The sequence below is a fragment of the Carica papaya genome, chromosome 8 (genome assembly GCF_054855325.1).
Source record: "Carica papaya isolate Zhongbai chromosome 8, ASM5485532v1, whole genome shotgun sequence".
Lineage (NCBI taxonomy): Eukaryota > Viridiplantae > Streptophyta > Magnoliopsida > Brassicales > Caricaceae > Carica > Carica papaya.
The window spans coordinates 3393254-3462119 of NC_142316.1; the positions used below are offsets into that span (position 1 = coordinate 3393254).

Sequence of the window (68866 nt, forward strand, 5' to 3'; positions counted from 1 at the left end):
CTTGCCACGTGGCAGGCCCCGGTTGGGCGGGACTGCTGACCGGGCCTGCTGACGTGGCTGCTGACGTGGCCCCCCCTTTTTTTTTTTTTTTTTTTTTTTTTTTTCCTCCTCCTTTCCGGGTGCTACAACTCTCCCCCCCATAAAGAAATTTGGTCCCCAAATTTGCCTCATTACTCTTGATCAAACAGATGAGGATATTGGGCCCTAAATTCTGATTCCAGCTCCCAAGTCGCCTCCCTAGGCGTGTGGTTCTGCCACAAGACTTTTACAAATGATATTTCCCGGTTACGGAGTATTCTGCTTTCTCGGTCCGTGATACTGACCGGTACTTCTTCATAAGACAAGTCCTCTCGGAGTGAGAGCGATTCATGAGCCACGACATGAGAAGGGTCCGGATTGTACTTGCGCAGCATAGATACATGAAACACATTGTGAACCCGGGAAAGCTCAGGGGGCAGTGCAAGTCTGTAGGCAGTGGTACCAATCTTGTCTAAGATTTCAAAGGGTCCAATGTATCTGGGGTTTAATTTTCCCCTTCTGCCGAACCTACTAATTCCCTTGAAGGGGGTGACTTTAAGAAACACCCGGTCACCTTTCTCAAAGGTCAGGTCTCTCCTCCGGGTATCAGCATAGCTCTTTTGCCTACTCTGAGCTGTCTGGATGTTCTTCTTGATCTTAACTATCTTGGACGTGGTTTCTTCCACTAAATTCGGGCCAAACAATCTTCTATCGCCCACTTCCTCCCAACAAATCGGTGACCTGCACGGACGCCCGTATAGCGCCTCGTATGGGGCCATGCCGATGCTTGCTTGGTAACTGTTGTTGTAGGCAAACTCTATCAAGGGTAGATGGTCGTCCCAATGGCCTCCGGAGTCAAGGACACAAGCTCGGAGCATATCCTCCAGCGTACGGATTGTCCTCTCTGATTGTCCATCGGTTTGGGGGTGGAAGGCAGTACTGAGGGACAGCTTTGTTCCCATAGCTTGCTGGAAACTATTCCAAAACCGAGAAGTGAATCTGGGATCCCTGTCGGATACCACTGTTACTGGGACCCCATGCAGTCTGACTATTTCCCGGACATACATTCTTGCCAACTTGTCCAACGAATCAGTCATTCTGATGGCCAGGAAGTGGGAAGACTTAGTGAGTCGGTCAACAATTACCCATATGGCATCGTGTCCCGATCGTGCCTTGGGTAGTCCCGATACGAAGTCCATGGTGATGTGTTCCCACTTCCATTCTGGAATCGGTAAAGGCTGAAGCAACCCCCCTGGGCGTTGATGTTCTGCTTTGACCTGCTGACATACCAAGCACTTAGATACAAAGTCGGCTATATCTCTCTTCATCCCATTCCACCAGAATCGGGGTCGCATAGTTTGGTACATTTTTGTACTTCCTGGATGCATGGCGAACCTTGAACTATGGGACTCTGTCATGATGTCTCTTTTTAATTCATTGTCGTCTGGGACACACATTCTGTCCTTGAAACGAATCAATCCGTCGGCAGAGATCTGAAATTCTGAGTTCACTCCCTGTTCTGCATCCTTCTTGCGGTTTACTAGGGCGGAGTCGATTGACTGGGCTTCCTTTATTCTTTGGATTAGCTCGGGTTGGACTGCTAGGTGGCTCAAACATGTGGCCCTCTTCAGATCTTGCAGTCGAACCTGCTGCGTAGCCCCAATGGACCTGCATTCCGAAACCATCAGATGGGCTAGGGTGCCTGCACTCTTCCTACTGATGGCATCGACTACTACGTTGCCCTTACCTGGATGGTATAGGATGTCACAATCATAGTCCTTGAGGAGTTCCATCCACCTTCTCTGACGCATGTTGAGATCCTTCTGAGTGAAGATGTGCTTCAAGCTCTTATGATCGGTGTAGATCTGAAAGGTCTCTCCATACAAATAATGGCGCCAGATTTTCAAGGCGTGTATGATTGCGGCAAGCTCCAAATCATGGGTAGGATAGTTCTTCTCATGATTCTTTAGCTGTCTAGACCCATATGCTATAACCTTTCCATGCTGCATCAGGACACAACCCAGGCCCAGATAGGAGGCATCACTATAAACTGTATACCCTCCTGATCCACTCGGTAGAGCCAGCACGGGTGCAGTAGTCAGTCGCTTCTTCAATTCTGAAAAACTCCTTTCGCAGTTCTCATTCCAATCAAACTTTGCATTCTTCTTTGTGAGTCGGGTTAGAGGGGCCGCTAGACTGGAGAACCCTTCGACAAACCGGCGGTAATAACCCGCCATCCCTAGGAAACTGCGAATTTCCTTAACTGTTGTCAGCCTTTTCCAACCAAGTACCGCTTCAACCTTTTCGGGGTTCACCGACACCCCTTCCTTCGATATAACATGTCCTAGGAAGGCGGTTTGCTCGAGCCAAAATCCACACTTGCTCAACTTTGCATACAACTTCTTTTCCCTGAGTACCTGGAGGACTTGGGCAAGATGATGAGCATGTTCTTCTCTACTTTTTGAGTAGACTAAGATATCATCGATGAACACGATGACAAATTTATCCAAGAACTCTCTGAAGATTCTGTTCATTAGATCCATAAAGATGGCCGGGGCGTTGGTTAGCCCAAACGGCATAACCAGGAACTCATAGTGTCCGTACCTGGTTCGGAATGCCGTCTTGGGGATGTCTTCTGCTCTCACTTTTACCTGATGGTAACCTGATCGTAGATCTATTTTAGAAAAGACCTGTGCACCCTGCAACTGATCGAAAAGGTCATCAATCCGGGGGAGAGGGTACTTGTTTTTAATTGTTACCTTGTTTATCCTTCTATAATCAATACACAGTCTCAACGTTCCATCTCCTTTCTTTGCAAAAGTAACCCCGGCACCCCATGGGGAAATGCTGTGTCTAATGAAGCCACTGTTTTGTAGCTCAGTGATTTGTTTCCTTAGCTCTTCCATCTCGATGCGGCTCATTCGGTAAGGAGCTACCGAGATGGGTTGGGTTCCTGGCTGTAAGTCTATGGTGAACTCGACCTCTCTGTCCCCTGGTAGACCGGGCAGTTCATCCGGAAATACGTCTGGAAAGTCTCGGACTACTGGAATCTCTTGGATACAAACTTCCTTCTTGGGTTTACCTAGTTAGGGAAAATACAATATCAACGCACTGGGAATTAAGAAGAAAAGAATTTGTCATTAGGGAGAATCAGTACCGAATAATTTTATTAACTTGTAAATGGCTCCTCGTTGGGAGGATTAAATACAATCTTTTTATTGAAGCAGTCTATGGTGGCGTGATACGCCGCCAGCCAATCCATTCCTAGGATTACATCAAAATCCCCTGTGTCCAACCCTATCAGGTCTACCCTCAATTTCCTATCTGCTATCTCCACGGCACATGCCCTGTAGACAACCTCTCCTAGTAATGTCTCCCCCCCAGCGGTAGATACAAACAATAATGAATCAAGTCTATCAGGTGGTACACAAATTTTGGAAGCAAGAACATGTGAAATAAAAGAATGTGATGCACCAGTATCAAACAAAATATGAGCAATGTGGCCAGAGATAGTATACATACCATGTACCACGTCCGGGTCTGCATCGGCATCCTTCTGGGTAAGGTTGTAAACTCTGCCCTGGATTGGAGACCTCCCTTGATTCTGGTTCCTAGGACACTCCCTCGCATAGTGCTGGGCACTGCCGCATATGCGACAGGTGTTGTTGAGGCGGTAGCAGGGTCGGTCCCCATGATCCCTGCTGCAGTACTGGCAGATCTTCCCACGAGCTGCCCCCATAGCCTGAGGAGGGCCCTGAGCGGCAGGCCTGGGTCTCTTGCTGGGTTGGACCGGCATGGTAGGCGCTGGCCTGCGGAGCGGGGCTAAAGGTCGGGAACTTCCCGCTAGCTGAGGGCGGGTGTCGAAGCTCCTTTCTATGATCTGCGCCTTTGCCAGGACTGCCGAATATGTCTCGAGCTCCATCACCAACAAGTGCTGTCTGATCGCCGGGCGGAGACCCCACTGGAATTTCCTGGCCTTTCGGCCTTCATCCAACAATGTCTCCGGGGCATGTCGGCCCAGCTCCAGGAACTTGCGGGCATACTCCGACACTGTCATATTACCCTGGACCAACTGAGCAAATTCAATTTCCTTTAAATGTTGGATGTGCTTAGGGAGATACTCCGCATAGAAAGCCGCTAGGAACTGCTCCCAAGTAACTGGTACAGGCAGGGTGGCCCGCTTGAGCTCCCACCAGCGTACTGCTTCCCCTACCAGCATGTAGGAAGCAATGGCAGCCCTCTGCTCAGGAATTACTCCCAAGGTCTCAAAGGCTCTCTCAGTCTCCGCCAGCCAGTATTGGGCCTCTTCAAAAGAGGATTCTCCCGAAAAAGTAGAAGGGTTCAGTCTCCTGTACCTCTCTATGAAGCCAGGGTCGATCAAGGAGGGAGCGGGGTCCCGAGGTAAAGGAACTGGGGCCGGCTGAGGGTGAACTGGGGGACCCTGTGGTGGCGCCTGCTGATGGGGTGGGGGCACTGGAATATGCTGTGGCGGTACCTGTTGGTACTGTGGCTGTGGTACCGGGTCGTACCGCGGCTGTGGTGCCGGGTGGTACTGTGGAGGAACAGGCTCCTGCCGGGGTGGCTCGGGATCAGCCTGCTGTAACGGGGGCTCAACCTGCGCTAGCGGAGGAGGTCCGGGTAACTCCCTTCTCTCCTCTTGCCTTCGCTGGGCAGCTACGAGAGCTTCCACCATCTCATATAATCTGTCCAAATCCTCCCGAAGCGAATTATCTTGGGCCGCTCGGTTTAGTGGGGGCCTTCCTCTCCTCATTTCTGTGTACCTGCATTTACAAGGAAAGGTTGAGTAACGACCAATCGGTGAGTATTTCTTTAAAGGACTATAGTGTAAGGGATGGGTCCGAGGAAACGCGGCTCTGATACCAACTGTAACGGCCCCGGAAAATATTAAAATGAAATGAGTATTTAAATATATCAAATGCGGAAGCGAGATCAAAATTTCATTTAACATCCCTTACACGAAAAACCAAACAAACGTACTTAAAATATAAAAGGTTAAACTAACTAAGAAAGAAAACTCGAAAATAAACTATGCGTATGACTACAGAGTCTCTAGGCATCCCCTTCGTCGTCTTCCTGCGGAACGGGCTCGGGAACCATGTCTTCCTGATCTGAAATGGTTAATTAAGGAGTGAGCTACACTAGCCCAGTAAGAACATCACGATATCTCACCGTCACGGAGATAAAGGTGGGTAGAAAACCACAAAAAGACCAATGGAGCATAATTTACAATAAACTCGTTTATTAACAACAAAACCTTTTATCAATAATAAAACTTTTACCATCCACTTACCTTGGTGGAATTTATGAAAAACAATATGAGAAAAACAATAACATTATCATAATCATTGAATAATCTAAGCTGTAAAACATAACACTTATCACGCCTCTTGTAATTCAATCATTGTACAACATATCTTTTTTCTCATTTACCAGCCTACTAGTATCCGTGGGGGTCCATAGGGGTTCCGCTACCCGTTAACCTTTAACATTCATAATCAGTTTCCAGGGCCGTCCCCCTACCCCGTCCGGTATGGGCGCCAAAACCATGAACCTCAATACCCCGTCCGGTATGAGGGTGAAACGGGCCGTCCCCATACCCCGTCCGGTATGGGCGCCAAAACCATAAACCTCAATACCCCGTCCGGTATGAGGGTGAAACGGGCCGTCCCCATACCCCGTCCGGTATGGGCGCCAAAACCATAAGATCTCCATACCCCGTCCGGCATGTGAGACCACAATCCCGGTAGGGTTCCCTACGGACCCGGTCCGTCCACCATCTCCCAGGATATCTAGTCAAGCTGACCCCCATAATACAATTATCAGTTTACACAATCTTTCATTTTTCCTTTTCCTCAATCAGCATCATCAATTCACATTTAAACAAGCAAATCGTAATTCATACCAAACAGACAACATACAGTATCAGTTTTTCAGTCATTCAACCCATAATTAATAAAAACGTAGTACATGCACACAAATCTGTAAAATGAACACATCAAACCTCATTTTGCATTTAAAGCTGTAAACAGGCCAAATAACAGTAAATCATCAATCACACTAGACTCGGGCTCCATTAGCAACCTTAAGCAATTTCACACATGCGTTAATTCAAGAAATACTGTTTTATCATTTTGAACTTTAATACCGTGATAGGAAATAGGGTGAGGGGTCCTTACTTGTTTTCGGGATCCGAATACGATTCACAGTGCGCCTGCAGGCTGTCCCTAATTTTTCCCTGAATTTTTTCCCGGGGAACTGAAACACGCTAACAGTACCTGCACGGGTTCCAAAAAAAATCCAAATTAGGCCCAGGGCCTCTTTCGGCCCAAATCGCAACTCCGGCACGGCGGCTCCGCCGTGCTCCGGCGACGGCGCCGCCGCTGGCGGCGGCGAGTCGCCTCGGGTTGACTGTTTTCGGCCGTTTTTGGCCGAATTCGGCCACACTCGCATTGGTCCTTGTCAGAAAACAACCCTAGGGCCCTCGGGGGGCCAAAAAATCACGGAAAAGCGGAGCTTACCGGCGGCGGCGCTCTCGGGTACGGCGACTCTCCGGCGAAGTTCGTGTTTTAGTGATTTGGCTTCGGTCAACCTGTAGAGAAAAGAATGGTGATCACGGTGATATAAAAATTGCATCGAACGGAGGCCGGGAAGGGCCTCGTCGGAGGCAAAAACCGAGAGGGGGCGCGGCGGCGCCGCTGGGCTTCGGCCGCGTATTCCGGCCGTTTGGCCGGGATTTCGGCTTCGATTTGGCCATAGGAGGAATCAGTGGGGAAAAATGAGTCGGGGGTATGAAATTTACCTCGATCGGCGGTCGGAAATTTCCCCGGTGCGGCGGCGAGTGGCGGCGGGTGGCGGCGGTCGGCCTCTGGTTCGTCTTCTCCGGCGAGCGGCTGGCGGCTAGGGTTTTTGGTCTGGTGTGGGGGTTCTATTTATAACCCCTTGCCTTTTGATCACAGCCGTTCGTTTCGTTTTAATCTGGGCCGTTCGTTTTTGATTGAATCTGGGCCGTCCGTGCGTTTGAATCTGGGCCGTCCGATCGCGTGATTGATCTGGGCCGTCGGATCGCACCCACGCGGATCGCCAACGTGGCTCCTTTCGGAGTGACGCGATCTTGCCACGTGGCAGGCCCCGGTTGGGCGGGACTGCTGACCGGGCCTGCTGACGTGGCTGCTGACGTGGCCCCCCCTTTTTTTTTTTTTTTTTTTTTTTTTTTTTTTTTCCTCCTCCTTTCCGGGTGCTACAATATGTATATACATGAAGTAGGTTGAAGATTAAGATTGTAGTGATAGGGATATGATCTGTTGAGTATTCTTTAAAGGAGGTTTATTAGTAGCTCAAATTTGTTAAACTAAAGTTGTTACCAAGTTTCTTTTTTTTTTTTTAAATAAAATTTTTAAAAGATTTGGTTTAATAACGATATGACTTAAATTTTAATGATATTTATTTATATTTTGAGAGATAATTTACGTTTATCATAATGAATATTTTTATATATATTTAAATTTTAATGATATTTATCTATATTTTGAGAGATAATTTACGTTTATCATAATAAATATTTTTATATATATTTTGATCCCAGAAGAATATTAGATGTATATCTTAAAAAAATTTTGTTTTAAAAAAATTATACTATTGTCTTTTTTGTTGATCTTATCTGTCATTAAAATTTTGTATTATTTTCTTTCTACTTTTACTTTATTGCAATTGTGTATAGTTCATGGATTTATTTTTTCAATATATATTCATTTAGTTATTTAGTTATATATTTATTTTAAAAAATTTACTTTTATTTAAATACAACGTAATATATATTAATTTTTTATTAAATAAATATCAAAACTTAGATCTTGATCATGAACTAGAAATTGAATAATTGCTAAGTAAAAATCCATTGGTTTAATAAATTTATTTAAAAATGTAATATTTTATTCAAATATAACAGAATATTTAAGTATGCTACTTTAACTTTATAAAATTAAATATATAATATATAAATTATAGTTAATGAAAAATTAAATTTTATTTTTTTATTTAATTTTAAATAAATAATTATCTTAAATATTATTAAAATTACATTTACATTTAAAAGTTCTAGAGAGTGTTTATTTGTCTTCAATCGAAAATTAAATTTTATGGCTATTGGTTTTAGTAAGATATTAATTTTGTTTTTAAATTGAAATTTAAGTGGGTAATATTTATAATTTTATTTGTATATAATAGATGTAATTATAGTTAATTATCACATTAATTTTTATTTTTATATTTTATAATTTGATTGAATAATATCTAAAGTTTTACTTCTACATAATATTTTAATCTAATTATACATATATATATATATATAGGTATAATGTTTGACGGGTCTAAACAGATTTGGGCCACTAATAATCCAAATCTATTTAGATTAAACTTAAATTTGCTTAGACTAAAACCTAAACTTATTTAACTTTATGTTTAAAATAAGTTATGTAAATATGACATATCAAATTTCGTCAAGCCCACTCCTGTTTTCGAATCCTTAAGTTGAGATCTTGAGAAATATTTATCTCTGCAACAGTCCAAGTACCACAAATATATACATATACATATATATATGTGAATAATATAGCTAGGATAATATAGTATAATAATGGTGCATTATCCAGTTGTACGCAGCTTAATGGGGAAGTTGTGATCCACAAAATTCTTGCATAGAAGTGAGAGATTCCAATCATGGGGGAAGACATGTTTGTGCTCATCACATTAATATAATATATGTACATATATATACATGTATGTATGTATATATATATATATATATATGCATAAAAGTATTCAGAAAACATGGTAGTGGGTCACTTTGTTTTGCACTTTTTCATACAAAATATAATTGCCTCTTGCGAAATTGCAACATCATTCTTTGTATCCTTCCATTTTTTGTTTTATTTAAGAAGTAATTTTTTTAAAAAAAAATAAAAAAAGTTAATTCAACGTGGGTTCAAGTAATTATATGTGTGTATATATATATATATATATATATTAGTAAATAAAATTAGTAAAAAGTTAATAAATAAATTTAAGTCACTAATCTCATTGATTATTAAACTTTTGTTGTTAATTTTATATTTTTCTTTTTGAATTTTTTGTTTCTATAATAAGTATCATACAACTTAAAATTTGAATTCATACTATATGGAAATGAGTGAAATTAGTAGAATAGTTTATATTAGTTTTATATTTTGTTAACTAAGAGGCCAATTAGAATAAGTAATGCAATTAAGATAACTAATCAAGTCTCTATATATATATATATATATATTTGTGTGTGTGTATGTATATGCCAACAAAAAAACAGTGTCTTAGGAAAAATGATTTGATGAAGGGCTACTGTTATATGATGCAATGCATGTGAGTTTGTGAATGAGATAACCCATATTATGAATATATATATGTGTATATATATATATTACTTTAGGATGCATGTGATTATATAAATGGGATTTTCCTTTCATAGAAATATCAAACATTTTGATAAATAATTGATTGCTTAGAATCCTATATTTGGATTAGTGGCTAAGATTATACTCATGTTATTTGACAATCGAAAAATCCACTGAAATATTGGAGTTAACTACAATATATATATATATATATATATATATATATATACACACACCCACACACGCATATGTTAAGAAGTAAGAATATAATATCTAATAAATGTGAATTACAAGAATAATATTACAATGAGTTGTAAAGGCTTTGGATGTCTTCTTTGACCATATATTTACACAACTTTTCAAAGTAGTTTGATAGATTCTTATAAAGTGATCATCTTCAAAATCAAGGTAAATATATACATATTCACAATATATATATATATGTTAGTTTTTTTTTATATTTATATTAAATAATTAAATATACATTAATACAAACTTAATTAATTAATATATAGATATTAAACATAATTTAGTTGAATAGTTAATTCTTTTTTTCTATAACAAACTGTGAATTCGAATAAGCCTTTGTTTTTGTGTATATATATATTTAATTAAAGATTATTTTATGTTATCTTATTTCTGAATGTCTATGTATGATTGTATTGGCACATGTATAAATTTTTATCAAAAATTAATTTAAATAAATATATATATATATATATATATATGTGTGGAGGGAAGGAACTTTAGCAATGTACTGATATAAGTGTTATAGTATTGTGTGAAGACCCACAAAAGACATTACATGATAGCCAGAAATAAATGTAGTGTATAGTTATTCATATATATATATATATATATGAGCATACCACTATTAATTTCTCCCAAAAATTAAAAATAAAAATTGGTACAAAATTTTGGGACCATAACCCATGTGATCACTGAGCTCTGTTTTGGACCGTTCTGTCACCTCTCATTATTAAATTGCTTTTTTTTTTTCAGAAATCCCACATTTTTATTTTTTATTTTTTCAAAAATTCAACAGAGATTATGCATGCATGTACATATATATATATATATCTATATAGTAATTAACGTTATAATGAGCTAAATTGTAAACCTTAGAATCCAAACATAATCTACTAAATTGCCTTCTTCAACTTATCATCTTAAGCTAATTAAAATGACATCTCATATATATATATGTTTTCCTTATATTTTGAGGTTAATTTGCCAAAATCGAAATTATCCATTGAAATCCATGGTAATGCAAATTAATTTTACAAAGTGAGATATCGATAAATAAAATTTTTATTACATAATAGAATAAATTATACTACCATATCATATAATTTATAATCCTATATATATTTTTTCTTTGGATACTAATTTTACTTATTTTTTAAAATTTTATAAGTGCATCGAGCATTGAGATTGAGAAAGATTAAAAAGAAATTATAATTTTTTTTGAGTTTTTATAGTGAATTCATATTTATTTATATTATAAAGTAGGTCATTTTGATGAAACTATATGAGTATTTTGTATATTTTTTCACTTATATATATATATATATATTTACTTGTTAGTTTACGGGATCTGCAATAAAATTAATGTGTTGATAGGATAAAGATGAAGGGGGTCAGTGTGCTATGCTTTTGGATACACGAAGGCCACCTATTAATTAATGCATCTTCTCTACAACTTGGTCAATTATTCTTCTTTGTACCAGGGCAATCTTCCCCATCTAATAATATATATATATATATATATATATATATTTCATTTTACTAAATTCATGCATGTTTAGAATTTGAATACCATTAAACTTAGATTATGAAGTTTTAAAGATATCTAATTTACTTTTTATCTAGTAAATATTATTAGAATTTTCTCCTTCGTGTATATGTTTGGATAAATTATAGTTTAATATTTTATAATTTATTAATTATCGTATTCAATAATTATGAATTATTGTTTAGATTTTTTATCATCTTAGAATGGTATTGTTGGTCTATATAAAAATAGTCATCTAATTATTTCAAATTTTACAATATTATTGAGCGATAATCTCTATCATAAAAATAAAAAAAATGTAAAAAAAATATGAATATATGACTTATATAAATTTTATATGTATTCATATCAAACCCATTAGAGTTTAACTATTCTCATTTATACTTATCTCATGATCCTTTAAATATATTTAATTACTTATCCAAATAATAATCCATCTTATAAATAGTCTCTAGTTAAAAGTATAAAATATTGAAAATTAAGGTAATAAATTTTAGTAAATCTTGACTTACAACTCCAATATATATTCTAGTAATTATTTTTGTGGGTAATGGGCATTTTGAAGAACAATTATTTGACCAAAGAGGATAAGAAGAAGACCACAAAATGAGGAAGCAAAAAGTGAAGTGCTTTGAAGAGAGGAAGCAAGGAGATGAAAATAAAAGCCCATGTTTCTTTCATGTGAGTCTTGTCTCCTTCTCCATGTGCATTTATATATATATATACATACATATACATATCTATACACATACACACACACACACCTTATATATATATATATATATATTTATACCCTCTTTAAAAACTTTAATTAGGAAATTTTGGGTTCTAATCTTCAACCCATGACATTGTTTTGCCTCATGTCCTTTTAGGCCAGACCCTATTCCTTCATCATTTTAAGGAAGAAATAATTAGTAGGTTCTTTCTTCTATAAAATTTTGGATGTATGTTTAGTAGAAAGTAGTATTAGGATAAATATGTGTGTGATAATTGATATGTAACAATAATCATATCCATGAACTTATATATATATATATATATATATAGGATTCACAATACCCTCTTAAAAATTTACTATAATATTGTTTTTCCCACAAGCAATCGTGACTTGTGGGTCTGTCCATATTAAGGACAACCCTTTTGGAGGGACTTTGATCATGTGTGTAATAATTATGATTTCTATAAATTTCGTAGGCCATGGTGTTTTAAGCAACTTCCTCCACTATCAACATAATTCAATATGTGTCTTTATCCAAATAACAATAATAATAATAATAATAATAATCAAGAAAAGTTAAAAAACATCCATGATGCTATATGTATATATATATATATATATGCATATGTATATGTATATGTATATGTTGTAGGGAGAGAATAAAAATTAAGATGGGTTTTAACCTTCGGGACGTGTTTACCCTTTTAGAATTTCTCAAATTTGGACCTTCCAAACATGCTTCATGTGGACTTCGGCCAATTTTGTCATAGAATTGTTTTAATGGACCGCCTCAATATATGTATATGTAATTCGTACGATTCATATAGTAAATTAGTTATCTATAAGTATATACGCAACTTTTTAGTTAATAAACCTCAATTGAACTATATAACTTGTATATTAAAATAAAAAATATTAGAGTAATATGCATACTATGTAAATGTATGTTGGACGCGTATATAATTATATTGGAAACAAGAAGAAATATTTTAGCTACCAAGTCTTTCTCTTAGAACAATATTTTAGCTAACTAGGTTGCGATGAGAGACATTATAATTACATTTTTTAAACAAAACTTCGTACATTTTAGTAATTAAATGATACATTTGATTTAAGAAAAAATACAATTAGTAATACTATAACTCTTAATAAGAATACATTATAAAAATAAGTTGGAAGTACTAAATATCAAGGTAAGAGATAGGTGGTAACATATATAATTATTTCTAACGTTGTCTTCTATGAAAATTTACGGTTTTTAGGCTTTTTTTATTGGGATAATCTCAATCTCATCTTTGATGGCACGTAGACTTGATGCATATATAGCTATAGCTTTCGAGTAGACTTTTTTTATTCGGATAATCTTAGTTTTATCTTTGATGGTACGTAGACTTGATGCATATATAGTTATAGCTTTTGAGTAGGCTTAAGTGAACATTAGATTAATTGATTGAGTCATTTTTATTTTTTAAGAACAATCGATTTAATCTATTATTTAAGATGATATCAGTACAAGATTTTAAATATCTAAATTCAAATAATTATATTTATTTTTATCAAAATTGTAGGATTTGATAGATTTATATTTGATTAATACTTTTCAACAGGGTAGATTCATGCATGAAGAATTATGTTAAAGTATAAATTAATTTACTGAATTATTTTCTATCAACTTAAACTTTTTGAATAATTGATTCAAATTATTTAAGAAGATTAACATATATATGTGTATATACTATGGATGTAAGCTTTATTGAGTCCAAAATCTAATTAATATATAGTATGTAAATGCTTCTTCCTTCTTTAAGTCCTTTTTTCTTTCTCTAAATTTTTTCAATTAGGGACTTAGAGTCCTAAAATGAATAATTTGTACCTTTTTTCAAATACTATAAATTTCGTATACCTTTTGATGATTGTTATTGATGATCAACTAAAAATTTATAAAACCTATATTGGTTTTATAGTTGAGAGATAATATTATTAATAAGATTATTTTTAACAACAAAGGTTATAATGGCGAGTGAGGAAGTTAGGATAACTGCTAGCCAAAGGGTGGTTAAAAAATCGAAGAGCTTGGTGGATGATACCAAGCTGGGTAACTGGACAACTTATCATGGAAAAAAAATGTTTACGAGGAACAAAGAAAGCTAGAAGGAATAAAAAAAAGAACTTCAAAAACCATGAAAAATAGAGAGAATCAATGTTCTCGGTTTATGTAGGCAATCTTGATTAGAACATCGAGCCTTGACATTTAGAAAAATATTTCTCCAACTTGAAATCAGTAGGAGATATTTTCATATAAAGAAAAATGGTGAAAGCAGGAGGACAAACCTTTGGCTTTGTGAGGTTATAAATATTTCTCCAACTTTTTGCCCTCTTCTCTAATTTATTTTATACTAAGTACAAGGGTTATAAATTGTGTAAAAATAACATTCTCATAGAAAAAACCCTAAAGCACACAGAAGAATAAATTAAGAATCGTCTCTATTTTGATGAGAAGTAGTCAAACAAAAGCTTATACGCTTATTTACATCTATATATGAAACTACAAACCTTAAGTTATTGATTGATTTATATATACATATATATGTCTTTTTTTTTTTCATAGTAATAACTATTGAAATACTGGTTAATTTATTAGATATTAAGTTTATAAATTATTTATTTTCTGTTTTTGATACTAAACAAGAGACTTGCATAGTTAGAAATATTTATATAGCTATATACGACATATTAGATATAATTGTAGCTACTTTGTAGCTTTATCACTTTTAATTTTGCAGGATAAACTTGTTGATGATCAATCTAAACTAAATTAAGTAAATTTTTTATTCTCTTTATAGTAAGTCAGAAAAATAAATGATTATTGAGTTTTATATAATGAATCAGGTTATACACTACTAATGTATTGAGTTTCAAAATTTTTAAGGGTTAGAAGTTTTAGTCTGAAAAATTGTTGGGCTATTAGCCCTTCGGATTTAGAACCTCCTTGCATGTGATGATTAAAGAAACTACAAATGACTTTTTTTATATAAATTTTTGATAGTTCATTTCTACATCGAAAATACATAAAATTATTAAAATTTATATAATGATTCAAGTTATGCGGTATTAATAAATTTGAGTCTAAATTTTTGAGAGTCCAAGTTTTGGGAATGAAAGGTTATTGAGATAGTATTCCTTTAACTTGGAAGTTTGCCAAATTCGTACTTTAGCCTTTATGGTAGTATATGAATATATATATATATATGTATTGACTTGAATGGACTTAATGAAGTAGGTGTGGATTAACAAATTCCAACATGTTCGCATTAATTTCAACTGGTTATGCATCCTGTTTACAGAATCCTTATTGATTTTATAAATTGGGCAAGATGATTTTATGCAACACTAAAAAGAGTAGGCCGGGCCGGAAATTAAAACATGGTTGTCATGGAGAGTGTTCATATGTATGTAAAGATATATATAGAGAGAGAGAGAGAGAGAAAAAGAAAAGCTCAGGCCCAACAAAAATCTTTTGTAGGTCTAAAAAATGCAACCTTTGTGGTTTTTTCACATTTCAAAGGAAAAAAAAAAAGGAAAGAAGAAATTTAAAAGAAGATACAGGGCCGCTGAGGTGTTTTTTTTAAAAAATTTTGATCAAGTATATCTAATGTTTGTTGTTATAATTTAGCATATATATATATATTTAATACATATATATATATATATATAATTCGGATAGAGTTAGGTTAGGTTTCACTAGAAAGTAAAATTCCCTAGAAAGTAAAAATCAGTCGGCTGGAAATTAAAATAAATTTAATGGACCAGCCCCAAACTTGAGCTGAATTGAGTTTTGTTTATCTAAAACCATTTCAGTCATTTAGATTCTTGGTTAATCAAATCTATAAAAGCTGACTTAAGTATTCAAATCTTTAAAAATCTGACCCAAGAAATTTATAATATATCTGAAATACTGACTTAAGAATATCTTGAATCAAGGAGACAAGCAAAACTTAATAAAATTTCTAGAACATAATTCCTGCAATTGCTCTTGTAACTAAAACTTATTAGTGCATGGTTCAATCTTTTTAATATAAAATTGATTAATTATATATATATATATACATATTCAATTTGGTACTAATTCACAGATATATGAATAGGGTATTAAAATTTTTTCGACAAAAATGGGAAAGTAATTTAATTTACAGTCTCCAAGCAGAAAAAGTTTGTAGATTTTTGTACTATGAGCACAGACCATGGTTTGTCCATACATGTGGCTAAGGTATTTCCACCCTTCCTCTTAGGCCAGGGCCACTGTCCTCTCTTCTTTGGTGCCATTACTTCTTTACACATGGGCAAAGCACAAACGAGGCCCCTCCCTTTCTCCTCTTTGGTGTCCCATTAATCTTTTACAGATGGGCAAAGCATTAACCACAAGTACTTCAAAATCTACTAGGACGGTCAAAAGAGAGATCAATTTATTTCATCTAGACCTGTTTCAATCATTAAAAAGCTTAAGTAGTGCGGGAGATAAAATCTTTAATAGTCTAAACACATACCCAGATAACCTTTTCTTTTAATCACACCACCTACTGAATTCCTGGCATGTTTTTGCATTGAAATAATGTTGTCCTCTCTCTCTCTCTCTCTCTCTCTATATATATATATATATATAGACGCCGATATCAAGAGGGTTTTTGTTTTCCAGTCCTCCTCTTTTCCTTCTGGTGGGACTAAGGATGAAGAGACACTGCATGTCTTTGCTTGGCTGTGCAGATGGAATGTGTCCAAGCATAGATTTGAACGTTTTATGTGAAACCCATTAATGATTAAATGTACATAAATAGGGTTTTGTCGAATGTACTTACAATGCAATTAGAAATATGGGTCCTTCTTTCTTTCTCTCTCTGTACGTTCCTGCAGAGAAAGTACCCATCTCACATATGGTTACAGCTTTGGAAATCATGAGCCGAAAAACGTTTTCAAGAAGAAAAAAATTTCCAGGACAATACTTATTATTGTACGGCGGTTTGATGCTTTAGGTTCAAGTTGTATTTTAGGAATCCAATTTGGTTTGTACTATTTGCTTTGAAAAAGAAAATTAGAAACTTATAATTGTACTAGGATTGAGTCATTCTTTTATCAGTTTAACCTTTCAGATAATTGGTTCAATTAATTTCATTTTTATCAGTTTAATCTGTACATGATTCATCGTTTCAGCTTAATTAATTTATGTATAACGAAACATATTATAATTTATATAATTGATTGAGTTATTTCTTATTAGTTTAATAAATTTAATTTTAATTTAATGAATATTCACTTATCAACAAACGTAATAAAATATAAATAATTAATTGAATAATATTTTATCAGTTTATCTTTCAGTATAATCAATTCAATAAATTACTTACGGAAATTAACAAATAATAATCTAACCCCTAAAAATTAGAGTTGCGTGATTAAAGACTAAATCCCTGAAATAAACGAAAAAGAATTTCTGCTCTAAGTGAAAAAATTAATCTATTAATTCTTTTGGGTGGCGGCATATGATAAATATATGCAAGCATGTCATCTTTATCATTACAACTTTGATATTCTCTTTCTTTCAACGTTGCAGGTTTAGGTTTGAGGTTTTTCCGCCCAAGCCTTCCATCCTTTCTTAATTTCTTTCTTTCAAACTCTGCCTATATTATAAACTGATTGACTGAATCTATTAACTTGAAGATTCATGAATAACATTTCAAGTTTATCACAATCACAAGAGTATATATTCTCTTAGCTTTTACTTTTAACTCATATATTCTCATGCATCTATAATATATAAATATACATATATGTATTTGCATGCTTCACGTTTATAACTTTCATGCAGTGGCGGCTGCCCGGACCTGTATAAAAAGCCACCACCACAAACACCCGAAACCACAAGCATTTGGAGATTAAGTATAAGCACTTATGGCTCTTAATCCTGTGTATTTTGTGTTGAAACTGCTAGTCCTGGTAAGCTTCTTGGCTCTCACTGAGCAAAGAAAGCTATCTGATCGAAGCTATAATAACTTGCAGCTTCCTAGGTCGCCATGGTCAAGATGTAACGATCCAGAAAATAACTTCAGGCGTGAATGTTTTCCCGACGATTTCATTTTTGGCACTGCCTCAGCGTCCTACCAGGTATAAATTTCTTTTTAGACTCAAAATCTATATATTGATCAATAATTAATATATAAATACCAATCATAATATAACATATTATAAATAGTGATGAGTAGAAGGTATATAAGTATATATAGCTAGAGCTAGCGTATATATATATATGTGTGCGTGTGTATAAATATATTACATCCTCTGGATATGTGATCAGCCGCATGCAACGACGTACATGAATATATTTTGCACATTCAATTAAATGCATAATATTCTTCCACTAATGATCAATGGAATTAAGTGGACTGACTCTTTTTCCCTTATTATACATAACTTTTTTTACAAATATTATATATGTGTACAAATGTGTATATAACACTCCGCGTACGTCCTGTGATTTCAGTATGAAGGGGCAGTACTGGAAGGTGGCAGAAATTCGAGTATTTGGGACTATTTTTCACACAAATATCCAGGTTTGATCTCTCTATCATCTCAGTCTCATACATATGTCAGTAACATTAATATTAAATAACAAAACTATTTCAACATTTAAAAAGAATTAATGAATTATATATCTTTTTAACCTTGCAGAAAGAACCAACTGCGGTAATGGAGATATAGCACTTGATTTTTATCACCGTTATAAGGTATATACATATATATGTGTGTGGTTTCTTTGATATGATATTTGATTTGCAATTTCCATCTCTAAGTACATTTAAGTTTAAGATAATTCCAAAAATATGCAGGAAGATATCCAATTAATGAAGGATTTAAACATGAATGGCTTTCGATTCTCAATCTCGTGGTCTAGAATATTACCCGGTAAGCATAGTTAACTACAACTATTTCCGAGGCGATAGTGCAAATAATAGTCATCCCAATTTGAACTCATAATTACTTGTTATTCTTTTTCTTTTTCTGAATTTATATATGTACATATATTTAGGTGGAAAATTAAGCAAAGGAGTAAATAGAGAAGGAGTTCAATTCTACAAGGACCTCATTAATGACCTCATAGAAAACGGTGAGAATTCCAAGTTCTCGATCCCAAAATTTTAAATTATAATTTGATATATATTGATATCTTTAATTTGAAGTATGTATGTGAACACAATATGCAGGACTTTCCCCTATGGCCACTATCTTTCATTGGGATCTTCCCCTGGTTCTCGAGGAGGAGTATAAAGGTTTTTTAAATCGTAGTATTGTGTAAGTTTAAATTATTATTAAATTTCAATTCAATTTACTAAACAACTAAATGATTGATATATCTATTTCTACATAAGATATTGTAAATTCGAATCAAATTTATTTTTATGTATCATTATTTAGAGGTTATGTTTTGTTGTATTTTGATTAATGTCTATATATGTCCTAATTATTTAATGCATAAATTTTTATTAAAAAAAATTTAATTCTCGGGGGAAGAAAATAGTTCTTTTTTTTATTAAGTGTTTACTAAACCTAAATAAATATTTTAGTTAATAATGTGTTTATATCGTTTTTAGCTTTCGTGATAGTTCAACATACTTTTTGGTATCAATATAAGCTACAAAACAAAAGTATTTTGTGTCAAATCTAATGAGTGATATATATTAATTAAGTGATTTGCCATGAATATATAGGAAAGATTTTCGAGATTTTGCACGTGTTTGCTTCTACGAATTTGGTGACAAGGTAAAGCTATGGTCCACTTTCAACGAGCCATGGGTTTATAGTGTTGCTGGCTATGATAGAGGGATTAAAGCTCCTGGGCGATGCTCAAAATGGAAGAATAGTGCCTGCCAAGAAGGAGATTCGGGAACAGAGCCTTATATTGTCACTCATAATCTACTTCTCGCCCATGCCGCTGCCGTAAAAGAGTTCAGAAATTGTAAAAAGGTATGCGGAATTGTAAAAAATCTAGAAGCAATTTAAGAAAAAAATGAAAGAATTAAGCAAAATAATTTGGAATTAAGCTTATATAATTACTTATCAACTTATATAAATGTGTATAAAAAAGCATTTTTAGCTAATATTTGTATTTAATTATTATAATCGTAATAATAGTTTATGAAATTGGATAGTGTCAAGATGGCAAGATAGGAATAGTGCTTTCCCCACCTTGGTTTGAACCTCATTCTGAAGATTCAATTGAAGATCAGGAAGCAGTTGTAAGGACCCTTGATTTTTTGGTGGGCTGGTAAGAGATTCTAGAACAAGTATGATATATATTGTTTAGGTAAATCTTTATAAGAAATGTTTTTGAATAATCAAAAAATTTATTTTTTTGTAGGCATCTTAGTCCTCTAACATTCGGCGATTATCCAGAAAGCATGAAAAATTTCGTTGGGGATCGATTGCCTAGTTTCACCCAAAAGGAGTCAAAAAATCTAAAAAAATATTCTTACGATTACGTTGGAATAAATTATTACGGTTCTTTCTATGCTAAAAATGTTCCTTGTATTGATCTTGAAAAGGCTAGTTACATGACAGATCAACATGTCGATTGGATAAGTGAGTTTAGAGTACAACTTGATGAATTTTAATTATAAGTGATTTAATAATATTTTATGATTTATTTTATTAGTATGTTGGTGTAATGTACTGATATAAGTTGAGTATTATGCTAATGAATCATGACATTTTTTTTCCAGATAAAAATAACATCTTATAGTGGTTAAGTTATTTTATTTGAGATAACCACAATAAATAAAACCTAGTCTAGCCTGTTTGAATTAAAAAAAAAAAATATTATGGCGTTGGCCATTGCCATCTTTTCCCCAACAAAGTACTTATGTTAATATTTGTTATTTTTTATAATTTTTTTTTTACTTTCAGAGGAACGAGATGACATCCTTATTGGTAAACAGGTATGAGTTAAAAAACCTCCATGATTATTGAATTAATATACATAAAATTAAAAAAATTCAAGTCCTAAGAATTGTTAACATATTTAATTTATCCGTGCTAATATAATTTGCGTAACGATTTCTATATTTTTCAGAGCGGCTCCGACAATATTCTATCATATCCTATCGGCATAAGGAAGATTGTGAATTATATCAAGCATAATTATAACAATCCAAGTATTTATATTACAGAAAATGGTAAGTGATATTTTGATGAGTTATTATAATATCATTGTTGTTTGAATTATTCGATCCATAAAAAAATTTGAATATTGTTTACAATTTTTCTTTATGTAAAATCATTTTTAGGATGGAGCGATAAAAATAATGATTCAAAAACTTTGGAAGAAAACCTTAATGATGTCGATAGGTTGGAATACCATCAGCTGCATCTTCAAAGTCTTTCAAAAGCTATTTCGTAAGTCACATTCTTCTCATCAACTGATTAATCTAGTTTCTCCTTCAGTAGTTAATATTTTCATAAAATTTAATTTGAACTTTATTTAATTGTATCTATTAAGACTTGAACCAATAAATTTTACTATGGTTAAAATAAAGTTATTATTTGGGTATTAATAATTTTGTCACAAATTTAGGGAAGATGGAGTGGATGTCAAGGGCTATTTTGCATGGTCGTTGTTGGACAACTACGAATGGAATATTGGATACAAAGTTAGATTTGGTTTAGTTTATGTTGATTATCATCACAACTTGACAAGACACCCAAAGGATTCGGCTCTATGGTTTAAGGAATTTCTTTTTCTCAATTCGGTACTTGACGACGAAGAGTTAGTCGCCCGTGACAAATAATACTCACTTGACATAAACTGGTTGCAGTGATGTTCCGATTTTAGTATTGGCATACCCGAGTAGCATTAATGAATAACAACCGGGTTATATATGTTCCTCCGCTGAACATACAATGTAAAATAAAAGAATATATATGTGAACTATGGATTTAAATCGATATTTTTCTTGACCAATTCATTATAGTCCTTGTGTCTGAGTAGTGTTTACTTTCCAAGAAAATTTACAAGGGAAATTTCATTAATGAATTATATTATGGATCACTCAAACAAAAAATATCAGAAGTTTTTCCAAAGAAAAAATATGTGATGGTAAAGGATAACTAAAGGGAATTTTTGTTTCAAAATCCACCACAATGTGGTTGATAAGTGAAAAACAATAAGACGTAACTTTGAGAAAGAGAGGCATTTTCTTGAAACAAACACAGGAAATAACTTATTGATAAGGATTATTGAATTTATATAAGTTCGAAAACTTCCAAAATTCACACCAACTAATACATTCCTGGCATATTTTTGTAGTGAAATGTGTTTTATTCTCTATATATATCTATGCACACACACCCAGAAGTATTATCTTCAAGAGGGTTTCCATTTTGCAGTCTTTTTTTCTCCTTCTGGTGGGATTAAGGATGAAGGGCAGTTCATTTTTTTGCTTGGCTGTGCAAATGGAATGTGTCCAAACTTAGATTTACACATTTTATTTGAAATCCATTAATGATCAAATGCAAATAAATGGGGTTTTGTCGCATGTACTTATAATACAATTAGAAACATAGGTCCTTCTTTCTCTCTGTACGTTTCTGCAGAAAAAGTACCCTCTTACACATGGTCATGGCGTCAGTTGTCATGAGCCCAAAAAAGTTTTCAACCAGAAAAACTTTCTAGGACCATACTTATTATTGTATTATGGTCGATGCTTTAGATCTGGGTTGTCTTTTAGGTTTTGATAAATTTTGCGGATCCCATGTGGTTTGTACTACTTGCTTCTCATTATCAGTAAGGTTAATTTTATTTTTCACAAAAGAAAAAAAAAACTTATAATTGCGATTTCTTCGTGCATGATTCACGCTTTCAACTCAGTAGATTTATATATAAAGAATGTGTTAAAATCTAAATAATTAATCGAGTAATTTCTCATCAGTTTAATCTTTTGAAATAATCAACTCAATCAATTATTTAAGAGAATTAATAGTATATTATTACAAAATAAATTTACTAGATTAAAAGAAAAAATTTGCTGCATATGGGAAACTTATCTATTACTTATTTTTGGTGGCGGCTTATGATAAATATGTGCAAACACTTTGATATTCTCTCTAGTTGCATGTTTAGGTTTGAGGTTTGACCGCGCATGCCTTCCATGTTTTCGTAATTTCTTTCTTTCAATCTTAACTTTGAAGATTCATGGATGCCGTTTCAATTTTATCAAAATCACAAGTGTATATATTCTCTGAACTTTTACTATTAACTCATATATCCTCACGCATGTACAATATAAATATAAATTTTTGCATGTTTCACGTTTATAACTTTCATAAGCACTTAGACATTAACCATAAGCACTTATGGCTCTTAATCCTGTGTATTTTGCATTAAAACTGCTAGTCCTAGTAAGCTTCTTCGCTCTCACTGAGCAAAGAAAGCTATCAGATCGAAGTTATAATAACTTGCAGCTTCCAAGGTCACCATGGTCAAGATGTAACGATCCAGAAAATGACTTCACTCGTGAATGCTTTCCCGACGATTTCATTTTTGGCACTGCCTCAGCATCCTATCAGGTATACATTTTTTTAGACTAAATATCTATATATTCATCACATATATATATATATATATATACCTTTCAAACTCAACTTCTTGTGTGTGTGTGTGTGTGTGTGTATAGATATATTACATCCTCTGGATATGTGTCAGCCGCATGCAACTACGTACATAAATATATTTTGCACATTCAATTAAATGCATAATATTCTTCCACTAATGATCAATGGAATTAAGTGGACTGACTGTTTTCCCCTTATTATATTTACCTTTTTTTATAAATATTATATATATATATATGTACAAATGTACATGTAACACTCTGCGTACGTCCTGTGATTTCATTATGAAGGGGCAGTCCTGGAAGGTGGCAGAAATTCGAGTATTTGGGACTATTTTTCACACAAATATCCAGGTTTGATCTCTCTATCATCTCAGTCTCATACATATGTCAGTAACATTAATATTAAATAACAAAACTATTTCAACATTTACAAAGAATTAATGAATTATATATCTTTTTAACCTTGCAGAAAGAACCAACTGCGGTAATGGAGATATAGCACTCGATTTTTATCACCGTTATAAGGTATATACATATATATGTGTGTGTGTTTCTTTGATATGATATTTGATTTGCAATTTCCATCTCTAAGTACATTTAAGTTTAAGATAATTCCAAAAATATGCAGGAAGATATCCAATTAATGAAGGATTTAAACATGAATGGCTTTCGATTCTCAATCTCGTGGTCTAGAATATTACCCGGTAAGCATAGTTAACTACAACTATTTCGGAGGCGATAGTGCAAATAATAGTCATCCCAATTTGAACTCATGACTGCTTATTATTTCTTTTATTTTTCTCAACTTATATATATACATATATTTAGGTGGAAAATTAAACAAATGAGTGAATAGAGAAGGCGTTCAATTCTACAAGGACCTCATTGATCTCATAAAAAATGGTGAGAATTCCAAGTTCTCGATCCCAAAATTTTAAATTATGATTTGATATATATTGATATTTTTTATTCGAAGTATGTATGTGAATACAATATGCTGGACTTACCCCTATGGCCACTATCTTCCATTGGGATCTTCCTCTAGTTCTCGAGAGGAGTATAAAGATTTTTTAAATCATAATATTGGGATCTTCCTCTAGTTCTCGAGGAGGAGTATAAAGATTTTTTAAATCGTAATATTGTGTAAGTTTAAATTATTATTAAATTTCAATTTAATTTACTGTACAACTAAATGATTGATATACCTATTTCTACATAAGATATTATAAATTTGAATTAAATTTATTTTTATGTATCATCATTTAAAGATTATATTTTGTTGTATTTTGATTAATGTCTATATATATCCTAATTATTGAATGCATAAATTTTAATTAAAAAAATTTAATTCTCGAGAGAAGAAAATAGTTCGTTCTTTTATTAAGCGTTTACTAAACCTAAATAAATATAGACATTAATCAAAATACAACAAAACATAAATTATGTTTTGTTGTATTTTGATTAATGTCTATACATATTCTAATTATTGAATGCATAAATTTTAATTAAAAAAATTTAATTCTCGAGAGAAGAAAATAGTTCGTTTTTTTATTAAGCATTTACTAAACCTAAATAAATATTTTAGTTAATAATGTGTTTACATCGTTTTTAGTTTTCGTGATAGTTCAACATACTTTTTGGCATCGATATAAGCTACAAAACAAAAGAATGAGCATTGTTCTGTGTCAAATCTAATGAGTGATATATACTAATTAAGTGTTTTGCCATGGATCTATAGGAAAGATTTTCGAGATTTTGCACGCGTTTGCTTCTACGAATTTGGTGACAAGATAAAGCTATGGTCCACTTTCAACGAGCCATGGGTTTATAGTGTTGCTGGCTACGATAGAGGGATTAAAGCTCCTGGACAATGCTCAAAATGGAAGAATAGTGCCTGCCAAGAAGGAGATTCGGGAACAGAGCCCTATATTGTCACCCATAATCTACTTCTCGCCCATGCTGCTGCCGTAAAAGAGTTCAGGAATTGTAAAAAGGTATGCGAAGTTAGAAAAGAATCTATAGTCAATTTAAGAGAGTAAGGAAAGAATTAAGAAAGATAATGTGGAATTAAGCACATATAATTACTTATCAACTTACATAAATGTGTATAAAAAAGTATTTTTTGGCTAATATTTGTATTAAATTATCATAATAATAATGTTGATTGTTTATGAAATTGGATAGTGTCAAGATGGCAAGATAGGGATAGTGCTTTCCCCACCTTGGTTTGAACCTCATTCTCAAGATTCTTTTGAAGATCTTGAAGCAGTTGTACGAACCCTTGATTTCTTAGTGGGCTGGTAAGAGGTTCCATAATAAGTATGATTATATTATTTAGGTAAATCTTTACAAGAATTATTTTTGAATAATCAGAAGATTTTTTTTTTTTGCAGGCATTTTAGTCCTCTAACGTTCGGTGATTATCCGAAAAGCATGAAGAATTTTGTTGGGATTAATTACCTAATTTCACTCTAAAAGAATCAGAAAATCTAATGAAATATTCTTATGATTACGTTAGAATAAATTATTACAGTTCTTTCTATGCTAAAAATGTTCCTCGCATTGATCTTAAAAACCATAGTTACATAACAGATCAACATGTTGGAATACCATCAACTACATTTTCAAAGTCTGTCAAAAGCTATCTCGTAAGTCACACTCTTCTCATCAATTGATTGATCTATCTTCTCCGCTCATCAAAAAATATTTCTGTAAAACTTAATTTGAACTTTATGTTTAATTTTCTTTATATATACTTGAACCACGAAATTTTACCATAGTTAAAACAAAGTTATTAATTATATATTTATAATTGTTTCACAAAGTTATTAATTAGGATGGAGTCGATGTCAAGGGATACTTTGCATGGTCGTTATTGGATAATTACGAATGGAATATCGAGTATAAAGTCAGATTTGATTTAGTTTATATTGATTATTATCATAACTTAACAAGACACCCTAAGAACTCAGCTCTATGGTTTAAGGAATTTCTTTCTCTCAATTTGATTCGTCGAGACAAAGAGTTAGTCGTTGATGACAAATAATATTCACTTGATATATATTGGTTGGACTAATGTTCCTACTCTAAATATGTAATGTAAAACAAAAAAAAATCTATGAATTTATAAGTTTAATTTTTTTTACCTATTCATTTTAATTATTGTATTGAAGTAACGTTTACTTTCCACGAAAATAGACAAGGGAAATTTAATCAATTCATTATAATCCTTATATTAAAATATGGACAATTAAAACAAAAAATATCATATATTTTTTTCTAAAGAAAAATATGTGATTTTAAAGATTAACTAAATGGAATTTTAAAATCAATTCGAAGTTGTGTAAATTTATTATCGATCATCATTGGTAATAATCATAAGAAAATTCTGCAAAATACTTAGTCACTACAAAAGAATAAATCACAAAATGTTCAACCCCTTAAGTAACTATTTTTCGAATAGAGAAGAGAATAACATCATACATTTAAATCGTACTTAACTAGCCTAATTTTACTGATACAATGAAATTAAATTTCTAAAAGAACTCTAAAGTTCCGCATTACTATTCGGGCTTTCGTGGTTATTTCTATTCAGAAATTCCTTAAACCATAATGCAGAATTCCTAGGATGACGTTTTAAGTTATTTTTAAAATCGACATAATAGAGGCCGAATCTAACTGTATAACCAAACTCCCATTCGAAGTTATCCATCAATGACCACGCAAAATAGCCTTTGACATTAACTCCATAATCACTGCCACAATCACATACTTTAAAAATTAGTATGAGAAGATTTAAATTACAAAACTATATTAACATATCCTCTAACTAATACGTGCCAAAATATGTAAACTTACCGGATAGCTTTCAGAACATTTTTGAGATGATCTTTGTGATAATCTATTCTCTTAGCATCATTCAAGGCTTCCGCCAAAGACAAGGTACCATTATCAAATTCAGGATATCCTACACGAAAAAAATTTCTTATATAAATTTCAGTTATCGTATATATTGTATACACATGTATATATATATATATGTTTATTATTGTAAATTAGCTTACCATTCTCTGTAATATAAATTGTTGGATCATTGTAATTGTCTTTGGTGTAATTCAAAATATATTTGATACCCTCCGGATATACTAGTATGTAGTCCATACCAGTCTGAAATAGAAACAAAATTATATATATATATATATATATATACATATATACGCACTCTCCTTTTAGCTGGAGCATACATAAATGAAATATTTAGAAGACCATATACCTCTTCTCCAATCAAAGTTCCATTTCTGTCCCCTGTAAATCATAATACAAACAAAATTCCTTTATTAGATTTGTTATCATCCTAATCATTTCAATTAAAGATTTGTTCTAATCTCCTTGACTCTTCAAATCAAAGTTTAGGTTTTTGACAAACTCACTTTTCCATTGAGCATGAACGTCCGTCGAGTAACTAATTTGGTTAGGATCAACGTTATCGACATTAGCAGCATATATAGCTCCATAGTAATTTATTCCAATATAATCATAAGAACTTTTGAGCATTTTGGATTGATCTTCAGTAAAAGAAGGCAATCTATCTCCAACATAAGTCTTCATGCTCTCTGGATAGTCTCCAAATGTTATAGGGTCAAGATGCCTGCCACACGAACGAGCACAAAATCTTAATTTTACAGTGTTCAAATATAAATAAACGACGAACATCATTTGGTAATTGAAATTGTTTTACCAGCCTAACATAAAATCAAGGGATCGCTTGACTGCTTGTTTATCCGCAAGAGAATTGGTATGAGGTTCGAACCAAAAAGGAGAAAGTACAATCCCAATCTTGCCAATTTTTTGACACTACAAAAGGAATTCAATGAAATTCTAGATACATCATATATATTTTTTTTAAATGAAACGTTTTGTAAAATTTATCTTATCTTGCAAACATATATTTATATATATATATGTTGATAAATTTATTTTTATTTCCATGTGTACCTTGTAACATTGTCTGAACTCTTGTACAGCAGCTGCATGGGCAAGGAGCAGATTATGGGAAGTTATATAAGGCTCGATGCTGGAGTCTCCTGCTTCACATGCATTATTCACCCATTTCGAACATCGTCCAGGAGCTTTTCTTCCATTCTCATAGCCAATGAAACTTATAACCCATGGTTCGTTAAAAGTTGTCCAATATTTCACTTTGTCACCAAATTCTTTGAAGCAAGTTCTTGCAAAATCTCGAAAATCATCCCTGCAAGAGGTGCTAATGGATTAGAGCCAGATTAACTTCATTGATCAAAATCTTGGTGATTATTTTTTAAAAAATTAAAAAGTTATTACTCGACAAGATTAATTCTAATTTGATCATTACATCTCAATTAACACGTTAATAAATTAAATTTTTAATATCATTGAATTAAATATTATAAATTTATCATTATCAATTTATAATATAGTCACTAGATTGCTGTGTTAGTGGTAATCAAAATTAAACAAAATTATAATCTATTTGGTATGTGTGCGTATATGTATATATGAAGGTTATGATAGTATATACTTACACAAATTGAGAGTCTAGAAGACCACCATATTCATCTTCAAGGGTTTGGGGAAGATCCCAATGAAATAGAGTTGCAGAGACTTCTATGCCTACATGTTGCATAATTTTGCACCAAATTATGTGAGAGATATAAAAAGACTTCTGTGTTTAATTTTTTTAGACATAAGGTGATATATATATATATATATATATATATATATATATAATGTTTCTCTTTAAAAATTGTATACATCAAATATTTAATTGACAAATTCATATATAGTTACCATTGTGGAGGAGCTCTTTGATGAGGCTTTTATAAAATTTAACCCCTTTCTCGTTTATTCCACCTTCTAATTTTCCATCTAAAATTTAAATAAAATACAATTACAAAATTTTTTTAAAAAAAATAGCTGGTAAAGATTAAAAAAAAATTATAAAAATATTAGAATAATCAGTTATGAAATTTTAAATATTGAAATTTAATAAAAAAAATTAAATCTATTATTTATATATATTAATAATATGTTGAAGTAAATTTACTTGGTAATATCCTGGACCATGAAATTGAGAGTCTGAATACGTCCATATTCAAATCCTTCATTAATTTTATATCACTCTGAAAAAAAATTTAATATTTATTAAATTAATATTCAATACAGTTATATTAAATATTAAATATTAAATACAGTTATAATATATACCTTGTATCGGTGATAGAAATCAACTGCTACATCTCCATTGCTAAAGTTGTTTCTTTCTGCAATATTTCAGTAGGATTGTAAATGTATGCTTTCATGGAATATTAGCTTAATAAGACATGAAAATGGAAGAAGAGAGATTACCAGGAAAAGTATGAGCAAAGGTATCCCATATGCTCGCGGTTCTACCATCTTCCTCTATTGCACCCTCAAACTAAACATAACCAAATATTGTTAGTACATACATGCATATATACATATATACATAAAAGTATATGCATAGAAGTACGTATGTATAATTAAAAGATGAAAAGGATATAGTTACTTGATAAGATGATGAGGCTGTCCCAAAAAGAAAATCATCAGGAAAGCTATAACGATTGAAAGAAGTTGTTTCAGTACGAGGGAGGAAGCTAATTGATAAGACTATTAGTCCAAGTAGAACAGACCAGGTCTTAGTAGCCATAGCCATAGCTTTGCTCATTATACTTACTACCTACATATATATAGCTAATACATATATATCTAGCTTATATGTACGTGTGCAAGTAAGTATTTTGTACTTACAGATTTCATGCAAGACCCTTTATATAGAGCCACTGTAACGTAAACTTGAAATCCACGACTGACTTCACGTGGACATGCATGTATTACGTAAAACTTTTTGTAGTAATTCATTGTATTGAGCATATTAATTAATTTTTATTTTCTAGTTGACTAATCACTACTACATATATCTATGTATTATATATGTATGTGGGTGTCTGTATATATATATATATATATATATGAGTCAAATTACTGATGATGAGTTTAAATATTAATATATGAATTAATTACACATTAACTGTTACCTGCATCTCTTCCTTTTACATTACTGGTGCCACAATTAACGCTAATTAACATCCTTAATTAAGCCCCTAGTTTTCTTTTAATAATTAATTCTTGTTTACAATCTAAACAGACAGTAGTTTCCTGATGAAGCAATTGAATCAGAAATTCAAGTAATTGATTTCGACTTTTTTACTTTGACTTGTTATACTTTGAAGTTTACATTAGTTCACTAACGACTGTGTTGTCTAATCTTCTTTAATCTTTTCTTAACTACAGATTAGTAAAGTTAACTAATACCTAATTATATATATATATGTATATGTATATGTATATGTATATATATGCGTCGATATTGAGGAGGCGTGCAATTGGGAAGACCTCCAAACCCATGCATGTGCTAATAACTTAGTTGCCATAGACCAGAATGCAGCTTCCACTTCCTTTCTTTGAACTCTTTATTTTATTTTACTAAGAATTGCATCCATATCCATATATTAGTGGAATTAAACCATTTTAAATAAAATAATAATTATTTATTTAATTAAAATGATTATATTATATTTAAAAATATTTAAAAAAAATTAAATAACCTCTTATAAAACAAAAAATCCCCTTTTAAAACTTCAGCAAATTTTCAAAATGACTCCCTACCCATATCATTTAAACTTAGCCCGGCCCGTTTCTGAAAATCTAAATAAATCTTAGACCCAATACAGAACCCGGCCCATAAACAAACGACATCGTTTTCTCCATTTCTTTCTTCTGATAGACAAAGAGCCCACGGGAAGCCACAAGGTGTAGAAATGTACGGAGAGGGAAGAGGCACAGAGCAAGCAAGGAAAGACGCTTTTGAGCTGGCTCGCACAAGGAAGATGGAGGATATGAATATAAAAAAGAGGAGAAGGGTATGTGATTTGGGAGAGGAAGAGAGGCAATTTGGGGATGGGGATTTTGGTTTAGAGAGCTAGTAGAGGAAACTTCAAGGGTAAAATTCTTTTCTCATGTGCAATTTGCTTTTTGCAAACAATCTTAAGTTATGAGGGGTTTGGGTAGTCTGCCTTATGTCTCCTGTGTAAAAAATTTTGTTTCTTCTGATTTCTTGTTTGGTAAGAAATGTTTTGTGATTGACCAATGTGTGCTCTTAACGTGCTCGACGAAATGCCAACATTATTGTTTCCTACAAAATGTGAAAATGATGTATTGAATTTCCTGATGCCTCTGTAAATTGGCTGGGAGCAAGTTGTCGTTGGAATTTAGATTTTGTCTTATTTCCTTTTGGTTTGCTGTTCATGTTAGAATTTGCTTAAAACTCTAACTTTCATGTCTCTGGTTATGCTTGAACTCTTGGGTTGTTAAAGATAATTGAAAAGTCAAGGTAATGGCTTGAGGGACCTTTGTTAGCTGAGGTTTTGATTTGGCTGGACGTACTAATTTGGTTAAGAGTAGGGATGTTGGCCTGAATCTGATTCGTTAAATCCACTCGCAGATTTATCTTCGTTATGGGTTTTTCGCTCTCCGCCGGGTTTATGTTCTAAAATCCTGATGGGTTTCCGCATTTACTGCTTGTGGAGGCTGGAAGTGTATTGCTTGAATTCCTAGCCAAGGTATTGTTTAATTGCCTGCAGTATGCATTTTGTTCCATTTATTTCCTTGATTCAACTGTTCTTAATGATTACTTTTTATTTTATTTTATTTGGAGGCTTAAAAGTGAAAGAAAAAAGGAAGAATTTGTTAATTGCTGTGTGGTCGTTTATTAATCCCATTAAAATTTGGTTGTGAATTATGGAAACACTTGCTTTAGTTTTTGACTTGGGTGTCTAAATCAATATGAGGGAAGAATTTGAAAGGCAAAGGCAGCTTGTTAAGATTAAAGGGTTTGATCATAATCACCAAGAATACACCTTAAGGAGATCCTTGTATTGATTTAGGAACTTCTATATAGTCTTAAAAAATTAATTATAATAATAATAACAAGGACAACAATAATCATAATAACAATATTAATAATAAAATTTAATTTTATCTTTAAAACTTTTTAAAAAACAAAAATAATCTGAAGAAAATTCGGGTATCACAATCCCCAGAATTGGAAGAGAAGTTAGGCCAAGATATTTTCTGGAACTTAATGTCTTCAAGGTTGTGATGGCTCATTTTCACCCTAAAAATTAGTCTCTTCAGGTTGTACCACGTGACCAATACTCTAGCTCTGGGTATGTGATGACTAGTGGTCCTTTGTTTTTTTTTTTTTTTTTTTTTGTCCCTTAGTTTATTTTGTTTTTGGGTCTTGGAAATGTCAAAATTACCAGCAAACACTGAACAAATGGTGACATTAGGATTTGTCTCAGGGAGCACTCTTATCCCTAAATTAGTAAGACTCTTTAAGGACGTAAAATAAACTTGAGAAGTGTTTAGAGAGTTTTGAAAGAGCGAAGTCTTTCCCTTTTACTTAAGCTTTTCTTAGCTTTACATAGGGGCTAAAATGCCCTTTAGATTGACCATATTAATATATGGGCCACAATTATCTCGGGCACCATGGTGTCGTTAGCGACATTTACTGAGTGGTTCTCCTTTAACTTGATAGTAAGTCTAGGTAAGCTTGAAGAGCTCTTCTTAGTTGAAGTGACATGCCCAGCTGGAGAAACGTGACTTATGGCAAGATTTGGATAAAAATATATATGGGATAATATTAGATAAATGTCTTCATATACATTAATAAACTATAAATTTTATGGGTACAATAAATTGACATATGCTACATATAAGGATTGAGATAGGACTCGTGGTAGATTTTTTTTAATAGAAATGCATATATTCAGCAACTAAGTGACAATCAGAATAAAATTTTTAAACTTTGACATATGAGAGATAATTTGCTCCGAACTTACAATTTTTTGTAGAAAGAGGAATGTATTAATCATTTATACATACACACATGATTCGTAAGACATCTGAGGTCCCATAGGATCATTCCCCAAGAATCATGGTGAGATTTGAATATATTTTGATCCCACCTTTATTTCTCTCTTGGCAATATACCTAAAACAAATGTCAATTGTAAAATAAGCTACAACCAATTTACAAGCGAGAAACCGTTACCTCGGCATCTCCAAGGAGAAAATTCTTAAACCATAAAGCAGAGTTCTTGAGGTATCTTTTGAGCCCATCTTCAAAGTCGACATAAATCATCCCATACCGGTTTGTGAAACCAAATTGCCACTCAAAATCGTCTAGAAATGTCCAAGAGTAGTATCCCCTCACGTCAACTCCTTCTCTGCATCCACATAAATGCAACATCAATAATTTAAAGATAATCTTCATAATAAATAGTCACCAAGTTTAGCTACTATCAAATTATACACTTTAACACTTATAGTTAAGTAGGTGTATGAAGGCTAGGTGTGGCACTAGTCTTTTTAGTTTGAGGTATATAATTTGTAAATCCTAATTTAAGATGATAACGCAAACATATAGCTTTTTAAATAAAATTATTTGTACATATATATCGGAATTACACATATATACAACGTTGGTTGATATTAATTAAGAAATTAATTTTTGGGTCTCACTTGATCGATTGTAGAAGATAAGACAGATGAAGATGGAAGTATTTTATCCTTAAATCATCCTTGAGGGCATTTGCAATAGGCAACGATCTGTTATTTACATCTGCCATCCCTGTAAAAGACATATAATAATAATGTATACATAAATAATAATTATAATGTATATTTACAAACAGTTTGGAAACATATAAGGCTGTTAACATGTATATACCATTCTCTGTAATGTAGATGGGAGGATTTTTGTACTTCCTCTTTATATAAAGCATAAACTCTTGAATCCCTTTCGGATAGATATACAGCCAACTAGCACCTGTCTACATTCACTTAGAGCATATTTCTTTTATTGAGATGATTGTTACACAGGCTCTATATATATATATATATATATATAAAGTTATTCATGTGTGTGTATATGTGTGTGAGACAAAGAGGGAGGAAAATACCGGTTGACCAATTGGAATTCCATCTTTCTCGGCTGCAATTAGCAAGAGAGTCTCAGGATTCACTAAATTATATGTGCAATGATGTATTTGATTTAACATTCATAATTAAGAGTTTGAATATATATATGTGCATGTGTATATATATGTATATGTAAATTTACTTAAAACTGAAAGAACTTACTAGTTTGATTCGCACGGCTATCTGTCATGTAACTTAGGTTTACACTGCTGGTAAATGTAACATCATCTGCATATCTTGCACTGTAATAATTAACTCCAAGAAAATCAATCGAACCTTTTACCATTTTGGCTTCTTCTTTTGTAAATTCTGGCAGTCGCTTCCCTACTAAATTTCGCATTATCTGTGGATATTTTCCATGAACAATTGGATTGACAATCCTATTCAAATTATTCCAAATTATAGTTAATTAGCATGATCATATTTAAAAAAAATAGTAAAAGGAGGTTAAAAGTGATATGATCACCATCCAAAAGAAAATTCGAGAGCTCTAGAGGCTGCCTTCCTGCTAGCAACATCGTCATATTTAGGCACCATCCAGAAACATTCTACTGTAATCCCAAGAATTCCTTTTTGTGAAGCCTATAAAACAAAAAAGATTTCCAAACTTATTAAAGAACTTACTAAACTTGTGAAGGATCCTTTAGGTTATAAATATGCATATGATGTTCATTTAGTTATACAACTTTACAGAAGTATAAGCTAGAAGACAATAATTTTTTTTCAATCTTGCATTTGGTTCAAATTTATTATATTCTTGATTAATTCTTGTATCTTAATTATTTGATAAATAGAGTTAGTTATTTAATTTATGTCATGTCGTTCTGTTAATGTAATGCTCACTATAATGATACTTCGATTGTAATATGAATCGAATTTAGTCTATGATAGCAAAAACTTATATATGCTAAACTATGGATTACCTGATATTTTTCCCTATACAATTTTACGGAGGCTGCATGAGATAGAATGAAATGGTGAGTCACAAGGTAAGGTTCTGTCGCCGAGTTTCCTTCAGTACAATTTCCTACATAATTAGAACATCTCCCGGGTGCTTGAGTACCCATTGCATACCCAAACATGCTTGATAAGTTTGGCTCATTGAGAGTGACCCAATGCTGAACTCGATCACCAAATTCTTTAAAGCAGAAGTCTGCGTAGTCGCGAAAATCATTCCTAATTTTTTGTACATGTAAGTTATGTTGAAAAATAAAATTAGGGTTCATGTTACCTTGCATATCAAGAAATTGTAATGATATATGATTTATTAATATTGATGGTGTTCAACTTACACGATGTTAGGACTTAAGAATCCGTTGTACTCGTCTTGAAGGACTTGAGGAAGATCCCAATGAAATAATGTCACAAATGGTCGTATGCCTATTCAAAATGCAAAAAGTTTAGCAGCTGAGGAATTGCGTTGAAGCCGAGGAATCGCATCGAATATAAGGTTAGTGGAAAGAGATTGAGAGGAGTAATATTGATTTTATTACCATTTGAAATGAGGTGATTTATCAAATAATTGTAGAAGTCAACACCAAGCTGGTTCACTCCTCTACTGACTTTTCCTTCTATATAACAAGTAAGTTTCAGTAGTTAGTTCATTATGTACATGCATTTTGTAATGCTTATAAGTATGTAATATATTGATTTTAAGCGATTGATATGATCATACGAGGCAATATTCTTGACCATGATATTGAAAATCTGAATGAGTGCAGTCCAATTTCCTTCATCAAAGCAATGTCTTTCTGTAACAATGATCAATCTACATTTTATCAAATTTCAAAAATTTTAACTTTTATCAATCTGCATCTGTCTCCTTTTAATATAAATTTACCTCAAAACGATAATAAAACTCCTCTGCTACATCTCCATTGCTGTGGTCTAAGATCTTTTCTAAAGCCAACATATAATACAAATAATAATTAGTCAGTCCTCCAATGAAACTGTAAAGGAGATGGAATTTCAAAACAACCATCCGCTGTAACCCAGAAAGAATCAGATTCTATAAACAATATACATATATATATATATATATATTACATACAAGAATTTTGGAAAGTATAAAAGAATAATGATAATATTTTTAATTTATTCCAAAAGATAAAAGATAGACTACTAACAGTTCCAAAAGACAATGATAGAATATGTAACAGTTCAAAATTATTTTTTTTTTTACTGTATTTAAAAGATTAGATCAAATATTAATTCATGATTAGATTAATTAATTTATTACGATAAAATATAATTTTCACCTAAAAACGCAATAGATTTTTTTGAGATTAACCATAACTTGATCATTACATTTCAATTAATATACTAGTTAAGTAAATTCTCAGTTCTATATATTATAAACAGGTTTATATAAGTTTATAATACAAGCATAATTTTCTTGTAAATGGTAAGTAACCTGGGTGTTCCTTGACAAAAGTATCCCATATGCTTGGTTCTCTGCCATCAATATCTGCAGCTCCTTCATACTGATAAAGAGGAAAAAAAGAAAAAAAGAAAAAGTGGGTTAAGTTTAGTTTGAATTTTGTTGAAATAAATAACTTGATTCGTGATTTAGATAAAACGAATATATGAAATTAAGAAACCTGGTAAGCACTGGACCCCGATCCAAACACAAATCCGTGGGGAAAACTGTTTCGATCGATGGAAGTAGCTGCAGAATGTAAAACATTTGTTTCCAGAGTTGCAATGGAATCAAGAAAAGACAGAAGAGGAAGGAGATAGAGAATTGGACGATGCATTTCCATGGTTGACTGTTTTGGTAGAAGAAAACTAGACTGACTGACTGACTGATCTCTACATATTGGAAAAAGGAAGACTACATATACATATATATATATACACACACACACATGGATCGGTTTTAACTTTTATAATTATTTATATGTTTGATTGAAAATTTAAGTTATTTAATTTAAATATATTTGTTTCCAAAGTTTTGACCTTGCTCTGTGTGTGTGTGTATATATATGTATTATGTTAATTTATCAATTAAATAATGGGTGTTAATCATGTGAGAAACAAGAAAGACAAAATGGGCGAGCTATTAATTCACTCTTTTTGGAGATGAACAAGGTAAAAAAGTGTAGTGTCAAACAATATAAATTATTAAATTAAGAGATTAATAAATTAATAATAATATAATGTTCTTTTTTTATTAATTTAAATAATTAATCAAAATTGTTTTTTTAAATATATAAATATCATCTAATCATTTTAATTTTTTTTAATTATAAAATAAAAAAAAATGACGTTTAAAATAAATAAATAAATATTAAAAATTAAATTATAATAAGTGCCATATTTAAAAATATAATTTAATAATTTACACATTGTCTGTAGTGCATAGATCAAACACAAATTTAATTTATTTATATTTTAATTAATTAATTTGAAAGTACATTCGGCCGAGTGGGATCTTTGCTGTAAACATATATGTATAATTTAATATACACTAACCTAAGTTTTTAAGTCATAATTTCAACAATATTTCTATTATAAAAAAAAAAAATTATTTGATTTATTATCAACCCCACTAGACTAAATGCAAGTATTATAAAAATCTAATTTATATTATACATGTAAATTATATTATAATGTGGATATGTATGTATGCATATATATGTGTGTGTGTGTGTCTAAATGTGTGCGTATGTAGATGTATAAGATTAATGTCCTGAAGCTTAAAAGATCAAATAGGAAAAGTAGATAGGAGAGGAAACATTTATAGAATTTAATTAATACTATTTTTGGAATCTAAAGTAATTTGGGATTAATTAATAATACTTGAGTGTTCATCTAGCCTGCACTAAATTAAATCCAAATGCATGCCAGGAGATTGCTTGGACATATATATATATATATATATAGAACGAATTCAAAATTTTAATTTATAACATTTATGTTTTATGCAAGAGATATATAATCCATCTTGTTCGAACATACCCTCATGATATATATTCTAAGGGGATTCTAAGACAAAAAACATTAATAATCCAAAAGAAATTCGAAGCAATCATCCGAAAAATCTCAAGAACACCTCCCAGTTAACGCTTCAGAAAGTAAACTCACAATCTTATGCAATTGATCAAATCTATGAAAGAAAAGAACATAAAAATCAGACCACCAAAACCATATTATTTAGATATAATGAAGTTCTTGAAGAATTAGATACAAGGTGACATGTTGATTAGCAGTACAGAATAGTCTGGTCTTATAGCACTCGGCCATGTGTGAAAACATATAAAAACTTTTAACATGCGCCTAGTAGAGAATTCAAACCCTGGACTTGTGACCCTAGAGAGAAAGAGCGTGGTGCCAATCAATCGAGATATTCCTGACAATAACTATGACATAAATCACTCTTAATAAAAGCTATGATAAATTACACAACTAACAGATCGCTCATATATAAAGTTACTACCAATATTTTGTCCTACAAAATTTCTAAAGCAGGTGGCTATAGCTTATTATAAATATAAAAGCTTACTGCTTCTGTTTTTTCTTCTCTTTTTCGACCTTCTTTCTTTCTCTATCCCTGTTTATCAGGACCATTTTGGTTCTGTTCAGTTCTTTACCCAGATGCCCCTGCAGCTGCCCGCTTATCGTATTCCCCTTGCTCTTCTTTCGCAAACTCTTCAATCAATTCTCTCTGTCTCTGCGTTAGATTCCTGCAGAAGATAAAAAAGGATGAAAAAAGTTGATCCAAATAATTTTTAGAATATCTTCATAAACGCAAGAAGGATAGCATTCATGGCAAGATCATAATCAAAAGCGTACGTTGGAATGCTGACGTTGAAGTGCACGTATTGATCCCCAAATGATATGGCGTTCCTAGCTCTAATCCCTGTCAGGAATCAGCATAATATTAACTAGTGCTTAGTCGCATAATATTTTCGTTATTCAAGTTAGTTGATAAGATAAAATGAAAAATGTACGTCAGCTCACAGGAAGGACAATTACATGCTTTAAACAAAAGCCAGTCAAATTTCAACAAATTTGTTGCAGAATAAATCCAAATATCCATGATCTACACATCCTCTTACAACCATTATTGGCATAGTTTGGCTGGGGCACCCAAAAACTGATTTTGATTTTAAGAAATGCGGCCTCCTGCTAAGCCGTCAAATACGATGATAATTAAATGCTTAATCACAAACAAAACGGCAAATCATCAGCACCTGTTCCTCGGTAAATGCAACCTACCAGTACCCATTTGCAAACTAAGGGACAAGAAACAAGCAGAGATTGCTGCACAATGTTTTGGGAACCAATTATACAAGGAACTTTATCCAATAAATGGTTCCCTTAGTACGTGATATAACTAGGAAACAAGCAACGTTTTCAAATTCATATATCATAAGCAGACTTCATCCAGTAGCAGCATTACATCATATTATCAGGATTAAAACAGGCACCAACTTCAATACCTAATCATATATATTATCCTCAATCCATCATAAGTTTTTCTGAGGACTTTTTTTCACCCAACTACAAAGATGGAATTTTAACTTTATATAAAAGCTGGATACAAGTAACTGGAAAGACAAAAAACCTAGAAAGGGAAATACGTAGTTGCTTTAGTTTATACTTCATAAAATCTAAAATAAAATTTTGATTTTTCAAATGATCTTATTGTGCAATATGGCAATCAGGAAAAGGTTATCTAAAACAAATGTCTCAACAATGTCTCACCTTTATTCCTCAATACTACCTTCTGACCTGGTTGACTACCAGGGCGGACCTGAGGAGGAAAAGAGAGTTTCAGTCAAACATACTCTCCAAGGAACCAATCACATACCAATTTCTTATCATTTTCAGAAAATAGAAAGACAAACTTTACAGCAAACCTTTACAACAACATCCCCAGTGAGAGTTGGGACTTGGATAGTTCCACCCAAAACAGCCTGCAAGGAGGCATGACAATAGGCATAATGAAACAAACAAGGAGAAAGCTGAGGTTCTAGGAAGAAGAAATAATACCTCTAATTAGAAAATCCAAATAAGAACCAAAATAACAGATAAACATGCTGCAATTACTGATAAATCCTAATACATTCATGACCTAATTGAAAAACCTGTAATTTTGAAATTCTGATATCTTCCTTGAGACATAATAATCATTAAAAATATTTAGGTTACCTGTGTGACACTTAAGACAGCATCTACATGAATGTCAGCACCTTCTCTACGGAAAACAGGATCTTCACGGACCTTCGGAAGTGAATAGCATAATATAAATCGTAGAGTTAAGAAAATGAGTTTAAGTAATATGATAATATAGGGGCATGTATCTAAACATGTAAATTAAACAAAGTAACCTTGAACGAAATATAAATAATTAATCAAGTTACCTTGATGGTAACATAAAGATCCCCAGGTTGATTTCCATCAGGATCAGCTCCACCAGATCTGTTAACCTTTATTGTATCATCATTGTCAACTCCTAAAAATGAGATACAACTCAGTCCAATGCAGTAAATAAAAGTGGTTCATGTTTTTAATTTTAGCTTCAAATAAAAGAATCTTATACAAGGGGAGAAACGGAAAAACCAACACTTTTTTTTTAATAGATAGTAAAATAGATTGTTTGAATAAACCCTCCCTTCAAAATGGTACTTCAATGAACATTGCGGTTCGCATAGGAAGATCAATAACTTATTTTTGATAGAGAATGAGAGCATGGCAATAAAGAAGCACGAAATAAGACAAATGAGCATTGAACATGAACATGTGACAAATAGGCAAGAAGATGTGGTCACAGCATAACATAATCTAATGAGCTGAAGAGACATATAAATAGAAAACCTTAGGATTCAATCATCAAACCTGGCTTGATATCCAATTTAACTGACTTCTGTCCTCTCACAACTTTAGCTCCCTTGCATGACTTGCAGATGCTCTGACCACCCAAAAAAAATTCAAATAAACATTATCCACTAGATAATGTTCTTTTCCTAAGAGAACAAGAGATTACTCACTAAATATATTCATGTTTTGCAAAGAAACTTATCAAAGAAAATTTTTCCAGAATATTAAGTACAAAATCAAGTCACCACAAGTTAGACAAATATAACTCTGACGGCCTGGCAGGCCTGGAATTAAATGGCAAGAAAAAGTTTCCAGCAAACTATTATCTAAAATGAGGGAATGGGAGAGAATTTTTTGCGAGGAAAAAGAATATATAAATGCATGCACCAGGAAAATTAAGATATTCTATCTATAATGAGAAGGATCTGGGATAAAAACTGAAAATATGAAAATAATGTTACCCATAAATTTGACTCCTAGTTATCAAGGAGAAAAATAAAGTGCCAGAACATAAAATTAACTGACTTTTCATGAAGGAGATTCTTAGCATTGGAATAAAAAGCCTTATGACTGCTGTTTTATCCTGAGAAAAATTTCACGTGTTCCATTTTCTTTTTCTTTCCAATAAAAAGATGAAAGAAATGTGTGTTTTTGTACATTATTCATAAACTTCCCCTAATATATCCCATCAAACATCTGCATGCTAGTTATCCAAGAAAAAGAGAGCTTTAGCACAATACCTAGAGAAATTATATTAAGAACCAAAATTGGGGACATCGGATCTCAATAATCAAGCTTTTTATAATAATCATGTAAATAATCTATCAAATCAGTTGAGATATTTATAGGTATCAGAATACAAGCAAAATAAGAATTCCCAAACCTACATAGGAATTCTATTACAATTACAATTATATAAATATCCCTTATTATTGAAAATGTCCAATTGGTATCCTTTTGTTCTACATTATGCCATTAGCAGTTTTTACCTTTTCCCTTGGCTTACAGCACAATTACATTCACTTTAGACACACAATAGAACTTTTACCAGCACTACAAACACAAGGACACGAGAGCGTGGCATATTTTATATCCAACAAGGAAAATAAGGAAGAAGATCCATCAAATGATATTAGATTTTGTAAAAGGAAAACAATGATTGTTGGATGAGAGAAAAGAAATAAAGTAATGGCTCTCGACAGAAAGCACTAATTTAGTCATCTATTAAGAAAATATAATACAAATGTAGATGGCATGACCTAATAGCAGGTAGAAGAAATAGATGCATAACATACCGACACAACTTGGCCAACCCCACCACACTTAGGACATGTAGTTTGAATATGAAACATGCCTCTTTTCATGGTTGTCTGCAGTATTAGTAACAACAAAAAACAATGAGATCCAATACGAATTTTTATGTTAGAACTGAGTTGTATAAATGTAATGCAGCATGTTGGAGAATATTAGTGTGTTCCAAATACATAAATAAAAATATAAATGAAAAAGCTGACCATGCCAAAGCCATTGCATGTCCGACATTTCTCGCGTTTAGCACCAGGAGGCACCCCCTGTCCACCTGCAGAGAAGAGAAAAATTTATAAATACATTAAATTACTTTAAATTAAATTAAGAATTTTCTAATCCAAACACCATAATAAGATCAAAATCAATTTATAACAAAAAAATGATAAAATATGAATGCAAAAGCCTAAGAACTCCATTAAAAATAAGTTGCATACCACAAGCTTGACAAGGCACCTCCGTTTGAAATGAAACGGTTTTGTTGCATCCTTGAACAGCTTCCATAAAGGATAACTCAATCACCACCTAAACGATAAATAAAAACTAGATTCATAAAATCAACTATAAAGCACCAAGAAGGACACAAAAGTAAGTAGGAAACTGATGAACACCTTGACATCCTGGCCACCAATATCACGCCTGAACATATTGAATATCTGCAACAAAATTTTAGGAAGTGGACCATTATGCACATCAAAACAGTGCATATTCCAAAGGTGAAATACATTCCCTAAAGTACACAAGTTTAATGGGTCCTCAATATTCAATATCTTGTTCGCAAACTAGACTTCAGTACTCCTACTCTAAATAATATTTGTTCCGAAGGTAGTAAGTAAAGGAAGCACTAAAACATACAAATATCAAATAACACCATAGTTACTACAAGAAAACAAGTAAAGGTGCTGGAATACAGAATCAGGACATCCATCAATCATTGGATGATCCCAAACAGTTATATTCATTTATGAAACAAAAATCTCGATGGGAAAGTTCCACAAGTGAGTTTATTTCCCAGGTTTTTATCGTAGTTCAAGAGGTGCTACCAAGAACAATGAGAAAATTCAACATCAATATAGTTTTTTTTAATATCAAAATTGCATCGAAACATCTATCTTGAACTGTTATAGTATCTTAAGAACTCATTACAAGAACATTAAAGGAAAAGACAAAAGTGTTTCTTAAAATCTCCCCAACTCCCCCTCATAACACTTCTACCTGAAATAATTATCTATTTATTTATTTCAATCATTCTTTGTTAGAAGTAGAAAGAACAAGAACTGTAAAAGGAGAAATATGAATGGACATTCACTTTGTTTCTGATTAAGTTGCATGTCTGATTAATATTGAAAAGATCCATATTCTGATAAGTGGTTTTAGTTGATTTCCCACCATTTTCATTAATAAAAGATTTTTCACCCAAGGGCTGGGATAAAGAAGAAGCAGATCCTCTTATCGGCGGGACTCTAATAATTTCAAACAAAATCCTGGCTCATATTTTTACAAAGGAAAAGTATCAGGTGTCCTAGCTTTTCAATATAACTGCACCCGACCATCCTTCATGGAAATTCATATGAACTCTTTTTTTTTTCAGGGGAACAGATTATAATAAACAACTTCTCAGAATGCTATGGCCTTCACATTTCCATGGAAGAAAATTCCGAAGACCAGTAGATTCCCCACACAGCAGCCATTTTGTATGGAAAGCTGCACGGAGAAGAATCCTCACTATGGACAGCCAAACGAAGAGAGGAAACGTTATTTTCAATCTGCTCTTTTGTGTCTCTGAGATCATGAATCCCCAATCATTTTAGTCTTCAGCGTTCAGGGGCTGGAAAATTTAGAATTCTATGTTAAATCTTCTCAAATCGGTCTCGGGTTGTGTATGTGCAGGTGGCGGATGGGAGGGGGGAGAGGGCTCATTTGGAGAGAAAACAAAAAAGAAACTTTTGAGGGCATTTATTCCCCCTTGTTAAAATTAGAATCCTACTTCTCACTCCGAGGATTTTGTACACAGTGAACTTTACTAATTGTTGTCTTCTCATCTCTTATACATGTATATGAGCTGCACTCCCTCAAAGCCTATTAATGACATTTCTTATTTTTTCTCGCCACAAAAAACAGAAAACTACCTATTCCATGAACTCAAAAATTCCCGGATGTCCTCTATAAATAAACAATCTTCTCGCTCTTATCTTCAACAAATCATCATGACCTTTTTCTACAATAACTTCATGTTTTGGAATCTTAGTGCATAAGACACAACTTTTCTCTCTTCAGCATCCTGTTGTACCATGGTTTTTTCAAATGATTTCCCAGATGATTTTTTTGGGTGAAAAAATCCTTTTATAATGCCATCATGTCCTTTTTCTACCACACCTTCATATTTTTAATCTTAGAGCATATGACACAACTTTCCTGTATCTTCAGCATCCTGTTGCACCATGGCTTTTCAAATGATTTTATTCCAGATATGAACATTTATCCCCCGAGGATCGCAATCCAGACAAATGTTAATTAACAAACAAACAAATAAACTACAAAACACAAACATAAAACAAAATATGCAATAAGATGCTAAAGAAGAGGTTATTACATCGTTATTTAAGTTACCGAAGATATCAAAAGGATTAAATCCAGCGCCAAAGCCTGACTCATTAGGGAAGCCACCACCAGCATTCTGCTCAAATGCTTCATGGCCAACCTGTAACATTGTCCACAAACAAATGTTAAAACAATTTCTCATAAAATAAAAAGTTTTTTTAAAAGAAAAAGTCGATGACTGAACATGGAAAAGAGGAGGAAAAGGTGAGCATGCATGAAATAGATCACAAACAAGAGATGCACTACCTAGAAAATATGTGCTTTATTTTGGCATCAAAAAACGAGATTACAAAGATCCATAATGCTTTTAAGTAACCTTTACTTGATTCGATGAAACTAAAAAATAGTACATCGTTGGACATTGAATCCCATACACATACTCCCAAATTCTGTACACCGTTGGACATTGAAGTAACAAGTGGTTACAAGATTCTTCATCAGCCTTGCACATGTAACACCTATTAACCATCATCATATTTCTTCTCAATATATCAATGGTCAATATTTTTTCTTTAACAGCTTCTCAAAAAGTCATTCTAGGTGGAGCTTTTGACCTCCAGATTTGTTTAAACGGTGCTGCCTTGACATTAACATCACCATTTTTGATAATAAAATTGTAGTAGGACTTCACAGAAAAGCCTCTTTTCTTGTCCAATTTCCATATTCTTTTGTCCTTCAGATTTCCCACCTTAAAATCAGCAAGACAATGAAGCAGATTACAGTATTCAACCTCTTCTCTTCTTCATCCTTCAAATTTCTCCCAACCTAAATACACCCCACCCCCCCCCCCCCCCTACCTCCCTTCTCGAACACCTTCTCCACAAGGATATCCCTCCCACTAGCAATCTCAAATAACCTCGGGAACTTGTCTTTCAATTTGACCAGCCCACTCATCCTTCCAGAAATTAATTTCAGTTCCATTGCCCAGTTGCCAGCATATGCAATCATAAAAATTCTTGCTGTCAATGTTAATTTTCTTCCACAAACTAGAACCATGACATTTATATTTCCCTCTTCTCCCCCCATCTCTTTCCCAATCACCCCATCTGGTCTCCACCACTCTTCTCCACATTTTCTCATTCTCATTCACAAACCTCCAAAGCCATTTGCCATGTAAAGCAGAATTCAATTTCAAAATAGATCTCAACCCCAAACCTCTTTTATAGAATGGTTTCTTCACCTCCACCCACTTTACCAAGGGAAATTTTCTATGCCCCTTCTCATCACCCAAAAGAAATCTGCATTGTATCCTCTCTAGTTTAGTAGCAATGCTGACCGGAATAGTTAAGATAGAAAGGTAGTAGATTGGTAAATTTGTTAAAGTGCTTTTGACCACTGTGAGTCTCCCCCCCTTAGAAAGAAAGTTCCTCTTCCACCCCGCAAGTCTCTTTTCAAACATATCCACAATGGGATCCCAAGTTTTGGTATCTTTAAACTTTGCCCCTAGGGGGAGCCTAAGATATTTAATAGGCAGTTCGGTAATCTTACAACCCAACACACTAGCCAATTCCCTTTTATCCCTCCTATCTCCAATTCTAACCATTTCAGGTTTACTCAACTTTATCCTCAAACCCGACACCATTTGGAAACAAATAAGTAAACACCTCAAGTGAAGTAAAGAATAAAGATCCGGCTTACAAAAAACTAAGGTGTTGTCAGCAAAAAATAAATGGGATGCTTTCACCGCGGACTCCCCCACCCCAACCAACAAACACTTAATCACATTCAATTTGCTTGCCCTCACCATGAGTCTACTAAAAGCTTCCATCACCATAAGAAAAAGCAAGGGCGATAAAGGGTCCCTTTGGCGAAGACCTCTAGAGGCCTTAAAGAAGGAAGAGGGTCCAACGTTGACCATCACGACAAACAAAGTGGTTGAAATACAAGTCTTCATCCATTTCCTCCATCTATTCCCAAACCCCATCCGCTCCATCATGTAGAGTACAAAATCCCAACACACTCTATCATAAGTTTTTTCCATATCAATTTTACAAATAATACCCTTTTTTTTTCTGCCCCACCAAGTCATCAATCACTTCATTAGCAACCATGACCGCATCAAGAATTAGCCTCCCCTCAACAAAAGCATTTTGGTTCTCCCCCCCCTCCCCCCCCCCCAAAAAAAACCTTGGACATTCTTTTAGCCAAAACCTTAGAGATCAATTTGTACAGGCTGCCCGCAAGGCTTATAGGCCTAAAATCTTTGATATTCTAGGCTCCAGCAGCCTTAGGTATGATAACTAAGAAAGTAGAGTTTACAGAATGCACAAAAGCACCAGTTCTGTGAAATTCATTAAAAACAGCCATAATATCATCCTTGATGACATTCCAAAAATCTTGATAGAACTTCATGTTGAAACTGTCGGGACCCGGAGCCTTATCACCATGTTCAACTTCATGTTGACATCCACCAGCCTTTCACGTGGAGGTGTGGGGCTGTTTGGGTGAGTGCTTAAGCCTTCTTGACACACCTTTTGTCTTATAATCCTAGGTTCTCCTATCCTCTATGTTGCAAATAGAAATATTATAAAAATAAACCCAATATTCTCATGTTGCTGATAACAACATTACAAAATAAACCAAGAGAAATAATAAGATACCTGATCATAAAGATCACGCTTCTCCTTATCTTTCAGGACCTACAAGACAATTAAAATAAATCTTCACTCAATATAAGGAGAAAATAGATCATAGAATGAGGCAATAGAAACAATATGGAAACCTGCAACAAGGGCGGACACAGTTCAGTTAGACCTGAAAAAAATCCCAAAAAGAAACCAAGAAGACTAAAACAAATAATAATCCAATAATTTTTTGTTTGACTTCATAAATTGTTGAGCTACTGAGTTTACATTGAGTTTAGATTGATTTTTTAAAATCTCGAAGCTAAATTGAATAACATTTTTTTCTTATATATTTCTTCTACTTTTATATTCTCATTTTAAAAAAACAAAAGCATAGCAACGAATAGCTTTGTTTGCTTGGGAGGCTGCTTGAGAAAACTATTGATAACCTCATGAAATACAGCAAATTTTTGGTGACTAGGCCCTTCCCAAAATAGAGCCCCCAGTTTACTTGGACCTTTCACAATCCTGGAGAAAGTTGTCTTTTGTCAAGTCCTTAGTCTCCAGCCTTATGAGCAGCAGTTTTACCTTTTAAAGAGGTCCTCCAGAAACTAGGCCCTTATTTTGTTGCCTTTCACTATCCTGGAGAAAGTTCATGCAATTGCTTACAAGTTGGATTTGCCGGCAGAATCTGGTTTTAACTCCTTCTTCATGTACATGCCTCCACTGCAATGAGTCTGTTCAACCAACTTTGCCATCCTCCCGTAAGGGACAATTTCCCCTAATACAGCAAGCAGTGTTGGATAATCACACTGGAGCTGGGTGAATGGAACTACTGGCTTGGTGGGAAGGGTTATAAGCAGCAGGATGCCTCATGGGAGGATCTAACCAGCCACATGCATGTTCAATAGCCTACGTCAATGCTTGAGGACAACCACCATTCAAAAAGAGGAAGTAATTATACCCACCAGAAGTTGGTTACAAAGCCAGACATATTGTGGGACTGACTTATGCCCGCAAAACCCGAGGCAGCAAGAAGGAATTGGATGCTGCACTAGTTCCGACTGAGTTTGGTAGTAATTTTCAGTTAAAGTTTCTCGACACACTTAACTATGATATTGGAATAGGCACCTATCAGGGGGTTAGTTAGGAATTGGCTCTGGTCTAGAGGTTAGGAAGCCAGTTACAGGGCTTGCCTATAAACAAGTTTACTAATTACAGCAATAAAAGAATTAGAAAATATTCATAAGATATTGTTTAGAGTCCTATACTCAAGAGATCAATTCATCTTCTAATGAGCTTGCCTCAAGTTCAACCTGAATCAATCCACAAGGCCACAATTGTATCCCAAGAACAAGAACATATCACGTTATCACAAATTTAATGATTGTAACTGTTGCAACATTTGTAGTAAACTAGTGATTACTTTCCGATCTTATTTCTATTTAGTTGAAATTTTTGTTAGCTGTGACTTAAACTTCAGTTTGTAAACTGTGATTAAATGTTTCTACGGTTTATATTTAATTTGGACTTTTATGAAAGTAATGGATAATAAGAAAAATATGATTAATTCTTCTTTTTCAGAAAGATCTCTTTTTCCATGAAATCCCAATTATCCTAATAATCAAACAAAATTAACTTGATCTGAACCCTACACACCTCATATGCCTTTGAGACTTCTTGAAACTTCTTTTCAGCTTCGGGATCATCTTTATTCATATCTGGATGAAGCTGCTTTGCAAGCTGCAGAAAACAAAATCAGGGAACAGAAAACATGGGAAACGGATGAAAAAATAGTATGAAATCCTAGCATAATGTATCCTCATATATTAAAATTAACAAAAGATGAAAAAAATAGTATGAAATCCTAGCATAATGTATCCTCATATATTAAAATTAACAAAAGATGAAACATATCCACAATTTTAGGATATAAATTGGGATAAGAAGATATAGTCTTATAAACTTACCCCATAATAAGCTTTCTTGATTTCACTTTCACTAGCATTTTTGCTTACTCCAAGGATATCATAATAATCCCTCGCCATAAATGCTGATACAAAGGATTAAACCATGAATAAAGAAGTCACTTTGTGACATATCATAAATTTTCCCAATGAAGTGAATGTCAAGCAAAGAGATTTTACAAGCACATACGAAAAACGAGGGAATGAAATAAAATAAAAAAAACATAACTGTGAATAGTGGCTGAAGAAATCACGAATTCAGAAAAGAGCACGAGAAATACCAGTGCCATGAATTGATCTTGTCGCACCCAAATTATCAGCCAAAAACCGGAACAGTAGGCAGTTTCTATTGTTAGCTGCATTTCCAGCAGAAAAGTAAAGGAGATTAGTACCTAGTAGCATTAACAACTGCAGATAAAATTTTTAGCTTCAAAAACCAATTCTCCAAGCAATATAGGTCCTCTTTCCTTTCCTTCGTTTTTTGTTTTTTCTCATCCAACCAAAACAGAACTTCAAATGACAAAAGAGAGTAACCACTAACAGAAAACCAGGAAAAACAAATACCATGTTTTGACCCATTACATCCAATAACTCTCCGCGAGCTGCTGAAGCCTGTAGTATATTTCCTTAAACTTCCTCCAATCACGGACCCATTTAGCTGGAACTAACACAAGAACAGCAACAACAATTACATAATAAAAATATCAAAAACCTAAGCCTATAAAAGAAATTCAAATAAGAAGAGAATGAAAGGAGATTACTGAATTTCTAGAATCTTCAAGAAGGTGCGAGGAGAGAGAGCGGCGGGCCACCCAATGAAGAAGCCTGACGCCATTAGAAGGAACCATCTGCGAGCACCTTTACAGCTTCCCTGCTTCTACTTTACTTTCTTTTATTCTCCCTGCCTATCAAACTTCGTTAATCATAGGAACCAAAATCCGTTGTTTTTTGGACTTTAACTGATTATACAATTTGATCATAAAACCCTAATCTCTTAAAACCAACATAAAACAGAATTTAAACTCGTTAAAAAGTTTTTCAGAAATAATACACAAACCATCGCGATAGCCAAATGAAAAATCAACTCGAAAAACTTCAGATAAAGATGAAAATATTGCATTCACAAACCGAAGCCAACTGTTACTAACCAAAAGTAAAAATGTAAATCCATTCTGCCATAAACAAAGCACAGAATAAATGAATTACCTGCAGTGCAGAAGCTCCTCCCCGTTGTCGAGCCGCAAGGACGCCCGTCGAGAACGAGATAAGGGAAACGAGTTGGGCCGGCCACAATAGCTTGATCAGAAGAAAGAAGACGGACCGAGTGGGCACCCTATACGCAGAAGACTGAAATTCGGCGTTAACAAAACAGGTCGAAAATCGGCGATTGAAACAGATCGAAGTCGTAGGAAACAGGAGAAAACGAAGGCCCTAGAAGCAGCTATGAGGCTGAACTGGTTTCTCGGCCCGACCCGTATCATATTATCGGGCCCAATTTCACTCGCAAACCCGACTTAATAGTTTTGGAAGTATTTATCCAGTATTACATTTAGAAAAAATATATATATTTTTTCATTATTAATTGTTAAATAATTACAATTAACTAGAAATCATATGTATATATATATATATATAGATGTACTAACCATTTTCAGTAATATAAATTGTTGGATTGTTGTAGTTCTCTTTTATACATATACATATATATATATATATAAATGAGAGAGTATATGTTAAAAATATATACATTTCTTCACGTAGATATATATATATATATATGTATATTCAGAAAACAAAAATGTATTTAAGTTGTGGAGATCATGTACGTGTGGACCCCAATAAGTATTCCATCTCGATCCTCTACAAATGAAAGTAGACAATAATTAATAATAGTATTAAATTAAATGACTGATTAATTGATAATAATCTCAATTATGGAAGAACTTAAAGAAGAACATGCTACATATATATATATATATTTTAATTCCAACAAAATCAAAAGATTTTGTAAGCATTTCAGCTTGTTCTTCACTGAAAAATGGTAGTCTATCTCCAACAAAAGCTCTCATTCTTCTTGGGTAATCACCAAATACCAGAGGATCCAAATGCCTGTAAAATTTATTAAATAATTATTTAATGAATTATAAGAATTTATAAATTGGGAACATAATTTTATTAATAATTAATTAAAAGAAATTTACGAAATAAATTAAAATTAAAATTTACTTACCAGCCTAATACAAAAGAGCTCGTTTGACTGCTTTCTTATCAGCTAAACAATTAGTGTAAGGTTCAAACCAAGGAGGATAAAGTATTATTTTGATTTTTCTTGTTTCATGACACTGCAAAAAGTTAAGAATTTTTTGTTTTAAAAAATAAATTTATAACTCGAAGATTGTACCTGGTCACATTTTCGAAACTCTTGCACTACTGCTGCATGAGCGAAGAGAATACGATGCGAAACTATGTAGGGTTCGATGCCGGAATCTCCTTCTTGACACGCTTTATTTACCCATTTTGAGTATCTCCCGAATGTAACACCCTAAATTATTTTTTTGTAATTTAGGATTTAATTATAAATATAATTTCTTAATTTTTTAATTTTAATTTAGAGTAAAACTGAAGTAAAATTGATAAATGATTAAATTGAAAATAAATTTAGAAAAAATAAGTGAAAATTTGGGTTCTGCGAGTATTTTTGAAAGAAAAATCGAAAACCAATGGTCAAAATACAATTTAGAGAAGTTTCGCCACGTAAAATGTCTGGTCAGCAACCCTGACGAATCAGGACGCGACATGTGGCAACGGATGCTGATGCGGTGCCAGCGGGAGGCCACACGAGCGATCCGCGTGCCCGTGATCGAATGACTCATATCCATTCCTGCGCGCACGAACGGCCCAGATACGTTCCCTCTCCAAACGCGATCGGATGGTCAGATTTGAACGCGATCGAACGGTCCAAATTAGATCGCGATAAACGGTCTAGATTAGATTGCAATGAATGGTTCAGATTCATTCCCTATTTAATCACGATCGGACGTTCCAGATAAAACATGATGGACGGCCCAGATAAAAAATATATGGATATAAATAACTCCCGTCTACACTAAACCCTAACCCTAGCTGCTAGACCCCCTCACTGGAGAAGAAGACCCAGCCGCTGAGAAGGAGACCACCGCGTTGAAGCCCTTTCAGACCGCCAAAAGAGGTGAAAATTTTCCCCCTTGCTCAGAATTTAATTTTAAAGATATTCATTATCAAATCGGGGCAAAAGACCAGCCAACTGGCCGAAAAACGTGGACAGAATCAGACGACGCCGTCGCAGAGAATTCCATAAAATGCCTTCGATGTGGCCTTTTTTGATTCTCATTATGCGTAATTTTTTCATCGTTATGATCACCGTTTCCTTCTCTACAGGTTGACCGGAGCAAAATACCCAACCGCAACATGAGCCGGATGAGCCGCCGCACTAGAGAGTCTCGCCACCAGTGAGTTTCGATTTTTTATATTTTTTGGGCCAACTGAGGCCCTTTAACATGTTTTCTCACAGAGATTGACATGAAATCGGCCAAATCCAGCTGAAAACAGTCGACCCGAGGCAGGTCACCGCGGGAGGCAGCATCGTCACAGGAGCACGTCAGGAATTCTGAAATTGGTTAAAGTGGGCCTTGAGATTGATTTTGGGTTTATTTGGGACATTTATAAGTACTCATAGCGCGTTTTGATTCCCGAAAAAAAATTCAGGGAACTCGGGAACCGCCTGTAGGCGCAATAAACAGCTTAACTTTTCGGACACCAAATTGAGTAAGAATCTCTCACTCTATCCTCTATTATGGAATTGAAGTTTAATTTTAAATAATATGGTATTTCTTAAAACTAAAAAAATATTTATAATTAATTACGGGTTACTAATGGAGCCACAACCGAAAATTGATTTCTATTGATTTATTTTATAATTTAAATGTATGATAGTATTTGATTTATCGATTTTATGGTTTGAATGCAAGTATTGCTGCCTTACGTGACTACTGTTAAATTAAAAACCCGAGATATGATTGCATTCCCTTATGCATGTTTGTTTATTTATGTGATTACGATTGATTTGGAAAAATAAAGACTAAAGAAAAATAAAAAAATTGTGTGATTAAGTGAATGGATGAAATGACAGTTTTACTGGATATTTTGAGAAATGGTGGACGAACTGGGTACAATAAGGAACCCTACCGTGAACGTTGTCTCATACCGGACGGGGTATCGAGACTTAGTAATTTGGCACTCATATCAGAGGGGGTATGGGGACGGCCCTTTAATTGAGAATGTTGAAAGAAATGATTCACGCGTAGCGGAGATATCCCTATGAACCACCATAGATACTAGTAGGCCGATAAAAGAAAAGATTATTGTTTGATTTATTGAATATGGATTTATAATGTGTGTTTGTTACCAATTGCATATGAAATCATGATAAGTGTTATATTATTATCTCTATAAGTTGCTTTTATAAACCCCACTGCACTAAGTGGATGGTAAATTGTTTTATTTTTAATAAATATATTGATTTAAATTAAGTGCTCCATTAGTTGTTTTTTATTTTCTACCAACTTTTATTTCTGTATCAGTGATATAATGTGATATTTTTACTGGATTAATGTAACTCATCCCTTATTTAACCATTTCAGATCAAGAGGATCAGGATCTAGAGCCCGATCCGCAAGAGGGTTGCGAGTAGAATGCTAGTTTTCTTTATTTTTCGTTCATTTCCTTATTTTTTTTGTATTTCTTTCAAAATGATGAATTTTGGAACACTAATTGGTACTTTAAGTTATTGCGTAAGGAATGTAAATCTTGAACATTTATTTCGTTTCTGCACTTTAACTATCATTTATTTCATTTGAATATTTCCGGAGTCCTTACACCGAAGGCTTTTTTTTTCCGTAATCGCATCCAACAAGACTATAAACTCATGGCTCGTTAAAAGTAGTTCAATACTTTATCATTAAATTCTTTAAAGCAAATACTTGTGAAGTCTCAAAAATTATCCCTGTATGAATGTAAAATTTTTTGTCAAAAAAAATATTATGAAATGATATATAGGAACTAGAATTATACATATTATATTAGACCATAACATCAAATATATATATATATATATATAAGAAATTTTAACCATAAATAACTAAAAATGCCTCGATAACCCTATATACAAGTAAATTACTTACACAATACGAGGGCTTAGAAAGCCACCATATTCATCTTCACACAATACGAGGGCTTACAAAGCCACCATATTCATCTTCTAAAACTTGGGGAAGATCCCAATGAAAAATAGTCACAAAAGGTTCCAATCCTACTCATAAAATTTAAAATTAATTATAGATAGATCAATATTATTTTAGGCATATTACAAAATTAATATTTTATTTAACTGTAATTAAATAGCATATAACATATATGCATATATATGTATAATGACCATTTTCTATAAGCTCGTCAATGAGATCTCTGTAGAACTAGTTGCCCTCTTCATTCACTCCTCCACTTAACCCTCCACCTAGATTTTACACAGACCAATTCTAATAATAAGTTAAAAATGTGACGTCAATTTCAAAACATATGTATATACATATATTGTAACACCCACCTAAAGCTTTTATTTTTATTTTTATTTTTTATTATTAATAAATATAATTTTTTAATTATTTTATTTATTTTATTATATTATATTTTTTATTTTAATTTAATAAAAAAATTGAGTAATTTGATGAAGGATTAAATTGAAAATTTTGAAAAAAAATGTGTGAAAATTTGGATTCTTGGAATATTTTTAAAAGAAAAATAAAAAATTGGCGGTCAAAACAAAATTTAAAAAAATTGCGCTATATCAGACGCCCGGTCAGCAGCCCCGACCAAGCAGGACGCGCCAAGTGGCAGAGGTGCTGACGTAGGAGGCCACGCGGGGGGAGCCACGTGGGCAATCTGTGTGCGCGCGATCGAACGACTAAGAACTGTTCCCGCGTGCACGGACGGCCCAGAGTGAATCGTCCACGAACGACCCAAATTGGATTGCGATAAACAGTCCAAATTCACTCTCTATTTAATTGCGATCGGACAGTCTAGATAAAAAATGATGGACGGCCCAGATAAAAAGCAGATGAGTATAAATAACCTCATCCGCACCCTTACCATAACCCTAAACTTAGCCGCTAGAACCCCTCGCTAGAGAAGACAACACAGCCGCCAGGGAGCTGACCGCCACCACCCGCCGCTGCACCGGAATCCTTTCCGATAGCCAAAAAAAGTAAAAATTTCTCCTTTTGCACGAAATTCAATTTTAAACTCACTCATGACCAAATTAGAGTGAAAGAACCGGCCAATTGGCCAAAAAACACCGTTGAAGTTCAGCGTCGCCGCGGCGGAGAATTTTACAAACTGCCTCCGATGAGACCATTCCTGATTTGTGTAATTTTTTCACCATTGTGATCACCGTTTTCCTCTCTACAGGTTGACCAAAGTAAAACACCCAACCGCAATGTGAGCTTGAGGAGCTACAGTACCGGAGAGCTCTGCTGTCGATGAGTTTCAGTTTTTCGTATTTTTTCGGTCTACCGAGGCCCTTTAGCATGTGTGCTCACATGAATTGATGTAAAATCGACCGAATTCGGCTGAAAATGGCCGACCCAAGTGGACCGCCGCCGCAGGCGAGGGTGCTGTCGCCAGAGCACGGTGGAGCCGCCATGCCAAATTTCTAAAATTGTCCTAGTAGGCCCTGGGACTAATTTTTGGGTTTATTTGGGATATTTGTAAGTACCATAAGCGCGTTTTAGTTCCCAAAGAAAAATTTAGGGAACCTAGGGACCGCCCGTAGGCGCAGTAAATCATTTAATTTTTCGGCGTCAAATCAAGTAAGGACCTGTACCCTATTTCCTATCATAGAATTGAAGTTTAAATAAAGAATAACACGGTATTTTGTACAAATTAAATAAATATGCATGATTAATTACGGATCACTAATGGAGCCCGAACCGGACATTGTTCTTTGTGATTTATTTTATAGTCTAAAAGCATAATAGTATCTTATTTATCTATTTTATGGTTTAAATACATGTATTACTGCATTACTTGATCACTATTTGATTTTGAAATTTGAGACATGATTGCATTATCGGGTGTATGTTTATTTGTTTATGTGATTATGTTTGATTTGGTGATGAAAACTAAGGGAAAACAGGAAAGGGGTGTGATCAAATAAAGAGATAGAATGACAGCCTTACTAGATATCCTGCGAGATAGTGGACAGAACAAGTACATAGGGAACCCTACTATGAACGTTGTCTCATACCGGACGGGGTATGGAGACTTGGTAATTTGTCACTCATACCGGACTGTGTATGGGGACGGCTCGCTTCACTCTCATACCAGACAGGGTCTTGAGGTTTAATGTCTTTGACGTTCATAACAGACAGCGTATAGGGATGGCTCGCTTCACTCTCATACCGGACAGGGTATTGAGGTTTAATGTCTTTGGCGCTCATACTAGACGGGGTATAGGGACGACCCTATAATTGAGATTGTTAAGGGAAATGGTTCACGTGTAGCAGGGCCACCCATATGAACTCTCATGAATACTAATAGGCTGGTGAAACGAGAAATGGTTATGATTTGATTTATTGTTAATGAATGTGAATTTATAATATATTCTATGTTGCTGATTGTACATGAAGTTATGATCTGTATGATATTATTGTCTCTATAAGTTGTTTTCATAAATTTCACAATAGTAAGTGAACAGTAAATGATTTTATGATTAATAAACGAATTTGCTAAATTTAGTACTTCATTAGTTATTTTGATTTTCTACAAACATTTGCTTATGTACTGGTGATATAGTGTGATATCCTTACTGAGTTAGTGTAACTCATCCTTTATTTAACAATTTCAAATTAAGAGAACCTAGTTTTAAAGCCCGATTCGCAAGAAGATTATGAGTAGATGCTAGATACTTTTTATTTTTCATTACTGTTCTTATTTATTGTGTTTCTTTCAGAGAATTTATTCCGTAATGTTTGTTTATTACTTTTAAGTTATTGTGTAATGGATGTAAATCTTAATTTTTTATTTCGCTTCCGCACTTAAATTATTATATATTTTCTTTTGAATTTTCAGGTTCATTACATATATGGTATAATTGAAAATTAAGAAACTTATTAAATTTAATGAACTTACGAGGCAATATTTTTAGCCATGAAATTGAAAATCTGAAAGCATCCATATTTATTGTCTTCATTAATTTGGTATCTTCCTGTCTCATATATAATGAAGCAATTAGTATGATTAAATATATATATATATATATATAAACCAGTTTAATTTCTATATGATTTATGAAAAATTATCTCTAACATATAATGTTTAATTAAATTCTTTTTACCATTAATGAGCTATAATATAAGGACATATATATATATATATATCAATAAATTAAATCATATATATACCTTGTAAGGGTGATAGAAATCAATTGCTATGTCTCCGTTGCTCATATTAGTTCTTTCTGTAAAAGTGTAAAAAATAAAAACTAAAGTTAATTGAATTTCAAAACAATTATCTAATAATAAATATATAACAATATGCTAATATTAGTTCTTCGTGTATGAACATGCACGTTCATATGCATTTTCGTGAAAATTTAATGTAATATAAATAAATAAATAAATAATAATATAATACATTATTTATGTATGTTTTTTCATAAATTATTTACATAATATGAATGAATAAATTATCGTATAATATATTATTTGTATCGTAATATGAATTATATTTTTTAAACTAAAAGAGAAGTAAAGCGAAAAATATCTGAATATGTGCGAGTAAAAGTATTCCATATACTTTGTCATTTACCACCATTGTCCATGGCACCTTCGTACTATATGTATATTCATTCATGCACATACATATAGATAACAATCAATTTGTTATCACCCATATAAAATCAATTGATTAAATTAATAATTTAAAAAAAGATCATACGTAACGATCTTATATCTTATATTAATTTCTACGTACTTGATAAGCAGATGATGCAGTTCCGAAAATAAAATCATCAGTAAAACTACTTCTACCAAAAGAAATAGTAGAGGAGGCATGGCTTGCTTTAAAGACAGTAGTGAAGAATAATAAGCTTATAATTAGAAAGAATAGGAGCTCCATTGCAGCAGATCTCTTGATACTCATAGTTGAAAGTGTTTAGTCTCTTTTCTTGGAAGCGTATGTAATTGCTTCACTGCTTACATATATATATATATATATATATATGTATGATACATCAGCCTGTGAATTTTTTCTTGAATATATTAATTTTCTAATGGAAACATACATATAACAAATACATATATATATATATATGTTTAAATGGACAGTATTTTTTGTTATTAATGTATAAGTATGAATTAATGTGAAATATATAATTTTTTACTAAAAAAGATTATAACATATAATAACTGGAAATTCGACAAAAAATATATAATAATTCTTTCTGCTGATAAAATATATATATATATATATATATATATGTACACTATAAGTGGCGGCGTTACAGAAACATTAATGAAGATTTAATGTTTTGGAATAAAATAAAAGGTTTGGTTGAGCTGTACATGGATGAATTCTAATACAACATTCAAATGGAAGGCTGAATGTGAGCGTGAAGACGAGCAGTGTACGTGGGTGACGTGATAATCGACAATAACATGAACATGCACTGAGTTTCGTGTAGTACTTTGGAATCTTCCCGATTCTGCATAAGCAACATTAACTTTTTAACTTTGACCATTTGCCAACTCGGTGGTAAAAGCTAACCATTATTGAATTTGCAACTTCTTCTCCAATTACACATATATGTGTAATGTTATGTATCTATTGAAGTTTAAGTAGTTTACATCAACTTCCAAGATGGGAAGAGTTTGGTAATCTCATAATTAGGTTGAAGAAATATTACTATGGCAACTTAATGGGATGTGATTGTAACAACCAAGATATTTTTTTTTATATTATTTTTTTTGTATTTTAATTTTTTAGATTTTAATTTAATTTAATTTAATTTAATGAAAATAAAAATAATATAAAAGATAAAATTGAATAAAAATATTATCTGGATTCAATTGAAATTGATTTTGGGAAAAATGAGTGAAAATTTAGATTTTGGAGGTGTTTTTGAAAACAAAATTAGAAATCGGAGGGTCAAAACGCAATTTAGAAAAGTTGTGTCACGTCAGCACCCACGTCAGTAGCCACGTCAGCAGCCCAGTCAGCAGCCCCGGCCAACCAAGACACGCCGCGTGGCAAGGAAACGTTGACACGGGACGGGCCACGTGGGCGATCCGCGTGCGTGCGATCGGACGGCCCAGATTCACGCATACAGACGGTCCAGATTCAATTAGGCACGGATGGCCCAGATTGCATCGCGATGGACGGCTCAGATTTAATCCCAATTAAATCGCGATTGGACGATCCAGATTTAATCTTGATGGACGGTTGAGATTAAAAGGCAAAGGGTATAAATAACCCCACCCACACCTGACCACAAAACCCTAGCCACCAGTGCCTCGCTGGAGAAGAAGAACCAGACGCTGGAGGAGCCACTCGCCGCCACCCGCCGCCGCACCGGAGAAGTTTTCGGCCGCCAATGGAGTAAATTTTCTCCCCCTGTCTCGTTTTTCGATGCTGAATCCGCCTATGGCCAAACTGGAGCCAAACCACCGGCCAAACGGCTGGAAAACCCCGCCGAAGTCCGGCGGCAACGTCGCGACTCCCCTCTATTTTTGCCTCCTATGAGGCCCTTCTCGGCCTCCGTTCGATGCAAATTTTATACCACTGTGATCACCGTTCTTTTCTCTACAGGTTGATCAGAGCCAAACATCAAAACGCGACTCACACCAGAGGAGCCGCCGCACCTGAGAGCACCGCTGTCGGTAAGTCTCAGTTTTTCGTGATTTTTTGGCCCACCGAGGGCCCTAGGGTTGTTTTATCGCAGGGACCGATGCAAGTTTGGCCGAAAACGGCCAACCTGAGGCAGATCGCCGTCACAGACGGCGGCGCCGTTGCCGGAGCACGGCGGAGCCACCGTGTCGGAATTCCGATATTGGCCGAAAGGGGCCCTAGGTCTGATTTGGAATTTTTTGGGACACGTGCAGGTACCGGTAGTGCGTTTCAGTTTTTTGAAAAAAAATTCAGAGAAATTAGGGACAGCTCGTAGGCGCACTGTAGAATCGATTTCAGACCCCGAAACAAGTAAGGACCCCTCACCCTATTTCCGATCACGGTATTAAAGCTTAATAAATAATTGAACGGTATTTTGTGACTTTATAGATGTATAATTGATTAAGGTTGCCAATGGAGCCCGAGTCTGATACATCGTTGGTCAGTTGTTGTTTGATCTAATTTTCAATATTAAATGCAATATGATGTTTGATGTAATTATTTTATGATCTCGTATGCATGAATCATGGTTTCTTTTATTATGGTTTGTATTATGGTGAACCCGATACTGTGTTGTCTTATTTGGTGTCAATTACTGGTTTACATGTTGTGTACGATTGGATGATTGAGATCAAGGAAAAAGGCAAGATGGATAATGTGGACAACCTGACTAGATATCCTGGGAGATGGTGGACGGACCGGGTCCGTAGGGAACCCTACTGGGAACGTTGTCTCTCATATCGGACGGAGTATGGAGACCTTATGTATTTTGGCGCCCATACCGGACTGGGTATGGGGACGACTCGTTTCACCCTCATACCGGACGGGGTATGGAGGTTTATGGTTTTGGTGTCCATACCGGATGGGGTATGGGGACGGCCCTGGAATCAGGTTATTAATGTTAATGGTTCATGGGTAGCGGGGACCTCTTATGGATCCCCATGGATACTAGTAGGCTGGTAAAAGAAGAAAATATGCTGTTTAATGATTGAAATGCAAAGGCTTGGTAAGTGTTATGTTATAAAGTCTATATGATTTCATGATGATGATAATGTTATTGCTTTCATATGTTGTTTTCATGGATCTCACCAAGGTAAGTGTACAGTAAAAGTTTTTATGTTAATAAACGAGTTTGTTATAAATTATGCTCCATTGGTCATTTTTGTTTTCTACCCACCTTTACTTCAGTGGTGGTGAGATAGTGTGATGTCTTTACTGGGCTGATGTAGCTCATTCTTTATTTAATCATTTCAGATCAGAAAGACATTGTTCCCGAGCCCGTTCCGTAGGAAGACGACGAAGGGGATGCCTAAGCACTTCATAGTTATATTTATAGTTCTTATTTCGAGTATCTCTTTTAGTTAGTTTATTCCTTCATGTTTTGAATACGTTTTGGTTATTTTGTAAGAGATGTTAACCAAAATTTTTATTACGTTTCTACATTTGAGATTTTTAATACATACATTTTATTTAAATTTCTGGAGCCATTACAGTGATTCTGAATGAGAGAAAATTAGTGATGATTGATTGTGATAATTTTTTATTGTTCATTATTAGTGGTGATATTAATAAATATAGCTCTGTGTGTATTTTGTTAAGGACATCTACCTTTTCTCGACTACTCCTTTTATGCTTATCATATAACAATCTGTAGTTATCATGTATCTTTTCTCTCCTATCTCCTACCTTGTAGTTATCCATAGCATGAGTTGTATTATATATATTATATATCATAATAAGAAATATAACATTCTCTCCCAAACTAGTGCAAACATAACATGGTATTAGAGCTTCAAGGAATAAACACAATGTCAACTACAAACGACAATCAACTCTCCATTACTATCTCACCCATTAACCTCACCACAACTCATCATTCATTTTCCATACAACTAAGCACAAAAAATAATTTGACATGGAAGGCTCATTTCATCCCTATTTTCAACTATCAAAATCTCATTGTCTCATTGATGGTAGTGAACCAGCCCCACTCGAAACAGTAACCAATGGTGATCCACCCACCACTATTGTCAACCCTACGTATTTCGCTTAGTTTAGGAAAGACCAGATGTTTCTTTCCTGGCTCCTGTCATCTCTCTCAAAGGAGATTTTCCTATATCATTGGGCTCCCCTCTTATTTTTCTGTTTGGAGTGCATTAGAAGATGCATTTGGCTCTGCATCTCAAAACAGACAACTTCAACTGCATATAGAGCTTCAAGAATTAAAATGCAATGATTTATCTATCTCCCAGTTTCTCTACAAGACCAAGGCTCTGGCTGATGAACTTGCCTCTGCCGGTCGTCAACTTTCCCCTGTGGAGTTCAATGTAATTATTTATCGCAATGTTGATCATAAAAATCTGGTGTCATTTGAGTTAGTTCACTTAGATATTTGAGGTCTTGTATCAACTTTGTCTCAAAGTCATCGTTATTTTGCCATATTTATTGATGATTTCACTCGGTACACATGAGTGTATTTTCTTAAGAATAAAAGTGAATTAGTTTCCAAATTTCTTCAGTTTAATGCTTATGTTGAATAATAATTTCACACCAAGCTTACATCGCTTCAATCTGACTTCAGTGGTGAATATAAAAAAGTTAACCAATTTTGCAAATCACATGGTATTACTCATTGTTTAGCTTGCCCCCAAACATATGAACAAAATGGCTTATCTGAAATAAAAATTCGTCATATTGTTGACACAGGTCTCACTCTCCTTAATCACGCAAACGTACCTCTTCGTTTTTGGCAATTTGCCTTTGAATCTGTGGTCTCTTTAATTAACACATTACTTACATCTTTTTTAAAGAACTGTTATCCTATCAGGAAGCTATTTGGTATCATACTTACAAATTTTTTGGCTGTCTTATATTCCCTCTGCTCCGTCCATACAACCGTCACAAATTCTCTTATAGATCCAGTCCTTATGTTTACTTAGGTAACTCTCCCTCTCATTCCGATTTTAGGTGCTTAGATCCTTCTTTAGATAGGATCTATATCTACAGACATATTGAATTTTAAGGAAAAAATTTTCCTTTTAAATCCTCTTCAGCCGTGTCCTTATCAACTTATACTGGTGCAACAACTGCTCTTTCTCCTTAGTTAACAGTCGGTATATCCAAGTGTATACCGACTGTTAACAAACAAGCCTCCCTCTGTAAAGAATGGAACAATGTTATGCAGACTGAGTTTGATGTACTCTAGACTACCAAAACCTGGACATTGGTTCCCTGTCCAATTCATACGCATGTCATTGGTAGTAAATGAGATTTTCGCATTAAAAGAAAACCTGATGGGAGTATCGATCGCTATTAAGCTCGACTTGTTACAAAGGGTTTCTCACAACAACCCGATATTGATTACAAGGAAACTTTCAGTCTCGTTATCAAAGCCTCCACCATTCGAGTCCTTCTGTCGATTGCTACCATTTTCAATTGAGACATTCAACAGCTAGATGTTTTGAATGCTTTTCTTCATGGCACCTTAAAAGATTAGATTTACATGGAGCAACTATCGAATTTTATATCTGCTGTTAATCCCTCTTTTGTTTGCAAGTTGCAAAAGTTCTTATATGGTCTTAAGCAAGCCCCACGAGCCTGGTTCACCTACCTACGCTAATTCTTGATTTCTCTTGGTTTATAAGTTTCAAAGGCTAATAGCTCACTATTTACTTATCGTCATGGCACTGACAAAATTTTTCTTCTTGCCTATGTTAATGACTTAATTCTCGCAGGGAATAATTCAGTTCTTATTATCAACGTTATTATGTCTTTCAATGGTTAATTTCTAGTACGTTAACGTGGCAAGCTTCACTATTTTTTAGGCATTAAAGTCAACTATGAGAAAGATGGTATCTTACTTACTCAAAAAAAGTATATTCATGACTTACTTTCTCATATAAGACTCGCAGACGCCAAGCCGTGCCCAATGCCAATGGTCATTCTCCTATCCTGTCCAAGTCCACGGGTGACCCCCTCTCGAATGGCATTATGTATCGCCATGTTGTTGGTAGATTACAATTTACAACCATCACCAGGTCGGACATTAGTGATTCAGTCAATAAATTATGTCAGTTCATACATGCCCCAACCGAGGCTCATTGAAAGGCAGTTAAACGCGTTTTATGTTATCAAAAGCACACGACTTCTCTTAGTATCTTATTATCTCGTGATATAACACTTGATTTTTAATGCTTTAGTAACAATGAGTGAAATGGGTGTCTTGATGATCGAATGTCGACATACAACTATGTCATTTACCTTGGTAAAAATCTGGTCTCCTGGGTTGTAGAGAAATAACCCACCATTGCTTGTTCCTCTACAGAGAGCGAATACAAGGCTATAGCTAACACTACTTCTGAGCTGCTATGGTTACAGGGGCTGATGCGAGAAATTGGTTTTCTTTCATCCAACAAAGCTACTTTATCGTGCGATAACATTGGTGCCATTTATATGTTTGTCAATCCTGTTCTTCATGCTCACACCAAGCATGTTGAGCTCGACTATCACTATGTTTGAGAGCAAATAGAAAATGACAATATTCAGATCTATTTTCTAGCCACCAAGGATCAACTTGTTGATATTTTCACCAAACCCCTCCTTCGTGATCATTTCCTGTTCATCCGTAATAAGATTTGTCTGCAGTCTTCGAAGCATGGGCTTGCTGGGGGGTGTTAAAGACATCTACCTTCTGTCAACTACTCCTTTTATGCTTATCATATAACAATCTGTAGTTATCATGTATCTCTTCTCTTCGATTTCCTACCTTGTAGTTATCTATAGCATGAGTTGTATTATATATATTACATATCATAATAAGAAATATAACATTTTCTCCCAAACTGGTGCAAACATAACTATTTAATTGCCAAATATTTTTATTTTAATCTCATTTAAAGAGATTGTTCAACACCTTCATGTAATTTTCCAATTCTTGGTAGGAGTTTTTATTGAGTTAGTAGAAGAGGTAATGTATTTTATAGAATATGTGTCCTATAATCAAAGTAACATGTGCATTACTGCTTAAACCCGCAAGAAATGCGAATCTTCCTCAAGTCTGATTTGGGAGGCATCAATTCCTTGATATATTAGTAAGCTATAACAAGTATTGGGAGAGGAGGACGATAGTCTATGATTTATATATAGTGAGTTTTAGCTATTTTTCTCTTGTCAATATTATGTTAGTATTATCTTACTTATAAGCCATTTTGTGTTCGTACTCATATGATATATATATATATACACACATACATATACAAGATTATGGTACTAATGCATAGGGGTGTATAATAGTTTAAAACTAAACTGAATTAGACTAGGCCACGATTGAAAAAATTATAAATATTAGATTGAATATCGAAACATATAAGAATATGTATGATCTTGGTTTGATTTAAACCAAAATTTTCAGGTATAATCATAGTATAAACTGGAAAGATTGGATATCTTTCTTTTTTTTAACACATAAGATTCATGAGAAATAGGTGCACGAGTAGTCGAGAGTGACACACGACAACATATGAGAAGTAGAAGACATATGAGTAGAGAGTGATGCACAATCAAATATGAGAAGTAGAAGGCATGTAGTACGAGTAGAGAGTGATTTTGTATAATGCAAGGCTACAACTAAAAGGCGTGTCACATAATCACATTGTGAGGAGGCTACAACTACGAGATAGAGAGATAGAGGTGGAGGTGGAGCCCTAAATAGAGGCCAGAGAGAGAGCCGGGAGACTGGAGTAAAGAGTGACTGAGTGAGTTATTAGAGAGTTGAAATGCGAGTGAGTTATTGAAGATTGGATCAAACATGTGTCTGGTTCGATTAAATTTTTCTATTTAAATCAGAATTTGCACACTCCTACTAATGTGTTTTGTGTTTTATAATCTACATGTGTACGTAAAGTGCTTATAATCTCATGTAACATAATGCTTATTCAACAGTTGAACCACATGTTATAATTCCTTCAAGAATTTTTCCATTACTCTTACTAAAGTAACTAGTCTAGCCATTAAGTGTAATTAAGGTGCGTAATGGAAAAGCCAGCTAATACCTCAAAATAATATAGTACCAATGACAATATGAAGGTGGCGTTATACCACCACTCCTTAAAATTTACTTATGAATGGTATCTATATAAACTCTATAACGAAAGTAAACCCTATGAAATTTTAGGCCATATATTTTAAGCGCTCTATTTTGGTCCATAAATTTATCAATGACACATGAAGCTTAAATAAAAAGTAGTCTTAAGTAGTTTAAAGAGAATTTTCAAAAAAATACAAGTGAATCAATAACTATCACATTATTTCGTGTAGACTGAAAAATTGGATCAAATCAATTTTTATTCCTTTTAGATCAAACCAAACCACAGGATATGGTTTGATCATAGATCCTGAAGATTGGGCACTGAAAAGATTGGTTGATTCTAGTTTAATCCTAGTTTAGATTGGTAATCAAAATTCTAAAAGATATGTATATATAGACTATATTGGAAACTACCCATTTATAAAAATAAAACACTAAGTCATAGTCGTATTCTTCCTCATTCTTCAATGTTCACATCGTTCATCAAACATCTCACCTGTCTCTCATCTCTTTCACGGTTGGTTGTCTTATTCTTTCCCTCTCTGCGATTACAACTTGTCATTTACAAGCTAAATCAACATCATTTGTTCAATGCGTTATATGTTGGTACGTCTCTCCTCTCTTACTTTCCTCATTCATTTTGTGCCGTTAACATACTTTTTCTTTTGGGCTCTAAGCACTATTCTCCTCCACGACTCTAACAGCATTTTTGCACATAGAGATAGAACATACATATGGTATGTTTTTAAGTATTTGTGTAAAATGTTTATCCTTGCAAAAAAAAAAAAAGAGAATATTTCGGTCCATTTTGATGCTGGAGGTCAAACTTATCAGTTTTTATATATGAAATCTCATACGAATAAATATAGTGTTGCTTACACAAGTTAGAGATTGAGTTCTTGTTTAAGTTGTTAATTTTACTTTTTATTTTTTTAGTTATTTGCTCTCAAGTTTTTATAGAATAGTTAATCTGGTGAATAACTAGAGGCAAATTGAATTTTTTTTTTGCTTTTACTTATTGACGAAAATTAAGATTGAACCAAAATCGTTGAAAATCATATTAAATTGAGTTTGATAACAGTTTAGTTAATCAAAATTTATTTTTGAGTTGGATTAATTTTTTATTGTCCTTAATTAAAAACAAAAAAAAAAAACAAATAGATCTAGTTCGTATGTACCATACAAGAGGGGAAAAATATGATAGTTTTGATAAGACCCATTTCTATACGGTCCAATCTTTAGTATCCACCATCTATAAAATTAGGTCAAAATATTAGCAAGGTTTGCAAAATTGAGAATATGTTAAGGTAGAAAAAGTACTTCCAATTAGCAAATAAACCTTTTATTTAAAAGACAAAAAGCTTAGTACACATGTTGAAAGCTTGTATGGGTAATAAGTGTAGGATTGAAGAGGTATGGCAAGGTCTTGATTCTCAATCTTGGATACTAAACATAGGAAGAATAAAATGTATGAACTTTTAAATTTCAAGGTTAGATTTAAAAGGGTTGCTACTTGAACCAAATTCTATGATTGTGAGTTATAAATCTATGGAAAGACATAGATATAGATATAGATATATATATATATATATATAGTTTCTATTACTTCAAATAGGTAATACATGGAATTTTTAGAACAAGTAATGATTGAATTCTCGTAGTGACTATACTTCATTATAGGCTATGGTTTAAAATAATACTTATGGTTCAAATGGTATATTGTAGAAGAATATCATAGAAGGTAGGAACGTTGGATGACCCAATTTCAAATTTTCTTTAAAAAAATAACAAAAAAAAGGACAAATGATCATA

The 68866-nt window shown here is 33.5% G+C and overlaps 4 protein-coding genes, 1 long non-coding RNA gene and 1 pseudogene across 12 annotated transcripts; 3 read left to right on the plus strand and 3 right to left on the minus strand.

Annotated features, from left to right (window-relative positions):
• Window positions 1-17563: 17563 nt before the first annotated feature.
• On the plus strand, window positions 17564-21980 carry LOC110822982 (beta-glucosidase 31-like). Its single transcript, XM_022053230.2, has 14 exons — window positions 17564-17725; window positions 17835-18130; window positions 18507-18576; window positions 18695-18750; window positions 18853-18928; window positions 19053-19130; window positions 19228-19315; window positions 19732-19987; window positions 20173-20288; window positions 20382-20602; window positions 20927-20958; window positions 21093-21195; window positions 21307-21415; window positions 21594-21980. Exons 2-14 carry the CDS (start codon window positions 17918-17920, stop codon window positions 21805-21807), a joined length of 1632 nt encoding a protein of 543 aa, XP_021908922.1. The 5' UTR covers window positions 17564-17725; window positions 17835-17917; the 3' UTR covers window positions 21808-21980.
• Window positions 21981-23371: 1391 nt separating this feature from the next.
• On the plus strand, window positions 23372-26306 carry LOC148240360 (beta-glucosidase 32-like; annotated as a pseudogene). Its single transcript, XR_015814040.1, has 10 exons — window positions 23372-23584; window positions 23913-23982; window positions 24101-24156; window positions 24260-24335; window positions 24460-24534; window positions 24608-24688; window positions 24732-24774; window positions 25370-25625; window positions 25816-25931; window positions 26025-26306. The product of XR_015814040.1 is annotated as a beta-glucosidase 32-like (transcript).
• A 677-nt stretch (window positions 26307-26983) lies between these two features.
• Window positions 26984-30457, minus strand: LOC110823012 (beta-glucosidase 32-like). 2 transcript variants are annotated; one of them, XM_022053280.2, is made up of 13 exons: window positions 30197-30455; window positions 30016-30085; window positions 29875-29930; window positions 29714-29789; window positions 29458-29535; window positions 29193-29280; window positions 28627-28882; window positions 28370-28485; window positions 28062-28279; window positions 27905-27936; window positions 27696-27798; window positions 27490-27598; window positions 26984-27386 (listed from the first exon to the last, which is right to left on the minus strand). In XM_022053280.2, the coding sequence occupies exons 1-13, from the start codon at window positions 30353-30355 to the stop codon at window positions 27179-27181; spliced, it is 1569 nt and encodes a 522-aa protein (XP_021908972.2). In that variant the 5' UTR covers window positions 30356-30455; the 3' UTR covers window positions 26984-27178. The 2 variants fall into 2 exon arrangements, 1 of the variants encoding a protein (XP_021908972.2); XR_015814174.1 differs by lacking the exon at window positions 27696-27798 and having other exon boundaries at window positions 27246-27386; window positions 30197-30457.
• A 1055-nt stretch (window positions 30458-31512) lies between these two features.
• Window positions 31513-36402, plus strand: LOC110823007 (uncharacterized). Its single transcript, XR_002541315.2, has 3 exons — window positions 31513-31690; window positions 32192-32309; window positions 36033-36402. It is a non-coding gene; the product is annotated as an uncharacterized LOC110823007 (long non-coding RNA).
• On the minus strand, window positions 33575-39306 carry LOC110822997 (beta-glucosidase 17). 2 transcript variants are annotated; one of them, XM_088210146.1, is made up of 14 exons: window positions 39235-39306; window positions 37331-37398; window positions 37144-37213; window positions 36571-36624; window positions 36406-36481; window positions 36224-36301; window positions 36023-36110; window positions 35654-35906; window positions 35197-35312; window positions 34893-35110; window positions 34712-34743; window positions 34480-34582; window positions 34272-34380; window positions 33575-33976 (listed from the first exon to the last, which is right to left on the minus strand). In XM_088210146.1, exons 3-14 carry the CDS (start codon window positions 37210-37212, stop codon window positions 33781-33783), a joined length of 1392 nt encoding a protein of 463 aa, XP_088066272.1. In that variant the 5' UTR covers window position 37213; window positions 37331-37398; window positions 39235-39306; the 3' UTR covers window positions 33575-33780. The 2 variants fall into 2 exon arrangements, with proteins under 2 accessions (XP_088066272.1, XP_021908947.2); XM_022053255.2 differs by lacking the exon at window positions 39235-39306 and having other exon boundaries at window positions 36571-36629.
• Window positions 38857-51413, minus strand: LOC110822992 (chaperone protein dnaJ GFA2, mitochondrial-like). 5 transcript variants are annotated; one of them, XR_015814176.1, is made up of 20 exons: window positions 51199-51412; window positions 50754-50897; window positions 50557-50656; window positions 50274-50348; window positions 49996-50078; window positions 49685-49768; window positions 48062-48100; window positions 45454-45561; window positions 43472-43516; window positions 43298-43385; window positions 43070-43134; window positions 42851-42925; window positions 41574-41646; window positions 41099-41190; window positions 40887-40958; window positions 40595-40651; window positions 40440-40488; window positions 39525-39591; window positions 39235-39415; window positions 38857-39041 (listed from the first exon to the last, which is right to left on the minus strand). XR_015814176.1 is itself a non-coding variant. In XM_088210149.1 (19 exons), the coding sequence occupies exons 2-19, from the start codon at window positions 50838-50840 to the stop codon at window positions 39319-39321; spliced, it is 1350 nt and encodes a 449-aa protein (XP_088066275.1). In that variant the 5' UTR covers window positions 50841-50897; window positions 51199-51413; the 3' UTR covers window positions 38857-39318. The 5 variants fall into 5 exon arrangements, 3 of the variants coding, with proteins under 3 accessions (XP_088066275.1, XP_088066274.1, XP_088066273.1); XR_015814175.1 differs by having other exon boundaries at window positions 38857-39081; XM_088210149.1 differs by having other exon boundaries at window positions 38857-39415; window positions 50557-50650; window positions 51199-51413.
• Window positions 51414-68866: the final 17453 nt, after the last annotated feature.

Coding starts and splice junctions, on each gene's coding strand:
- LOC110823012 (XM_022053280.2), bottom strand. CDS start 30,355: ATGAGCAAAGCTATGGCTATGGCTACTAAGACCTGGTCTGTTCTACTT. Junction 29,790..29,874: donor ATTTCTATCACCGATACAAG/GTATATATTATA, acceptor ATTTTTTTTCAG/AGTGATATAAAATTAATGAA. Junction 27,387..27,489: donor AATGTTCTGAAAGCTATCCG/GTAAGTTTACAT, acceptor TGATTGTGGCAG/TGATTATGGAGTTAATGTCA.
- LOC110822997 (XM_088210146.1), bottom strand. CDS start 37,212: ATGAAGGAGCTGCAGATATTGATGGCAGAGAACCAAGCATATGGGATA. Junction 34,381..34,479: donor CATCTACATTACAGAGAATG/GTATATACATGT, acceptor TGTCTTTTACAG/GGATGGCAGATGTAAATAAC. Junction 33,977..34,271: donor TATCTTCTACAATCGATCAA/GTGAGACCCAAA, acceptor ATGTGGATGCAG/AGAAGGAGTTGACGTGAGGG.
- LOC110822992 (XM_088210148.1), bottom strand. CDS start 50,840: ATGGTTCCTTCTAATGGCGTCAGGCTTCTTCATTGGGTGGCCCGCCGC. Junction 45,562..48,061: donor AGCGTGATCTTTATGATCAG/GTATCTTATTAT, acceptor ACAATGTTACAG/GTTGGCCATGAAGCATTTGA. Junction 40,652..40,886: donor CTGTCTTAAGTGTCACACAG/GTAACCTAAATA, acceptor GCCTCCTTGCAG/GCTGTTTTGGGTGGAACTAT.
- LOC110822982 (XM_022053230.2), top strand. CDS start 17,918: ATGGCTCTTAATCCTGTGTATTTTGTGTTGAAACTGCTAGTCCTGGTA. Junction 19,316..19,731: donor TTTTTAAATCGTAGTATTGT/GTAAGTTTAAAT, acceptor ATGAATATATAG/GAAAGATTTTCGAGATTTTG. Junction 21,196..21,306: donor TATTTATATTACAGAAAATG/GTAAGTGATATT, acceptor AATCATTTTTAG/GATGGAGCGATAAAAATAAT.